The sequence below is a fragment of the Parambassis ranga genome, chromosome 22 (genome assembly GCF_900634625.1).
Source record: "Parambassis ranga chromosome 22, fParRan2.1, whole genome shotgun sequence".
In the NCBI taxonomy this organism is placed as follows: Eukaryota; Metazoa; Chordata; class Actinopteri; family Ambassidae; genus Parambassis; species Parambassis ranga.
In genome coordinates this window covers 20,251,780-20,323,403 of record NC_041042.1, presented here as the reverse complement: position 1 = coordinate 20,323,403, position 71,624 = coordinate 20,251,780, and the positions used below count along the sequence as shown (strand labels likewise).

General features: G+C 39.5%; 4 protein-coding genes across 9 annotated transcripts; 2 read left to right on the top strand and 2 right to left on the bottom strand.

Moving 5' to 3' along the window:
* The first annotated feature begins 14,470 nt into the window (after positions 1–14,470).
* lamtor3 (late endosomal/lysosomal adaptor, MAPK and MTOR activator 3) lies at positions 14,471–18,267 on the top strand. The gene is made up of 7 exons (XM_028396292.1): positions 14,471–14,961; positions 15,186–15,236; positions 16,186–16,220; positions 16,316–16,374; positions 16,591–16,724; positions 17,360–17,423; positions 18,047–18,267. The coding sequence occupies exons 2-7, from the start codon at positions 15,228–15,230 to the stop codon at positions 18,118–18,120; spliced, it is 375 nt and encodes a 124-aa protein (XP_028252093.1). The 5' UTR covers positions 14,471–14,961; positions 15,186–15,227; the 3' UTR covers positions 18,121–18,267.
* A 15-nt stretch (positions 18,268–18,282) lies between these two features.
* dapp1 (dual adaptor of phosphotyrosine and 3-phosphoinositides) lies at positions 18,283–34,663 on the bottom strand. 2 transcript variants are annotated; one of them, XM_028396291.1, is made up of 9 exons: positions 34,533–34,663; positions 32,278–32,400; positions 27,248–27,381; positions 25,649–25,779; positions 25,197–25,244; positions 25,060–25,122; positions 24,694–24,779; positions 23,635–23,722; positions 18,283–19,447 (listed from the first exon to the last, which is right to left on the bottom strand). In XM_028396291.1, exons 1-9 carry the CDS (start codon positions 34,589–34,591, stop codon positions 19,424–19,426), a joined length of 756 nt encoding a protein of 251 aa, XP_028252092.1. In that variant the 5' UTR covers positions 34,592–34,663; the 3' UTR covers positions 18,283–19,423. The 2 variants fall into 2 exon arrangements, with proteins under 2 accessions (XP_028252092.1, XP_028252091.1); XM_028396290.1 differs by lacking the exon at positions 18,283–19,447 and adding an exon at positions 21,085–23,488.
* A 749-nt stretch (positions 34,664–35,412) lies between these two features.
* On the bottom strand, positions 35,413–59,816 carry atp10d (ATPase phospholipid transporting 10D). Of its 5 annotated transcripts, none has more exons than XM_028396285.1 (23): positions 59,671–59,816; positions 56,926–57,258; positions 56,238–56,432; positions 53,360–53,564; positions 53,124–53,209; positions 51,651–51,757; positions 50,971–51,102; positions 50,715–50,827; positions 49,493–49,745; positions 48,646–48,863; positions 47,571–47,762; positions 42,892–43,567; positions 42,688–42,794; positions 41,531–41,657; positions 41,240–41,424; positions 40,176–40,467; positions 39,383–39,459; positions 38,642–38,767; positions 37,431–37,631; positions 37,157–37,237; positions 36,920–37,024; positions 36,574–36,761; positions 35,413–35,714 (listed from the first exon to the last, which is right to left on the bottom strand). In XM_028396285.1, the coding sequence occupies exons 2-23, from the start codon at positions 57,186–57,188 to the stop codon at positions 35,552–35,554; spliced, it is 4,092 nt and encodes a 1,363-aa protein (XP_028252086.1). In that variant the 5' UTR covers positions 57,189–57,258; positions 59,671–59,816; the 3' UTR covers positions 35,413–35,551. The 5 variants fall into 5 exon arrangements, 4 of the variants coding, with proteins under 4 accessions (XP_028252086.1, XP_028252087.1, XP_028252089.1 ...); XM_028396286.1 differs by having other exon boundaries at positions 47,571–47,759; XR_003669499.1 differs by lacking the exons at positions 35,413–35,714; positions 36,574–36,761 and adding an exon at positions 38,288–38,289 and having other exon boundaries at positions 36,967–37,024; positions 37,431–37,525.
* A 348-nt stretch (positions 59,817–60,164) lies between these two features.
* commd8 (COMM domain containing 8) lies at positions 60,165–64,439 on the top strand. Its single transcript, XM_028395650.1, has 5 exons — positions 60,165–60,260; positions 60,827–60,982; positions 61,361–61,513; positions 63,149–63,304; positions 64,213–64,439. The coding sequence occupies exons 1-5, from the start codon at positions 60,216–60,218 to the stop codon at positions 64,231–64,233; spliced, it is 531 nt and encodes a 176-aa protein (XP_028251451.1). The 5' UTR covers positions 60,165–60,215; the 3' UTR covers positions 64,234–64,439.
* The last annotated feature ends 7,185 nt before the right edge of the window (positions 64,440–71,624 follow it).

The following is a 71,624-nucleotide window of genomic DNA, read 5'->3' as shown; positions in this document are numbered from 1 at the left end:
CGCTACCATCCTTCGTGGCCTTAAATATCCCACAATGCTTTGCGGGCCTACTTTTTGTCCAATAGTACAATGACGGACCAAGCGAGCGGCAGCGGCAGGAGTGCCGAATTCACATTTAAATGTAAGTAAAGAGCAGTAGTTCGAGAGTTTTAAAATGCTAGTAGTGACAGCGGCATTAAAAAAATGAGTTTTATATTTACAAACATGACGTCCTGTTGATACGAGGCGCTGTAAACTAAACGCTTTGATTGAATGTTGTTTCTTGTTGTTTACTGTAGTATAGTATAAAGTATAGTTCACGTGAGGAGCAATATTATCGTTATTATATCAAACGGTCATTCTGCCTGTTGGCATTTTGTTGAAGGAGGAGCAGAGGGAAACAGAAGAAACCTGACAACTGATAACGGAGGAGATGAGGCTGGAGAGGGAGGGAGAGAGAGAGAGAGAGGGAGAGAGAGAGAGAGAGGGAGAGGGGGGGGGGAGGGAGAGAGAGAGAGAGAGAGAGAGAGAGAGGGAGAGAGAGAGAGAGGGAGAGCAGAGAAAGAACGGACAGACCTCAGCTCATACAGAGGATGGTGGACAGCAGTGATTTTATGTTCTGTTATTTAAATGTTACTTATTAAATTGTATATTAAATCGTTCTTGTCTCTGTGTTCTTAAACTCTTCTAACCTTGTTACATCATGTGTTTTCACCTATTTATAATTGAAGTAAACTTTTGAACAACTTCTCAGTGGCCACAGTAAATCATTTATTGTGTGTGTGTTGTGTTATGTACAATATTTACAAAGACACAGTTTGAACATTTCTAACTATTTACCAGTGGGCATTATGAAAATGTGCAGTTTATTATTTATAAAGATCAGCAGAAAATACTATTCACAAAGAACATATATATAAATGTTTGGCTGAGCAGGAGTCCTTGGTGATGCTGGACTGGATGGTGCCACGGTGAAGACCTTGGAGTCCTCTGGCTGTGAGTGGGACATCATCTGGGGGAGGGGGGTGCCTGTCTCCTCTGTCCACCACATCGTCCATCAGGGTTTGCAGAGCTGACGATCGGCGGCTGCCATGTTACTAAAGATGTTTTTAAAAAGGGCAAAAATAAAAATAATAACTTCAACAGAGCGGCTTCCAAAGCAGCTTAAAATATGAAAAGCTATAAAATATGTATCCTCACCCTCCAGAGGTGATGATGGTCAGTACACCTCCTCCAGGACAGACAGCTGGTCCTGCAGGGAGCCCCACTCTCCTCCACCCAGCAGTAATTCTTTGGTGCAGTGACAGACCTGATGCTTAATGACACATTAAAGCAGTGGTTTAATACAGACCCTGTATCAAGTCTTACGATTGAATCAAATATAAATTACATTTAATCATATTTGTCTATCTACTGGTTATATATCTAGCGTTTGCTCAGTAACTGGTATATTAATTATGATCAATAATATGGTTAAACAGCAGCTTACCGTCACCTCCCCACTGCACTCTCCCAGCCTGAAGAAAATGAGCCGTCACCGGTTTTGCTGCCGCTGGAGCCGCCTCTCCTCTTCCTCCAACAACAAATAAATATATTAAAAAATTCCAAATGTCTAAATCCACACTGTTGTCCCGCTTGTTGTGTAGTCCGTGTTGTGTCGCTGTCGCTGCTTTTGTTTTTCCCGGGGCAAAATTTATGACGTCGCGCCACAATCAGGAAGTGATTTGAAGGCCAGACTGTCCCATTTACCAACGGTGGAGGATCCTCCGGAGGATCCTCAGGAGGACGCGGCCTCCTGAGACCGCGTAGGCTGCGTCCTCCGAAGGATGCAGACCCTGAATTGGGACACAGCTAATGTGTCAGACAAACACCGCTGCATATGCACATACTGTGGTCTACCAGTTAGATAATCCACAATCCATGACACAAGGGGGGGCTCTACCTACAGTTAGAACTGATGAAGCTGCTTGGATGAGCAGCGAAACGTCTTCTAGAAAACTCTACAAGTCCAGACGCCTTGTTTCAATCTTCTCTACGTATGATGACCTGGATGACTGAGAATCTTCATCAACATACATCGCTGTCAGTTTCTCACCCAGAAGAGCCGGCTTGATAGTGTTGAAGGCACTGGAGAAGTCAAAAACCATGACCCTCACAGTGCTTGCTGGCTTGTCCAGGTGGGTGTAGACACAGTTCAGTAGGTAGATGATGGCATCCTCAACTTCCAGCTGGGACTAGTAGGCGAACTGGAGAGGGTCCAGGTGAGGCCTAACAGTAGGCCGGAGCTGTTCCAGAATGAGTCTCTCCATGGTCTTCCTGATGTGTGACGTCAGTGCCACAGGTCGGTAGTCCGAAGAACCACTGGGCTGCGGCTTCTTTGGCACCAGCACTATGCATGACTTCCACAGCACAGGGACCCTCTGGAGCCTCAGGCTCATGATGAAGACCCGGTGAAGCACTCCCCAGAGCTGGTCAGCACAGTCTTTGAGGACCCGAGGGCTAACACCATCAGGACCTGCAGCCTTGCTGGTCGGGACTTTGCTCAGCTGTCTTCTAACTTGGAGAAGTGTGAAGAGTGGAGACTGAGAGTGAGGAGGGGAGTGCACAGACAGAAGAGGGCTGTTGGAGGAGGTGTTTGGAGGTGGTGGTGGGGGGGCATTACCGGTGATGGAGGCATCAAGAGGGGGGAGGGGAGGGAGTGGTGCAGGTTTCAAAACAGGAGAATCAGCGGGGGCCAGCACCGTAGTGTCAAATCATTTAAAGAACAGGTTAAATCCTCATGCCGCTCCAGACCTCCCTCATGTTGTTGTAAAGACAACTACAGGAGAAAGCTGGAGTGGAGCTTTCTCCTGTAGTTGTCTTTAGCCTGTCTGGTTTTCACCTTTAGGTCTCTCTGAATGGCCCTCAGCTCCTCCCTGTTACCACCTCTGCGTCTTCTCATTGAGGATGGCTTTAATGTCCTTTGTTACCCAGGGCTTGTTGTTTGGGTAACATTTCACAGTCCTTGTTGTGTTGTTGCAGTCAACACAGAAAGTGATGTAATCTGTGATGCACCCTGTAAGCCCATCAATGTCTTCACCATGCGGCTCACAGAGTATCTCTGTTGTCTCAAAGCAGCCCTGCAGTGCCAGGCAGCTGTCCTCTGACCATCTCCTCACTGTCCTTGTGGTCACAGGCAGCCTCTTAACCAGGGGCTCATAACAGGGGGTGAGGTGAATCAGAATCAGAATCAGAAATACTTTATTGATCCCAGGGGGAAATTGCTTTCATTCCAGGTGCTCCATGTATACTCAAAAAAGTCAGGTTAGAAATATAAATAAGGTAAAGTAGTAAGCGTAAAATAAAAATAAAACCTAATAAATTCTAAACATTAATAAACATTCAAGTCAAATCCTGGCAAGTGAAGACTAAAGTCATATATAATACAACTTGTACCGTGTGCAGTAAAATCGTGTCTAAATAAATCCAATATGGATATGATTACAAGACAGTGTGTTAGATCTGATCTCAGAGGGAGGTGTTGTACTAAATGCGCTCAGTGGTGCATTTAGGAGGGATCAGTCTGGCACTGTACGTACTCCTGCACTTCAGCAGCACGTGGTGTAGAGGATGGAAGCTGTTCTCCAGGATCCCCTGCAGCTTAGACAGCATCCTTCTGTCTGACACTGCTGTCAGGGAATCCAGCTCCACCCCCACCACATCACCGGCCCTTCTGATCAGTTTATTGAGTCTGTTTGTGTCCGCTGCTTTCAGTCTGCTGCCCCAGCACACAACAGCAAACAAAATAGCACTGGCAACCACAGACTCATAAAAAATCCTCAGCATAGTCCGACAGATGTTAAAGGACCGGAGCCTCCTCAGAAAATAGAGGCGGCTCTGGCCCTTCTTGTAGAGGGCTTCAGTATTTTTAGTCCAGTCCAGTTTATTGTCCAACACCACTCCCAGGTATTTGTAATCCTCCACAATGTCCACACTCTGCCCACTGATGGAAACTGGGGCCACGAGTGTCTTGGTCCTCCTCAGGTCCACAACCAGCTCCCTTTGTCAGGGTTTCAGGTTTGAGCCAGGGCTTTTGTTTTGTGTTTTGGTTTTGCCTGTGTTATTTCCTGTTTTATTTTGGCATTTCCTGTTTTGTTGTTCACTGACTCTCCTCTCGTTGCAGGCGTCTTGACTTCCCCCTCCTTGTGTTCTCCCTCCTCCTCCCGGTGATTACCTGCTCCTCCCTCATGTGTCCCACCTGTGTCCAATTGTCCACCCTGATCCTTTTGTATTTAGTCTCTGTCCTCCCTGCACTCGGTGCTAGTTCGTCTCGTCGCTTTGGGATTGTGCCTGTGCCTTGCCAGCCTTGACTCCAGTGATCTCCCGGTGACTAAGCCTTGCTTTGGTTTTTTCGACTGTTATGAATCTGTGCTAGAACTTCGTTTTTGCCACGCTTAGTGTGACCCTTAGTTTGTTGTTGATTTTGGTTTTTTGCCCTGCGGGCGTAAAATAAAAGACGCTTTGCTATACCTGCTCTGCTCTCTGCATCTGTGTCCGCACTGACACGCAACCCTGACACCCTTGTCTTTGCCACATTGAGCAGCAGATGGTTCTGCTCGCACCATGTAACAAAGCTGTCAACCACAGTCCTGTACTCAGACTCTCAACCTTTGCTGATACAACCCACTATGGCAGAGTCATCAGAAAACTTCTGAATCAAGCTATGATCCGATCTACCCAGGGGGGGAGGGGGTTACAGCTGAATGCATCCTTCACGTTTACATACAGCAAGTCCAGGGTCCTCTCCTCTCTGGTCTTAAAGGTCACATACTGGGTGAATTTGGGAGTGTTTTGTCAACGGAGACGTGGTTAAAATCACCCGAGATGATAAGAGCAGTCGGGTGTTCAATCTGAAGTCTGGCAATTGCAGTGGATGACGTCACAGGCCGCCGCGGGTTAGTGAGTATTTCATTTTAAGCATTTCATTAAAGATTTTACAATATTGCCTGATGTGATGTGTGTCCAGGAGACTTGGCTTAAACCTTCTCTTCATTTTCAGATCTATGGATATTCGGTAATCAGAAACGACAGGGACCATGGTGGAGGAGGGTGTGCCACTTTTATAAAACAAAACATTCCATATAGGATATTAGGTAAGGGAGATGGACAGGAGTACATAACAGTGGAAGTTTGGAGTAATGAAGAAAAGAAACACTATTATAAACTACTATAATCCATGTAACAGATTAGAGCTACAGAGTCTAGGTTGTGTGCAAGGGCAAAGTAATTGCAGTCATTTGGTGTGGGGATTTTAATGCCCACAGCACAGCTTGGGGATGCCTGCATACTGACGGTAATGGCAGGGTCATTGAGGATTTGATGGAGGAGCAAGAACCTCAATGTGTGCCTCAATGATGGGAGAGGAACCAGGTTTAATATTACAAATGGTACAGGTCAGTCGGTGGACCATCAGAACAGGCACTACTTTGGGTAGTGATCATTACCCAATCTTGTGCTCCATTGGAGGGAAAATGCAGGCAACTCCCAGGGAAGGGATACAGAAATGAGTTTTCTGGAGAGCAGACTGGGATAAGTTCAAAAGTTTGTTGATACCTCTGATACCATTGACACCGTGAGCAGCCAGTTGACACAGGCATTATTGATGGCTGCTGAGAGCGCTATACCTATTAGCAAATCTACACATAACAGAGTACTAGTACCCTGGTGGACAAATAAGTGTCAGGAAGCTGTTAAAGACAGAAACAGAGCTTTCAGATTACTTAAACGAATCTATAACATGCAGCATCTTGTTCAATATAAAAAGACGCAGGCAGTTGAGAAGAACAGTGAGACAGGCAAAAAGGGCAAGCTGGAGAGCATTCTGTTCTAGAATAGGAAGAACCACTCCTGTGGGAGAAATTTGGGGAATGATAAAGAGAATGGGAGGAGACAAGCGGGATTGGGACGTTCCTACCTTAATCTCAGAACAGGGGGTTGCAGTCTCTGACAGTGGGAACTTAGAAGTCATGGCCAATAGCTTTGCCATAGTCCACAGCTCTGAAAACCTGTCAGAGGTGGCTAAAATGAGGAAAGAGCAAACAATGGCCCAGCATCCTGAAGCACTAGTATGAAAAGTAGCCACAGATCATCATTTAGATTCACTGTTCGCAAGAAAAAAGAGTTGAGTAGAGCACTTAGACAGTCAAAACCAACATCTCACAGAAAGGATTAGATTTAATGTTGAAGAATTTGGGGAATAGAGCATTCACAAAGCTGCTGGCGTTGTTTAACAGAGTCTGGAGTGAGGGAAAGCTCCCATCTGCATGGAAGGAGGCCTTAATTGTGTCAATAAGGAAACCGGGGAAAGATTCATCTAAGCCAAATAGTTATTGTCCAATAGCTCTTACATCAAATCTGTGTAAAATAATGGGACGTATGACAACAGAAAGGATGTCATTTGTCCTGGAAAGAAGAGGGGGTTGCAGTCTCTGACAGTGGGCTAGTTTCCAGAGTGGGTTTAGGAGAGCAAGAACACCACAGACTCTAATATCAGGCTGGAGAATGAGGTCAGGAAAGCCCAGGCAAACAAAGAGTCAGTAATTGCACTGTTCTTTAACATAGAAAAGGCTTATTTATTTATTTTATTAAACTTTATTTAACCAGGTAAAAACCCATTGAGATCCAGATCTCATTTGCAAGGGTGACCTGGCCAAGAGGTCAGCAGCACATATGACATGATGTGGAAGGAGGTAGACAGATCCAGGTTTGGATTGGGTCAGCAGTGTCTAACCAATATACAGTTGAGAATGGTGCTCCGCAGGGTAGTTGTGTAAGTCTGTTGCTCTTCATTATCATGATCAATGATGTCTTTTCTGATGTCCCAGGTGATATTGGTCAGTCCTTTTTTGCAGATGATGGTGCATACATTATGGAAGAGAGGGAGAAACCTTAATCATTTATTGGTTAAGGCCCAAGAAGCTGTCAATGAAGGGGTTGAGTGAGGGTATGACTGGGGGTTCTGATTTTTAGTGGAAAAAACAAAAACAGTCTTCTTTACGACAAGGAAAGTGAGTGAGAACTTAAAACTGCAGAGAAGTGCCATTAGAACTGAGGAAAAAAACAAATCATGGCAAACTATTGGGTTCATCTAAGAAGTCACAGTGAGTCACACCCTACAAAACAAGTGCTTGTGGACTGTTGAGAGTATGGAAAGAGCAGAAAAGCCCACTTTGGGAAGGTAGGGAACCAGCTGGCAAAAGATGCTATGGTGGGCTGAAAAAGCTAAATTAAGCAGGGTGTTAGTGTGCCCTGACTCTGCTGCAGTTCTGTTCAGTATTAGGTCATTTCATTCGAGTCGGCAGGATATTCTCTGATATCCTAGTAACCATACTCAGAATACATCAGGGAGGGGGTCATGTTACGTTTTTGTGGGTACCAGCACATGTTGGGATCAGTGGGAATGAAAAAGTGGACAGATTGCATAAAGAAGCTCTCAAAAAAGGAAATGTGGAAATGATGGTTAAAAGCAGTAAAATGTAGGTAAAATGTATGGTATGGAGGCAATTAACTCAGGAGTGGGACACTGGAAAGAAAGGGACATTTATATCACATCCAGGGACCAGAGTGCAGGGGGGGCTTAGGAGAGAAGAGACAGTGATCACAAGACTTGAGTTGGGGCATTGTATGCTTAACAAGAGATTACACATGATAGGGTTACTAATGTCCTTTTTAAAAGAGACAGGGCTATATGTGAGGATATAGTCAGTACTGATGCGTTAGTAGTTTGAAAATAGTGTAATAAACCTTTTTGTTGGTTATATAAATTGAAAGCTGCCACCACCTTTGTTAATCCGGTCTGGTCCGGCAGTCAGAGATCAGGAATACATTTAGGCCAAGACGTTTATACAAAGAATCAAGTTACACTTTATTTAATCAATCAATAGACAATAAAAAGACTTGAGAAACGTTGGCCCTCCTGAGACTCAACCCCAGCACAGACAGCGACCCCTCCGCCCAAATGATGCACTGCAAACCAACAACATGCAATAGGTGAAAAGGGAAACCACGGCACACTACACTACACTACACACTATGCAACCTCAGCGGCTCTAGCCCTCATGCACTGTTCGGGACATTTTTGTCCTCTGAGAGTAATTTTTCTGTTTATTTTGGCCATAACTTTGTCAATATGTATAAGCAAATTGAATAATTTTTGCTCAACAAGCTTAATTTTACATAAATTTTGTTCATATGATTTTAAAATTTTTCATAGGTCAACAGTACACTGTGGGCAAATTTTACCCCCTTTCATGTTGTTCGGGACAAAAATGTCCTCTAACTTTAACGGTTTTAAAAATATATCAGATAAATATTTTTTTGAAATTTTTTTTGCATAGACCTTTTAATTAACTTCAGTTCGGATCAACAGTAGTGAAAAAAATCATTTTCCCCCAGGATTTTAACCCCTTAATCACCAATTTCATAAGGGGTGGTGCTGAAAACTGGAAAAAAAACACACAAAATGGCTAATTTTTAATAGAAAAGGTGAATTGTGGACTGGATTTTTTTAACCTTTATTACAGTCTTGGTCATGTCAAACATCAGTAAAAAAATGACTTTATTGCATTATTAGTTTTTGCACAGCACTGGATTTTCATTTTTTCTCCCTAATGTGTTGTTCGTGGCCATTTTTGTCCCATGGACTTCCATTATAACCACATTTTTTGACTGCACAGCCACGGCACTACATATTCATGCATTCTTGATTGTTGGTGGTTTACCCTGTTGGTAGGAGGTAACATTTGTGATTTTTACAGTTAAAATCCTGGGGGAAAATGTTGATCACTACTGTTGATCAGAACTGAAGTTAATTAAAAGGTCTATGCAAAAAAATTTCAAAAAAATATTTATCTGATATATTTTTAAAACTGTTAAAGTTAGGGGACGTTTTTGTTCCGAACAACACATAAGGGTAGTGTTTGCGAACAGTGCATGAGCCAACATGCACAACATGCAACAGGTCAGGAGTTAAGATGGCGGAATGAGCAGCAGCGTTTTTTGCAGGCTCCGTTATTAAAGTACTTTGAAACTGTCCTAGACATTTATCTTTAGACAAAAAACAACAACTGCACAAAAAACTACACAAACGACTCCTGAGTCCCACGGAACTACTTGTCCTTCTTGTCCTTCCTTTCGTTAAGACATTCTGTCTACAACAAGAACGAGATGGCTAACGTTAGCAAAGCGGCGAAAACTCCAAAGTTAATAGACCACGACTACAACCTGACGGCCCTGCGAGAGGTATGTGACGAAGAAGAACTTGAAGAGCTAGAGGCGATGGAAGAAGAAACCCGAAAAATGATGCATGACCACACACCACTGCCAAGTCCAAATCCATAAAACTAAAACCAAGAAAACAAGACGAGAGAAACCACCCGGGTGAGATTACAAATGAAACCATCCTAAATGCAATTCAAACTTTGATAAAAAGTTTTGATGAACAAGATGAAAGATTGAGAATCTTTGAAAGTCGAATAGAAGCCAACTCACAAGCAGTGAAAGCAAACAAGGAAGAAATCAACAAAGTGAAGGAAGAAATGATGCTGGTTAACAAAGCAAATGAGCTACTGAAACAGACTTGTTTGGAGCAAGCGAGGTATGGGAGAAGATGGAATCTCAGATTGATGGCCTTCCTGAAAAAGACAGAGGAGACAAGAGAGACTGTGATCCCGACGTCAGTGGAGAAACTCCGTGAGTCAGTAGACACAGTGCACCGCCTGGGAAAGAAGAACGACGCAGCTACTAACATGATGCCCAGACCTGTAATCATCCAGTTTGCCATGCGAACCCTTCGTGATGAAGTATGGAGGAAATCAAAAGAGGCAAGAGTGTGCAGAGAGATGAACATTCGGTTCAAGGAAGATTTCTCAAAGGAAGATCGTGAGGCTCATGCTAAGTTGTGGCCCAAGGTGCAAGAAGCCAGAAGAAATGGAAGGAAGGCCTCCCTAAGAGAAGGATATGCACTCATCGACGGACACAGAGTTAACCCTTAACTCCTAATTAGTAAGCAAATACTCAGGCACCTTATGTTTATACAGAGTGAAAGATAAGTTTATGGTTACAAAGTAACTCTCATGTTTTTTGTTTAATTATATACGTTTAGTATGAAACCAGTTTTTTTTTTTTAAATGATCTGATTTAACTGTTAAAAGGGGCTGAAGGATTCATTATTTCAAGTTGTTTTTATAATTCAATATGATGTCATTAAGGACAACATGTTCATTCCTGCATAGGAAAAACGTAGTTAAGCTAATTCAGAACAATCATAATTTCTTTTATGTCATTGAATGTCAGGGGTTTGAAAAACAATACAAAGCGTAAAGCCATTTTTTTGTTTTGTAAGGATCAAAAATCACAATGTGTTTTTTTTACAGGAGACTCATTCGGTTGTGTCAGATGAAAAATTTTGGAAAACTCAATGGGGGGATAATGCCTTATTTGCACACGGAACATCAAAATCAGCAGGAGTCATGATATTATTCAATAGATTTCCAGGTAACATAATTGATCAAAAAAAAGATCCTGAAGGTCACTGGTTAATGGTGGTAGTGGAGACAAACGACAAACGTTACATCTTAATATGCATTTATGGCTTCAACAACCAAACATTTAATGTGAATTTTTATGCAAAATTGACCCAACTCATAAATGATTGGAAAACAACATACAATTCAGATAAAGTAATATTGGGAGGAGACCATAATATAGCCCCAGATTCATGGCTAGACCGAATGCCTCACAGGAATCACAGGAATATAGCGACACAATAATGTCCTTATGTACAACAACACATATGGTCGATTATTGGAGAACTTTGAACCCAACATCAATACAGTATACTTGGTATAACTCTGCAGGAAATGGTCAATGTTCAAGATTAGATTACTGGCTGATTTCACGTGAGTTGTGTAATGATATCTCAGATTGTAAAATATCAGCCTCTCCACTCACAGACCACTGCATGATCAGTCTAAACTTATTAACATCCAAACAACAACTGAGATCTCCAAATATTTGGAAGTTTAATAATGACTTTTTACAAAATGTTGAATTTTGTAATAACGTACAGTCTCTTATCTTGGAGATTAATAAGTTAGACATGAATGATATAAGTAAATGGGAATGGTTTAAGTTTAGGACCAAACAAATAGCAGTTGACACAGGTAAAAAAAATCACATATGAGGAAACAAAAACAAAAGGACCTAATTGACAAAATAAATTCATTAACAAGTAATACACAATTATCCTTGGAAAACATGACTGAATTAAAGTCACTGCAATCCCATTTAGATGATATATACACAACAAAGGCAAAGGGAGCTTATGTTCGGTCAAGAGCTAGATGGATCGAAAAGGGTGAAAAAAGTTCAAATTATTTCTTTGGACTTGAAAAACAAAGACAATCAAAGAAAAAAATTAACAAACTTTCGATAAATGATACTATAATTGAAGAACAGAAATTAATTCAAGATGAAATATGTCTTTTTTATTGTAACTTGTATAAATCCAAATTTAATCAATCTGATTGTGATATTTTGTTTGACAAAATCGATGAAGACATAATAAAACTAGATGCAGAAGATAAACGTAAAACGTAAACTTAAATTTAAGTTTAATAGAAATTGAAAATGCATTAAAACAAATGAAAAACGGTAGATCACCAGGGATAGATGGGCTAACATCTGAATTCCTAAAACATTTTTGGGAGGATATCAAAATATTATTATACAATGCTTTTTTGGAATGTATTAAGACAGGATGTCTATCCCCTACTATGAAAACAGGTTTAATAACCTTGCTACCAAAACCACAAAAAGATTTATTGATGCTTGACAACTGGAGACCAATAACCTTACTATGCAATGATTATAAACTTCTTGCTTTAGTTTATGCAAATCGCCTAAAGCATGTAATTGGAAAACTTATTCAAGAATATCAATCAGCCTTTATAAAAGGAAGGTACATTCACAACCATATTCGACTGATTCTGGACATGATCGACTATCAATCATTCATTCAATCAGAGAGTCTTGTGTTATTTATAGATTTTTTCAAAGCATTCGACACAGTGGAGCATGATTTTATGTTTACGGTACTCAGAAAACTCGGGTTTGGAGAAGGATTCTGTAAGATCATAAATATGTTTTTTAAGGATATTTACAGTTACATCTCCCTCAACCCTGGAATGACACCAAAAATCAAGATTCTGCGTGTTATTAGACAAGGTTGTCCTATTTCGCCCAAATTGTTTATTTTATGCACTCAAATGCTAGCATATTTAATAGTAAATCACCCTCAAATTAAAGGAATCACCATTTTTGATTATGAATATCGAATAAATCAATTTGCAGATGACACAGTAATCTTTCTAAAAGATAAATCCTTAATTGACAAAGCCATAGATATAATATCAGTCTTTTCCAAAGCTTCAGGTCTATACATAAACTTGAAAAAATGTGAAATACTACCTCTTCATCCATGTGCTGAGACAAATATAGGTTCCATCCCTGTCAAAACTAAAGTAAAATATTTGGGTTTAATAATGTCTAAAGATAAAAATATGAGAGAACAATTGAACATTGAGGGGAAAATAGACGATATGAAAAAATCTCTCATCCATTGGCTCATGAGAGATCTGTCCATTCTTGGCAGAATCTTATTAACTAAAGCAGAAGGTTTATCAAAATTAGTATATCCTTGTCAATCTCTTTATGTCCCTCCCCAAATGATTAAAAAGGTAAATTCAATCATCTTTAATTTCATATGGAAAAATAAGACACACTACCTTAAAAAATCAATCATGGTTAAAGACTATAAACATGGTGGTTTAAAAGCTGCCGACTTTGAATCCATGATAGGTGTATTAAAGATGAACTGGATAAAAGCTTATTTGACACAACCAGATTCTATATGGTTCCACATACCAAAATATCTTTTCCAAAATGTTGGAGGTCTAGAATTCTTGTTAAGATGTGACTAAAATAAAACTTTCTGACTTCCATAAACAAATACTTCTCTACTGGAAATTGATGTTCACTCACAACTTCACACCACATAGCTCCACCTTGTGGAATAACAGAACCATATTAATTAACAGGAAGACTTTATTTAAACAAGAATGGTATGATAAAAAGGTTCTGTATGTTGTTGACTTGATGGATGAAAATGGCAATCTGTTGCAATTTAATTCATTTACTGAAAAATTCAACTTAAAATGCTCTTATAGAGAATTTAATAAAATCAGTAGAGCCATTCCACTTCCCTTGAAACACATGATAAAAAATATCCTCACAAGTTCAAATGTGTCTGTTAATCTGCCTGATTTAAAAATCGGTGAACTAAAAGTTTATGAAAGAAAATGTAACAACAAAGTAATAGGAAGTGTGTTTAAAGAAAAGCTTTTCTATGATATCAAAAAAACAAAGAAAATAAATATAACAGATAATGAAGTTGCATTAAAAACAATTTATTGTAGCTATCTTAAATGGACAATTTTACCCGAGGTAAAAGAAGTTAAATTCAAACTGATAAATAATATTTATCCTGCTGCTGAAATCATAAGAAAAAGGTTTAGCTTTGAAGTCAATCCATGTGTTTTTTGTAAGACAAATAATGAAACAATTGAACACCTTTTTTTCTCTTGTTCAGTCCCAATGATGTTTTGGAAGGATGTTTACCGATGGTTAAATATTGGGATTAACAATTCTTCATTTAACATACATCAAGTGATGATTTATATGGAAGGTCTGTCAAAGAAAATATCTAAGATGGTAAACATTATCTTTGTTATGGGAAAGTATCATATACACAAGAATAAGTGGAACAACAGCAAGCGGTTTTAAAAATGAAATTAAAAACTATTTAACATCCCTTAAAACACTAATAGAGGAAAATCAGTCAATTAATGACTTATATGAAATGTCTGAGTCACTTGTCTTCTAATTTTACATTCCCTTATCCTTGTACACGCTTAAGCTTGTTGAAATGTCAACCCCTGTAAATTTTTGTTTTATTTCTTTTTCTTCTTCTTTTAACTTAGTTTTGTTATAGACTGTTGAATGTTATCATTTGTACTGTTTTGAATGCAAGAAATTTTTGTATTCCTCAAACGAGTTCCGTGTAAATTGAATTTCATTCAATGTCATGTTTGAAATTTGAAACATGTTTAAATAAAGCAAAAAAAAAAAAAAAAACATGCATCAGGTCAAACCACTTCATGAAAAGGGAGCGGAAGGAAACCTCCCCACAACATGGGAGCTGACTGAGAGAAGCCCGCGACTCTAAGGTCCCAGGAATAAAATCTGCTTTACACCATCAATAAAAGTTGCAACAATAACTAAACAATACAGTGACGAAATTCAATAAAGACTAAGACACAAGCCTTATCCCGCCCGGCTGATGAGAACACCCCCCCCCCCCCCCCCGGGGTCTGAGAATGGATCCTTCCGTCACCAGGAGGAACCTGCCATGCAGAGCGGACAGGAGCACCGGCTTGCTCTGATTCTGGACATGAAGCAGTTTAATGTTCTTTATAAAAGTGCGTAACAGTAGGCACCAGCGGCACAGGCCCTCGCTATCTAAAGGAGGCTTCTGACCTCCCCTCCTAACGCAGGAACAGCGAACAGCTCCCCTGTCTTCGCTGCCGGCAACACTAGGAAGTTACGAACAGCACCCTTCCTCCGAGTGCCGCAGCTTTGCCCGATTGACGCTACAGTTCGTCTTCAGTCTATCCGCCAACCTGTACACAAGGCGTTTTTAAGATTGTAAGTTCACGCAATGCCCCATACTCCGGAACAGTAGGTGGCGGTAATGCCCCTTTAAGTTGGTTGCCAACCGCCGTAAAACAAAAAGAAGAAGAAGTCATGTGATTTGTGTTTGTGGCTCCTCTCCATTATGCAGCGAGTGTTGGCTGTTTGTTTTCTTTTGTAAAAGCATTTAAGCAGGTATGTGACGCTACAGTTTGACATGTTTTTGTAAGCTATTTAGCATGTACGTATACTTATAATAACGGTTGTTGAGTTAAGCAACCTTTAGCTGAGTATTGCTGTGTTATCTTGCCCAGTAGCTGACATACTGGTATGCTTTAAGTTAAGAACAGAAGAGACAGAATTCGAGTCACTTTCGGTCGCCGAGAACGTTTAACTAACTGGGTCCATTTTTTCCTCAGAGTTCCTTACAGTCTGGATTACACGATAAACCAGAAACCACCATGGCAGACGTGAGTAATGCCCGCCTGGCATTTTTCTATTTGTATCTACTACAGTTCCTGAGGTTGATGTTTATGTACCATGAGGAGGAATAAGCATCATATACATGGCGTTCAGATCAAAAGCTGCGCAGTTGTTGGTGTCAAATTGGAGGCATTGTTAGTTCTTGAAATCTAGTTCATTCACTTCCTCATATTTAATGTTAATTTGGAAGGCTTAATTGTGTTCATGATCGAAATATGGAAACAATCTGGCTGCTGTGAACAAAATGCGTTTTTTAAATTTGACCTTTTCATGTTAGATTAATATTTACTTTATTAATCCCCGTAGGGAAATTAAGTATTAGCAGCATTTGTGCACTTGTGACAACTAAGAGTGAAGGAGGGAGAACAAAACGATTCAGTTATATATAAGGAAAGTACTGAACCCAAGAAGACAGATGTCTCCATGTGTGTTTATCTAATAATGATTACCCTAATCTTCAGCCATCAGCAGGAAAAGTAGGAAGTCCACCAACTCTGCTGTTGGTGTTATAGCACTTTCCTTCCTACTGTTTGTTTGCCATTTTGAAGTGAGAAGGGGGCCATGCAATTGCAGTTACCAATCAGAGCATGTTTTTGTGTGCTACTTATAGTATATAGTGACACAGCAAATCTATGTTACTGACCAAGGCTACTTGACAGCTGTGATCAACAATGCATCTGCAACACAGTGGAGATAGAAAGTTAAAACAGGGATGAGACAGCACACTGTTTCATTTTTTTCTCTTGTTTTCTCTTGTTTTATCATTGTGTAACTGGAATGTCATGCCTCAAAAACTGAATGTGAAGATTTTAGAATAACAAATCTTATAACTACAGATGTGTCATCATTACAATACCAGTACTTACTGACTTGTTTGTTCAAGAATAACTTTATTAATCCCTGTGGGGAAATCAAGTAACATCTTCTTCTTTTTAGGATTTGAAGAGATATCTATATAAGCAACTGCAAAGGTATGTATTATTATTCACAATGCTTCATAGTAGTAGTCAGTAGTAGTCAGTAGCAAACCTATCAGTTGTAAAATGTGCTGTTTGTTTTCCTGAAGTGTTGAAGGTCTTCATGCTATTATTGTGACAGACCGGGATGGTGTCCCTGTTATCAAAGGTAAGCATTTCTCTGTCCTTACCTCCTCTTGGCAGGACTTTCACACTATTGAGTCCTGTTGAGAAAGGTTTGTTTGTCTTATTGACATTATTGTTGGCATTATTTATTTATTTATCATAAGTGTATTAATTGGTGGGAAATTTTTCTTACAGAAACCAGATTTTCCGCAATAGACTCCCAGTGTTTCAAACCAATTCTCTTGCCATATTCCTGCAGTTGCCAATGACAACGCCCCAGTATATGCTTTGAGACCTGGATTCCTGTCCACTTTTGCCCTGGCCACTGACCAAGGCAGCAAGCTGGGCCTCTCCAAGAACAAGAGCATCATCTGCTACTACAACACCTACCAGGTCAGATCCTTGCAGGATTAATGAATATATATCATACTAATAATAAAAACTCTGACATTACACACATAATAATGCATATATCAATTGCACAATTGTTTAGATGTGAAAACGCATATGATTGGTCTGGAGTCTTGACACATGAATATATCTAGTGATAAATGTCAGCACAATAGCACACTTACTGTATTCTGCTGCCATTACCACTGCAAGTAAAAAAGTGGGATATTAGATGGCAACTTGGCAATACTGTATTTGCGCTCTGAAATATTGCTCAGGACTTAAGAATGTGCAGTGCTTGAGTCTGAATTATGCCAGAGTTGTGGTTCTCGAAATTAGGTCAGAGTCTTTAGGAATTACACATCAGTGCTTGTGTACTACTGATGTCTTTAATCCTAATGTGTATGCCTGTCATTAATCTGTCGCCAAACTTCATAACACTTTTTGTTTTTAATCTATTTATTACTAATACTATACTACTACTACTATAACTAACTCAGGCTAAGACTTTCACTAATACTCTGTCATATGCAACAAAATTCTTTGCAGTGCACGGTTTTTCTTATGTGTACATGAATGGCAATAAAGTGTTTATTTATCTAAATATCTATCTATCTCTCTATTTCTACATTGAACAGATTGTGCAGTTTAATCGGCTACCACTGGTTATCAGCTTCATTGCCAGAACCAATGCCAACACAGGTAAAATTTCATTCAATGTGGGAGGGGTGTTCAAGTTCAGTTTCCAAGTTATTTGGCAGTGGCTGCCAAGCTTTGCTTTCACACTACTGTGGAAAAGATTTACAGCAATCAGCTGAAACGGTAAAACAGTAAAACTACCAGCAGGGAACACGAGTAACCTCAATGACACGCCCCATTCACAGGCACTGTTGCACCATTGATATTTATCACTTTTCTGTGTGGAATAAAAGCATAATTGTATTTTGTTGTGCCTCAGACTAAAATCAGCTATTGCAGATATTGGATACAGTTGAGACATTACAAGCAATATTGCCTTGTCCTTTGAACGCACCCACTTAATGGGCATAATGCAGACCAAGCCAGCATAATGCCCACTAAGTGGAAGAAGGAATCAGACAGCATTATACTAACTGAGTGGGCATAACCGCATCCAGCTGGCTGAATAGCTACTGGTCCATGATGACCCCTAAAAACTACTACACTTGGAATGGAACTGGGTCAGCTGTTAGGAAGCCTGAAACTGTTGAATTAAATTTGGACTTATTTCTGATGATATCAAGTTTAGGTTCTACATAGAAATGCTTGTTTTATAATGTTCCAACACTGCACTTTTGTATCTTCAGGTCTTATCATAAGTCTGGAGAAGGAATTTGGTCCTTTAATGGAAGAGCTGAGGCAGGTGGTGGAGGTTCTGTAAGCTCCTGGACTACATCCTGCTTATGGTCATGTCTGTCTTGAATGATGCATTCTTGTCCTGTGGGAATTCTTTACAATTGTTGACTGTATGTCCTAACATTTTTTTTTGCAGAATTTTAGACAAAATAAACATTTTTTTCCAGTGTAAGTAGTTTCCCTGCATTTTATTGATATCGGTTTAATATAAATTATAGTTACATTTCACATTTAGTAATGCTATAGATGCCAAAAGCATTTCAATCAGATAATAATCTCAAAGAGCAAATAAAAGGCATTTGTAGCCTGAATTTCTGCAACACCAGCTAGCTGTATGTCTGAAGATCTTCAGTCAGTTTGTATAATTAAACAAAAGTAACATGCACATGTGTGGAGATGCAAGTGTAGAATTTAAATTCTACAAAATCTAATAAATAGCATGAAAATAACTATATATGAATTTTTAGTCACAAAAATAAAATGGTATACAAAATGATGCAATAAATATTGTTGCTCATGAGAACATCTGAATTTATGAGATGGAGCTGATAAATGTAAATTTGGTTTACAAAGAGAGGGTAATGTTGGTGTACAAACCCTATTTACCGTACATGCAAACATTATGAGATGTCGGATATGAAAGGAGTTGGCTGACATGACATATGACATGGTAGTTTATTTGGATGTTCTTCTGAGCAGATCCAATTATCCATTATGATCTTATACACTAGCCAAGAGAATAGAATAGAATTGTATTAATCCTGAGGGAAATTCAAGCATCCAGTAGTACATACAGGTTAGTACTGAAGAGAATTTAACAAATTAAATTGAGACTATTCCAAATATTTTTACTCTGATAAACACAACAACCAACTTTTTAAACATATTTGATTAGATTGTATTCTATTTTTGCTTATTCAGTCCAGTGAATATAATGAAATGAGCTCATTTGAAGCTTCTGAACTTGTTTGACACTTATCACATGGTGTATGCTGCTTTGCTGGGTTTACATTTAAACACACATGATGTTATGTCTGTGATCATAGCAAATAGAAGTGTGTGAAATGTTTCTTTTAACCAGATAATCACACTGATTGTAATCAAAATGGCAGGATTGTTTTTGATGTAGCCTAAGTGATGTGTTATTGAGTATCTAATAACCTCTATACTAGAGAATATTAAGATTAGTATTCCTTAATTACTCAAGTTGTTTAACAAATGTAGACATTTGGTGTGGTAACAGGTGTCACCAATGATGTTATCAGAGTTCAGTCTTAGGTTTGCACAGCGTTGAACTTCTTTGTCTCTTGTGGTTCCAGTGAAGGCTGTCATCGACCTTTTCTTATCTGTGACTGGAAATAAATGTTGATGAAGATTCTCAATCATCCAGGTCATATTCTTGAGACCATTGAAGCAAGGCGTCTGGACTTATAGAGTTTTCTTGAAGACATTTCGCTGATCATCCAAGCAGCTTCATCAGTTCTAACTGGTGGGGAAACAGGTTTATTTGTGGTGGAGGACTACCAGTCCCACCACCAGAGCCCCCCTGTAATCTCACAGTTGTTAGCCAATGATTAGACACACCAGACAGTCAGTCAGACCAACACAGGTATGTATTGAGACATTTAGAGCTATTGTTTTGTGAGTTTCACACAGACCCACCCACTGAGGTCCTTCACCACATATAAACCGTGTTTCCCCACCAAACATAACTGATGAAGCTGCTTGGATGATCAGCGAAATGTCTCTACAAAGTCTACAACTCCAGATATCTCGCTTCAATCGTTTCAACTGGAAATAAAATCTTACAATAAGTCTCTTGCACATAACACAGCGTAGTAATATCTGCTTATTCTTTTGTTACTTTTAACACATACTTCCTTTTGGTGTCCTCATCAGAATCACTAAGTTATCTTTACCAAGTTACAAAATAAGGTTTAGGTGTTAATTCAAATGGCTATATGTTGACACACAACTCAGTACAAGGACAAGTTTCGTAAAATGTCTTTTGCCTAATGTTCTTTGGTTGTGTGTATCTGCTTTTGCTATATCCACACACTGGTCTGCTTTTACACTTCAAACAGTGTAAAAAGACAACAGTAAAGCAACACTATGGAGTTGTTTAGCCTCCAAACTATATTTCCAAAATCACTCTATGGTACATCAAAAACACAATAGATTGAATGACACCTTCATCTTAGCTTGAGAGCGTCCGTATGGCCTGCACTTGTGCTACGAAACGTTGGGATTATTGACAATAAAAAGTATAATGTATAGTTTCTGAAGAAACTGCAAGTATGGTTGTGAAAGTACCATTTGCTACTGTTTAGCAAGAGAGCTGGGATTGAACCAGTGATCTTAGCTTGTCAAAACATGTTCTTTACTATCTCCACCACCAGACATTGCAAGCCAGACCACAAAAAGCTACCAGAGGTATAAGGTCCTTTCCAGTGTATGTTGAACATGTCAGTGAACACTAGGAAACATGGCACCAACATGTCTGTAGGGGGCACTCCAACACTACAAACCACCCTTTGCTTGTCAGTCTTGTTCACTTTTTGAAATACATATTGTATGTTTAACAAATCAGCATCAGAAGCATGTTGTTACAGTTATTTGTATGTGCAGTATACAGCTCAACTATGTTACAGATGAGCACCAAGTCACAGCATGCATTATATATGCATGTTTCAAAGTGAAGTTTTGTTTGTAGTTGTAATTGAAACACAAAACACAAATCACAAGCAACAGTACACTAGCCCTAGTAACTAACTAAACCACTAGATTATTATCAGTACAAAGCTCAATTTTACTTCTCATTTTGACAACTGCCACATGAACAAAAAAATATATGAAACACCTATAATGCTGTATATATATAAAAAAAATCACCCCTGTACAATTGAAACTAGAAGGGAACTTATCATTTGAGACCAGAATGTTTTTTTGTACCAGGCTGTAACATGTTTATTTCTTCTGTAAAGGCCATTCTAACATGGGAGTCTAAAGGAAATGACTCGCTTCTGGAGCCAAGGGGACCCCTCAAGCAATTCCTGCAAATCCTCCATAGTGCTGCTCTAAATTACACAAAATTAAAGTTTTTTAAATGTTCTTTTTATTCTTACCAAGCTCTTGGGTTGAATGGGGATTATTAAAGTAAATCTTAATCTTAATAATTATATTTAACATTTTGTGCACGTCCCTAAAATGACACCCTGTCATCATAGGGTAATTACTAAAAGTTGTATTGACATCACCACCCCAATTTATCTTTCTTCAATGGAGGTTAAATTAACCACTGCAAATTCAGTTAGCATCTACTCTATTTACCTTATGTTTATAGTTAAATGTTGTCAAGCTTAACTTTACCACCCTTTCAATTCTAACAAAAATGTCCTCCTTGTCATCAAGCCCTACAATAGTGATGCCAAAAGCTTATAATTGTTTATAATTTTGCTTTGTAATGTTCACCTGTGTACTCTACCAATGTCAACACATATGTGTCTACCCTTTGGTGTCATTGTCCACCCTGCCATTCTTCTGTTTAATGAAAATAAACATCTAATCTTCACAAGTTAGTAAAACTCTTATTATCCCTTTAAACCAATCACTGCCAAATAATACATTTTGAAAGACAGATCAGATTACTCTTTTTAAGATTTTATTTAGAAAAGAGAACACAGCTAGTAAAGATTTGTTTATTCTTTCATCAAAGGACTTTTTTTATTAACTAAATTTATCAACTTTTTCTTGAGGAAGGACCTGTGTTTTAAAAATGTATCTGTAATGTATCCATGAGGGTGTAGATATTTTATGATTTGCTCTGCTTTAGGTGCTTGGATTAAATTCATAAAAAGTGTGGAACCAACATGCATTTACAACAGTCTAATGTCAACAAGGGACAAAAAATGGAATAGAAAATTGTAACTTTTTGGGGGTGAAATCATGATGTCTCATTGCATGTTTTTGGTGATATTGACCCTTTACCTCCAAAAGACCTTGTAGGTTCTAAGTGACTGGCCTCTAGATCCCAGGTTAGCAAAAAGTAAAACACTGATGTGCAGCAATGCCTTCTCCTTCTTCTTCTTCTTTCTGCTGTTCCCATCAGGTATAGCCAAAGCCAGTCATCTGTTTCCACCTTACTCTATCCTCAGCATCCTCCTTTTTCACACCAATTAACTTCATGTCCTCTTTTAGCACATCCATATCTCTCCTCTTTGGCCTTTATCTTGAATTCTTGCCTGGCAGCTCCAATTCCAACATTATTCTACCGATGTAACCACTATCCCTTCTCTGCACATGTCCACCTGCACCTTCTTGACCTCCACCTCCTGTAACCTCACTCCTCCACTTCCCTCTCTTTTGTTCACACACAGGTATTCTGTCTTACTATGACTGGCTTGCTCTTCTTTCCAGAGCAAACCTCCACCTCTCCAGGCTACAGAACACAATGTCATACACTGACATCATTGTCCACAGATATTCCTGTAGGACCTCATCTGTCAACTGGTCCATCAACATAGCAAACGAGAAGGGACTCAAAGCTGATCCTTGATGTAGCCTCATGACCTCCTCTGACCTACAGCACATCCCACTACTGTCATACTCCTCATACATATCCTGAACTACTCTGATGTGCTTCTCTTCCACTCCTGACTTTCTTAAACAGACCATAGATCCTCTCTCAGCACCCTGTCATACACTTGCAGCTCTTTCTGACCATCTCTGTGCTTCTCCATTATCATTGTATTTCTCCTCTAATATTCTCAGAGCAAATATTATATAAAGCCATGTGGCCACTGCTGCTTACAAATATCCACTTCCTTTCTTAGCCTAGCTTCCACTACTCTTTCCCATAGCTTCATTGTGTGGCTCATCATCTTTATACTTCTGTATTTGCTACTCTGCACATCAACCTTCCTCTTCTTCAAGATTGACACAAGAACACTTTCTCAGGCATCTCACTCTCACTCTCTAAATTCCTGTTGAACAAACTAGAACAAACAACTGACTGCTGACTCTCCTAGCAACTCACTTGTTAGTACCTTTCCATCTCCATATCTGTCTTTAATCACCCTCACCTGTTGCACATCCTTCCCATCTGTATCTCTCTGTCTCGCTAATCTGCACATGACCTTATCTCCTTCCCTTGTGTCTAACCTGGCATACAGCTCATCATATGCTTTCTGTTTGGCCTTCGCCACCTCCCATTTCTTTTTACATAACCTCTTCTTCTGAATGTTGTCCTGTACTTCTTCATTCCACCACCATTTTTCCTTATCTTCTTTCCTCCTTCCAGATGACAAACCTACCACCTTCCTACTTGTCTCTCTGATCACTTCTGTTGTAGTTTCCCAATCATCTGGAAGCTCTTCCTGAGTCTCAACTTCTGCCTGAAACCCATGTGCAGTAATGTAATAACAACAAATTTCATTCTTTGCAATGCTATATTCTGTTTAAGTTATCAATACATACTACACTTGCTGCCTGCTGTTCTGTAAAACATACATACATAGAAACATAGTGTGAACAGACTCACCAGTTTCCACCTCAATATTTTGATCCACTCATCTGCTTCAACACCTGTTTTTGCACAAATGTAAAATGTCCGTTCAGGAAACACCAGACTGTGGACAGACAGAAAAATAAGTTATTTTACAGAAAATAGAAGGTAGTATAATATTATGTATTGTGTATTCCTTTTCATGTATTCGCATTCACTCTCTTCAAAAAAATAAAGAGGGTGAGGTTTACCTGCCCTGGTGGTTGTGTGAATTAATAACATTTAAGTTTTTATCTTTGTACTGTTCAGATGTGGTACATTTAATTTTGTTGTATAGAATTCAAGCATTCATGCATTGATATATTGTTGTCATTCTTCCTGTTCTATGACTGTTCTTGCTGGATACATCTGATACTATAGTCATCCTGCTAGAAGAAAAAAGAAGAACTCAGCCCTTCCTGTTTGAGCTAACATTGTGCAAAAGGCAGTGCACTTCCTTCTTTCTTTCTGTTATTACCATGCTTGGCAAACAGCAGCATTGTAGCTGCCATGGGGAAGTATAAGGGGAAACAAGTATCAAACGTAAGATTGCAGATTTATGACTAATGTTAAAAAAGTTTCAAATAGATTTTTTTTATATGTTGATATTGCAGTAGCCTTCTGCTACAAGCTAAACCTGAATAAGCTTAACAAGATGAATCATTTTAGTGTTGAAATGCAACTTATTTTTAACTTAACACTAGAGAGTGTGTGTGTACCATGCTGTCTCTGGATGTGTGTCAATGGCCCTGCAGGTTCAAATTGCAGCTCCTCTCTCTCCCCTAGTGAGATTTTGGGTATCACAATCTCCCTAACAACTGTTTCATATCACCAAACGTGATAATTTTTTAAAAAACCCTGAATGTTAAAAATTATAAATAGTTACAAAAATGCCTATGACCTATAAAAAGTTTTGTGGCTGAATGTTTTTTTAGAGCACAAAGTACGCAGCAATAAGTGCGAAAGAATTTTAAGGAAAAAGACATTTTTCGTGCAATCACACTGATAAAGCTGTAGAATAGTTTAAGAATGAAAGGAATTTGTTGGGTTTCTTACCAGAAGCAGTTGACTCTGTCCTGTGAGTAGTCAAACTGGACTGCAGAACAGGCTCTCAGATCCAGGGTACGAATGGGCTCCTCACACTAGTAAGCAAGGAGTACAACTTCACTACAAGCTCAGTGTGTCTGCTGTGAATAGAAGCAGTTGTTCCAGCCACACACTGCAATCTAAAATGCAGAGGTGACATTCACCACTGGTTGTCCTAAGGTCCTGACTTAAGCACAAAGGAGACCCGTGTAAAACACACCCCTGATAAATTTATTTATTCATTTATTTTGTCTCTGTTTCATTGATTTCTCTCTCCATGTCGACAATAGTTGATTAAATGTTATTGAAAAGAACTGACCCTCTAAATAAGCTCACCATGTTGTCTTTGAAGTATTTCAGTTCATGTCTGTTGAGTGTGAACCACCTCTGTTTCCAGGTCTGCAAAAAGTCAATACATTTTATTATTCACCACAGCCACCTTCACTACCATTAGATGTGTTCAGAACTCTTACTTTCACAATGGCTCCTTGTTTCACCAGATAACCTTCCTTAGTGCCCAGCTGTAACAACATGATTTTAAAGGACAATTCTACTTTATTCCAATTTCAGCTCAAATGCTACATAAAATAAAAAGCAACCAGTACTCCTTCATCCTCTCTGTTCTGTCTACCTCTTCTCCTTATATTGATTTGTTTGTCTGTTATGTTTGATGACTTCCATGCTCAGGTAAAACAGCACTTGTAGCCCAATTAGAGTTAATTAAGCCTTAACCAAATTTCCAACCTCATAATTAGGAGTAATTTTAGGACACATTTCCTTTTTGTTATTGGAATTATAATTAATAATTATATTTATTATTGCTGATAATTAAAGCTGATTTCAATTGAACCCACCACCTTTGCATGTCAGACACAACGTTTGCTGTATGAATCATAGTTATAGTGCTCCTCTGTAAGGCACATACCGATGGTGCATTTGGCACCAGATCATTTTCTGTGCGGCCTGTTTGCATTGCTGTGTGAACCCGCACAGACTCGTAGATGGAAGGCTCCTCAACATGCCATGGGTATGGCTTCTTCAGCACAATGAGGGTTCCTAGTTCAGAGACAAAGGAAAAGATTACTCACCCATCTACCTGACTTAGAACATTTCAGAAAGGATGAAGTGGAAGCTGAAAATGACTGAAAATTGTATTACATTGCACAATATGGTATTATAAATAATTAAACAATGATGGAGCTGTATATATATATATACAGGACAATATATATATATATATATATATTGTCCTGTATGCATTTTACCTTTAGCTTAAATAATGTATACATTTTCACTGGCATAGTGACAGGCCTGGCCCAAGGCATATGCGAAATATGCGGTCGCTTCCCGTTCGCTTATAGGGCCCCCAAGAGCAGCTGTAACCCACGTAAAAAATCAGCAACTTCTCTCCTTCTCTGCATTTCTCATGCAAAATCGCTTTAGCGATATTGAGTACTCTCATGAGTATAGTATTGTATGTCATGTGGCTGCGCTGGGCCAATTGTAAAGCAATATTAGTTAAACTTCAAACCACCACTGGTAGGTGCAAAGGGGGCGTATGGAAAAGTTTTCTGCGGGTATGGTTAAAGGTTTTTGGTTCGCTTAATCTTGGTTGACAGCGCTTTTTATTAAATGTACTGAATGATGACTTGTAGCAGACTCCACCGCGATCGTACTATTGAGCGAAAGGAGCTTTGTGTTCAACTACGGAGCGGAATCGTTGAGTGTTTGTTTGAAGCTAACATTAGCATTAGCCACTTTATTTGTTTTGCATTGACTTGTTAGCCGCGACAGAAACTTCTGCCTATGGTCATTTTTAAGACGCTGCCAAAAGAAAAGATTCCAGCAAGAGTCATCGTGAAGGCCAATCTAAAGGGCTCGATGGACGAGGAAAAAATGAGAGAGTGGCTCAGGGAGGTTTATGTAGAGACCGGATGGTTTTTTTCACGCATCACCATCCCTGCTGATCTGTGACTCCATGCGCGCCCGTCTCACCACCAGGGTAAAAAACCAGGCACTGCCGGGTGAGTTACGCCACCATGTGTGAATGGATTGTGGATGCGTGGACTAATGTATCAGCATTGACTGTGGTCCAAGCTTTTGTGAAAGCCGGCATAATTTCTGAATAGCCAGCCGGCAACGACAGTGATGAGAGGGAAGCTGGCATGATTGAACTCACACAGTTGTTTACTGTTTACTGTACACTGTTGTAATAAAGTTCGACTTAACTCACTGTTTTGCTTCCATTAACCTTTTTTGGGTAGAACGTATGTTTTAGCGTAGCATGCGCCTTATAATGCAGTGAGCCTTATGTATGTGTTGAGTACAGAAATAGACCCTGTAATTGAGACTGCGCCTTATAATGTGGTGCATCTTATGGTCACGAAAATACAGTATGTAGTACGGACAGTAGTGAAGCACTTAACATTACATCACATTACTTACATTCCAGTATAAATAACCAGGGAAGCAAAGGGAATGTCATTAACTTTATGCTTGATAGTAAACATCCAGTTCTGCCTACCTGTGTCACTGCCCAACAGAGGCTGGTTTGCAAAGTGGTTGACAAAGTCGTGAAGAGTTGCAAACTCGTTGAACCCAAAAACATAGCCATTCTTTTTGTGTGTCACATGAAAATGTTTCACTGAATCCTTTGCCCTGTGTCAGGTGACAAACAAACTTTTAATGTTTCAGGTCACAAGTACTGAGAAATTACACTTGTACAGTTGCATTAAAACCTAAATAACATTCCAAAGTTTTAAATTAAAGTCTTTTAATGTTATGCTTTATGTAACTTATGCGCATATACCATTGATTATTTCTGTGACCGCATTTCACCTTAAATTGCCAAATTGTTTGCTGTGTTACCAACTCTGTCTTTTAGGGCCGTGCAGAGACCTTTGGACGGGTAGGTGCCCAAAGTGAAAAAGGGGCACATAGAGCATGAATTTAAAGCATCATACAGAAACACACCTTACAATATAACTGGTTGAATCGCAGCAAGCCATATTCATAAGGGGGATAAAAGAGGGGTGGAGGTACAGCCTATATCCACAAGCCATAATTCAAGCTGTACATTCATTTAGAATGTAAGAAGATAGTGTGTTCAGCTAAAATCAGATCACCATTAGGGGGATCTGGGGGTCCTCCCACAGAAAATTTTTAATGAAGCAGAAGCCATTTCCTGCATTCTGGTGGATTTCAACACCTACTTTACCTACAGAAGTAAAGGCTTAACTTAATAACTATTACTGAGATATTAAATAATAACTCCTTATGTATTTTAAGCAATGATGACAAATACAAAACAAACTGAAAATGAAACAGTTTTGTCAACCTCATGGTGGCACTACACTAACTGATTATTATAACAAAATAGGTTTACATCTGTTACTGTCTACCTCTGTGCCACCATAAAACCACATTTCTGTTTCACACTATTCCCAATGAGACCATCAGACTGTCTGATTTTAGAGAGAAGACTTCACAGAACAGATCAGATTAAACAGATTAGAAACAGATTACTCAAAGCTTCCAAAAAAGCTGCACAACAGGTAACTTCTGTGCTGATGTGTCTGCTTGCGTTGATCAGCACACACAAGCAGTTCAAATGAAGTGACTGAAACACAAAGGGAGGGATCAATATCATAGAAGGAAACCTGCTCCCTGTCTCTCACTTCTGGCTTGTCCTAGCTATGTGCCATAAGGTCCGCTGTGCGTTCACAGAACATGTTCTTGCAGCTGAATCTCAGACCTCACCTGGCAACAAAAAATTCTATTTTCTGATTGGCTGATAGGTCGCTAGTTGCAGACAGCTGTGAGTGTGCAGTATGCTGTCAGGTTGTCTGGTTAACTAGCAGCTATAACTTGTTAGGGGTGTGTGCAGTCAGACGACACACTGGACGCTCATGGCTCAATTCACTTCGTCAGTCATCCTGGAAAACTACACTGTGCACAAACAACAACAGAACAGGGCCAAAGACAGAAGAGTCACTGGGAGTGGAGGTGGACATTTGCCTGGAGCCTTGGCTGACCGGCTAGAGCCGCAATGTCTGCTAGATGCCCGATGGTGTGAGAGATGTTTAAATAAAGAAGTCCCAAAACCTGACAAGAACAAAGGGGAGCACAGGACAGACAGATCACAAGACACAGGTGAACACAATCAGGATGGGGCAGACAATCAAACAGGCGGGAAACACAAGGGAATGCAGAGGAAAGACAAAGTAAAATAGGAAACAGAAAACAAACAATCCTGGGTGGGGCAGGCTGGCCAGCCATGGAGTAAGCCTGTTCAATGGCCTCCACAATCCAGTAGAAAAGCCAACTGGGCGTGGGCCCCTGTCCAGGCTGCAATGACATCGGTGCCTGTCCCAGCCACACCTGCTATCGCGTCACCACCAGGGTGGACATCAGATGCCCAAGTTCCCTGGTCAGCAAACCAAATGCCTGAAGCACCGCATCATTTGTGTCACTCAACTCCCTACCCCCCTGGTCCAGCTGAACCATCTGGGATTGGGCCAGGAGGAGCACTGACAGGGAATTACCAATCCGGCCCATACGAGCAGCCACACATAAGCCTTTGAGAGAAGGCTGTCAGTGACGCGGCACTGTGGCCTGGGGCATCGTGCCCTGCGCTTCGGCTATGTGCAGGTAGCAAAGCTCCTATCAGGGACTCCTGAGGGTGGGACCTCATCCCCGCCCACCTGGTGCAGCCTGTCCTCTCTCATTGAGAGTGGTAAAATGCTACAATTAATACATGGGTTCGTCAAGGCCTCCCTTAGGCGCCTGACACCCAGAGACCTGGGACACAGGTCATGGCCATCATCCATCTGCATCTGGGCCCCACACGAGGTACAGCATGTTGCTGCGTGCCGGTAGCCGACGTGTCACACGTGACTTTGTTTATATAAGTTCTCGACCTGCACGTAGCGCAAGGAGACATATCCACTCTGTGAGGGAATGAAACAGAACAACCAGAACCTCAGTAACAAAACACACACCATGAATCCCTAAGAACAACAAAATTACTAAACCAAGAAACCAAGGATTATTTTACCAACAAAACCCAAGACCATGACACAAAAGCACAAAACTAACTAATCAACATCCCAGACAAGACCCCATTTTGTCATGAACCAGCTCAAGTTCAGGCAAAAGAGGACAGTCCATGTAACATTAAACTTAAGACAAAGACCCCATAACAACCGAATAACAAACCCCAGGAGCCACAGGCAGATGAGGGAAAAGGGATGGGTCATCACAATAGTGAAAAGAGGAGTTTGATTTATTTCAACATGTTCATCCTCCTGCAACCAAGTCTCAGTGAGACAAAATATACTATAATATATCAACCAATCAATGATTAAATCACTATGTCCTGTTATTTGGTTCTAAATATAGTATGTATAGTGTAAATATAATGTATAGATAGTAGCAAAGAAAGAAATCTGCTTTACAGACCTGTACTGGCTGGCTAAAATGCCTGGGTCAAAAGTATTTTTGGAGTATAGGTATAAATACAGCAACCTTAAATGTGGTTGGTTTGATATGGAGGTGCCAATCAGAGGAAAGTGTTTCCTGACTGACATACTCTTCGACCTTAGGCCAAGTCTATCCAAAACTTATTAACCTGATGATGAACTCTCAAATCCTTTACTAACACATTCCAAACCCCAAAAACAATGTAACAACAGCCCACAAACATAATAAACTTCCTGCACAGAGTTGTCATCTCATCATCTCAGCCAAGAGCCTCCCCCTGGATCCCCTGAAAAGTAAGCGAATGGACTCTGGACTGGGCTAAGGATAAAAAATATGGTGGTTGACCTTACAAAACAGGACAAAAGTGGAGCATCATTTGTTTTCTATTTATAAAAAGAACCCCACCACTGCCAACGAGCACTGTGTGAGTTGAGACATGTTTACTTGACTCGTGCACCTTGTCCTTGAATAGGAAAAACTTCCATGTCACTCCGATGTAAAAAGGGTAAAACAAAAATATTTATTCCAAGCTTCTGCCTTGCCTTATTACAGCCTTAAGCCTTCCTAAACAACAACAGTGCTACTGTCAGAAAACCGTGTGGCTCGATCCTAAATCGTACCTCAACTGCCTGTTACTCCTCTGTGTGCATAAAACAACATGCTCTCTTGAATGGGCAGTAACATAAAATGATTGACAGCAGATTGCATCATCTATTTAAAACACAAATCAAATCAAATCAATTTAACTTTTCCTTTGCCTATTTATGTCATTCAATGAAAACAATTATTTACCTAACATTAACATGAACTGTCAACAGAACACACGTGGCTCTCATGTATACCAAACACACACAATTTGGCCATGTCTACCCATGTTGGGTAACATGGCAGAAACTGTAGGTTAAAAAATACCAAAAGGGAATAACCAACTATTCTTTATGCATTTTAATAGATAAAAACAATTTGTATCTTACCTTTTACAAATGAATGTGGTGTTCTACTTATTATGTCATGCCAAGTGGTCTGGCATGACATAATATTAAGAGATTGTATGCCAGAACACATTCTGGATTAATGTACAATAAATCTAGATTGTTAGCTACCTTAAGTTTTTTTTCATGACTGAAACATTAAGTGGGGGAATTCCATACAAACCTACATCATTAAATCATTTTCATCTTAAAAACATTAGCCTACATTATCTTGGTGACAACACACTTTTGTATATGTAATAACCAGCTAATTTATTTATTAAAGTGGATATAATAAAAAAAGCTATTGTCACTTAACTTGCCTTTGTTCTTTGCAATCTGTCACAAATGTATTGTCTTAGATATGCTCACTGTTTACACTCATGCCTCTATTTATGAGGGTGTTTCTCAATGTCAAGGACACATTTCAAAGATGTCACGTCAAATGCAGCCAAAGGATTTCATTGTCCAATGTAGCTTTGTCATCTATAGGGAAATGTTAAATGATGGCTGTGTTACCTCTGCCACAATCTGACCACAATCCTCTATGCACATACAAAGCTTGGGTGGAGCATCTTTGCACAATGATGAATATGTTGTTGAGCTGTTGCAAACTGTGAAAATTTTAAATACTTTTACTATAATTAATATATATAATTAATATATATATAATTATATAAATTATGATATTATGATTTCATGGAAACTGTTGGATGGCTTTCTACAGTAATTGGGTAGCTTAATTATTTATTACTCACAGCATCTCCAAAAAGAAAGAGATGTGCACATTTACACAAAGCAGCCATAGTTTAAATACAGTTAAGTAACTGCTCCCCACTAAGGTTCCACATTTTCTTCTTGCCCATATTGTTTTAGTTTACATATACTGATGACCCCTTTGTTTGTGTGTGGTTTGTTTTGAGTGTATAATAATTATTGTCATTGAAGAAAAACAGGCAAATAAACAAACAAAGAAACACAAACAACATTTAAAGTAATGAAAACTTCACCAAGGAACACAAACCCAGTAGAAACAAAGTAGGAAACAGGAAGCAAGAACTAGGCATTATGGAATATTTCTTTCATTTAGAATTACACTTACCTGACAGACAGTGCAAAGCAGCCCCTTCCCTCATTGCTGTTTCTCAGGAGGTAACTTCCATCTGTCCCATTGGACAAGAGAAGAGCCTCTGCAGCATGGCGGGAAAGGTCATAGTGATACCATCTGTTAGCACAATAATAATGACCTGAGAAGCAATCCTGATATTGTAAATTTCACATTAGAACAAAGATCCACCTTTTTGATTTAAGCTGTTACATTTAAGCTTGTGATGCAGTAGACTAATATACCTGACACCTACACGCCAACTTGTGTGTGAAGGAAGAGAAACAAGATGTTTAAATTGTGTGCTGGTAAGAGGTAAAAACTTACAACAGAGGAACAGGTCCATTTTGGCCTATGCTCTGTATACAGTACGTTTACTATACCGAACTAAATGGGCACATCCTTTTCTGTGTACCATGTATTACCCCGTAGTTGGTGGCACTGACACAACAACAAGGTTTTGAAGCATGTATGAAACTACCCCCTCCAGACTTGCACAAGTTGTAGTGTACCTGTGAAACAGTTAAGTCTGTTTGTAAAAACAATCTCAGTATCTGTAAGAGTACTTTTTTCATATTTTTTAGCAAGAAATGTAGGGGACTTTTTATTGATGGCTTTGTGTTCATGTGGTATATTTCGGAAATACAACGGTGACCCTGAAGGTCAAAACACAACAACATTTCACAAAACACAACAACATTCCTTACTGTTTTGTTACTGTTTTGACCTTCAGGGCCACCGTAAAATACATATGTTTCTGCTGCTAAAGTAACAGACAGATGAAGAGGAAATTAATAAAAGGATGTGAAAGATTCTTTATTTGCATAAGTTTCTGTTGTGTAAAAACCTCTGACTCTGCGGTCAAGGACAGTACGGTGGTGCAGTGGTCACCTCACATATAGTAGGTTCCTTTTTTGAATTTTCTTTCCATGCCTGTGTAGGTTTTGTACAGGTACTCCTGCTTTCTACCAAACATGCACAGTATATATTAGCATAATCAGGGGGTCTAAATTGGCAGAGCTAGGCTCAGCTTAGCCTACTTTGTCCTGTACACGGTCACAAGGGGCTAGAGCCTGTCCTAGCCATTATTGTGCAGGTGTAAACGCTAAACATATACAACTGACAACCAGATAAGTGTCGCTTTTGATCAGCTGTTTCATATCCATGTTTTTATTTTATTTTTAAAAACTAAAAAAAGGTTTATTTCACTATCACATGTGCTACAAGCAAAGCAGTTTACAGATGGCAGAGTAATTTCATAGATTTTTGTCAACTGTTTGAGGTATTGGTTCTGAAGAACAGCATCCCTGAAGTCAAAACTCTCTGCGGAGCAGTTAGGGGAGCAAGAGACAAACCATTTTAGTAGGCAATTTATTTTATTTCATTAAAAATAAAAGAGACTGTGGATCAGGCAGGAATCTGCACAGAAATCTGGCATTCATGTCATCTGTCCGCTATTCACACTGTCAAGACCTCTCCCCATTGTTTCTGAGGTTGGACGCAGTAAGACTGTCATTTTACATTTCTTAAAAGATCCTGAAGGTTATGGAACAAAAAAGTTAAAGGTAGGATAGGAGATTTTGAAAACTCAGTGAGAGTCAGCCAGATTTAAAGTAAACACACGCCCCTTTCTCTCGGAGCTCACCCTGAAGCCACGCCTCCCAACCACATGGAAGCATCACCTGAAGACGACCTCTCACACCACAAACTTTCCCAGAAGAAAGTCTTATTCTCTGATGAGAAGAAATTCAACCTGGATGGTCCTGGTGGCTTCCAACATTACTGGCATGACAAGGAGATCCCACTGGAGATGTTTTCTATAAGGCACAGTGGAGGAGGCTACATCAAGATCTGTCGAGCTTTGTCCTTCAATGGAACACTGGAGCTTCAGGTTGTGTTTTGATACTCTTTTATTTCTGTTTTAAATATAAATTGCAAATAAATTGCCTACTAGATATTGTTTGTCTCTTGCTCCTATTTCATATTTTTGTGCATTTTTTGAAGCTCTAAATTAAATGCTAATTTAATTTTCTATATGAGAAAGCCATGTCCCATGTCTCCTGAACCACAAGGCTTTTACCTATTTGTCACGTTACAAAAGAGCTGTTCAAAGCCAAAAAAATAAGTACAATTTAACGTAGCCTACTGTTCTAAAAATGTGTATGAGTACCCCTGCTTTTTAGCAAACCTCTGACAGCGTGTCGTTTCTAAGCAGAAGAGAGGTAGAGAAAAGCCACATCAGATTGCCTTACCCCAAAGTCTCTAATTCATTGCTCATCTCCTCTGTAGACGTGTCGCTGTAGAAACTCATCTCTCCGGTCACCACGAATGGGAGAAGACGCGGAAAACAGCGACAAAGAGAAATGTAAAAGCAAACGGACTCGGACACGCCTAAAGAGGAAATAAGCTTTTTAGACGCAGTATGAGATGGTGTGGCATCACAGGAACCTGAAGTTCCTCATACCGAACAGATACAAAGACACTGTTTTTATAATCTGTAGATAGCAGTATTTCAGTTTTTGATCTATTTTAAATAAGAATCAGGGCTGTCAAGTTTTTAACTTTCAGCGACCCCCCCCCCCCCCCCACCAAAAAAAATAAAGATAACTAAAATCTAAATCTCAATCCAAGCTGAAAGGTTCACTCGGGAGGACACCAGGGACAACAATCTGACCATCTTGGACTGCACAGTACACAGGAGCCTCAATGTGGAAGTTTACAGGAAACCCACACACACGGACCAGTTGTTGTTTGATTTGTTTGATTCACACCACCCACTGAAACACAAACTAGGAGTCGTCAGGACCCTGCAGCACAGAGCACAAACTTTACCCACCAGCTCAGAGGGGAAGAAGAAGGAGCAACACCACATCAGGAAGAGCACTCATCAAAACCACAAAAACAAGACCCCTTAAAGATAGGGTAGGAGATTTTGAAAACTCAGTGAGTCAGCCAGATCTTGGGGTCAAACCGGCATGTTCAGGCCTCCAAAAATGTGATCATTTGGGGAGAAAAAGAAAAATAATAATCGCAAGGGTTCCAATAGGACTCTCGCACCACTCGATGCTCTGGCCCTAATGAAAACATGATGTTTTTTCCCATACATTTCCCAATGATAGAAAAGGAAACATCTACAAATAACCTTTTATTGCATCAAAAACTCCTCTTTGCAAGTACACATCAACATAGCAAACGTCTGTTCCTCCCTGGTTGTACAATGAGGTTCTCATGGTTTTGTGTGTGTAGTGGAGGGAGAGGATCAGCACTCTCTTTACACCACACTAGGTGCTAGGCCAGGGTTGGCACACACAGGAAGCCTGTTAGCCTGGTTCCACTGCTGCATTCTCCTGTGGTACTTTTCCCCATCTACTCTGTCCATCTGAGAAGATTTCAAATTTGGGATCCACGTGTTGTGCACAGCTCGAAAAAACAGCCTGCAAAGACAACATAGAATTATTCCTCCAGAACTGTAAAGTCTCATGTATCAGTTAAAAGTTTGATCTTTGGAATTTCCAGCAGTGTTTGAGTGTTGTCCCCCCTCATGTTTTTTTGTAACTGTAGGATCATTGTTATTTGCAGTATTGCACCTCTGTGGAAACAGCACAATCTTGGTTCGGACTAGAGAGAACTGAGAGGGACCTCAGTAGTTTCTAATAATTCATCTGTAAAAATGGTAAAACAAATTCCATGCAAATAACCTTCCATACTTTGCCAAAAATGTTTTCTTAATTTTGAAATGATTACTTCACCAGTAGCTTTGAACACAATACCTGGACATTTCTGTTTCTTGAGGAGCCACAGATTTATTACACTTTAATCCTATAGGTAACTGCGCAAACTATCTGGGGACAAAATTCCCTCATTCCCAATGACTTCATACTGTAGTTGTGCTGAGTGCATAGAAACATGCAGTTTTTTTTCTAATTTAGACAGAATTAATTATTTGTGATTAAATATTTTTACTCAAAAAGAGACTCATATGCCAAACACAATACATTTTAGGACCCACTAGGAATTTTGGCATTCTGAGGACACAGAGAAAGTTCAGGCAACTTCAATATTTACATCAGATTAAACCCACTTGAGCACTGATAATCAAGTGGCCAATTGTGGCCAATTGTGTGTGTCTTCCTGGGAGCAATGAGAGTTCATTGACTCCATTTGCTTCTGAAAAGAATGCTTGAATACAGCCAGCAGTGTCATTTTTAAGGTAGGCTGTTTTCAAAACAGATGGACTTGTCATTCTGAAAGCAATGAAAGTCATGAAAGTCATTGTTACTGTCATGTGTGTACCTGGGTATCAGAGCTGTCACAGTAGTTAGAACACATATGATGTAGAAGAGAGGCTGGGACATCTGAAGTGTTTCTACTCCCAGTGTGCTGGTGGGAGGGCTGCAGGCCACAGAGTACATACTGAAGAGCAGCACAAAGCCAAAGTAGAAACCAGCACTGAGTACCAGTACCAGCATGTGAATCCATGTCTACAAAACAGGCACAGTATTAGATGACTGAATGTGTATGTATAAAATGTTTGAATTTTGCATTCTACACACCTCCCAGGATATTAGACATAACATGCAGTGCACACAATTATTGATTCTAATAAACCAGATTAAAAAGAGGTTTCATTGAATCTGACCAGTGTATTACTCTCGATGACTTGGTGCAACAGTATAATAAGGAGTGCCGAAGCATTGATTGGTGAGCCAAAGGACAACTGCCCAGCATCTGATCCCGCAAATGCCTGAGATAAACAGAACAATCCTACGGTGAGATGGTACATGAACATTATAAAACTTTTCTGTTTTGACTAAAAATACAGTACAGAAAACTAAATATGCATAAAAACTATTCAATAGAATGAATTTGTACTTACAAAGTAAGGCACGAAGAAGCAAACAAGACTTTGATAAAAGGCATCCAGAACTGTGATCCAAAACATGTAGGAAACATAAGCCTGCAAAAAAGACACACTGGGCTGAAGTTCTAAAATCATGGTAATGATGAAATAGGCGTCAATTGTTTTTTCCCATTTTATAGAAATACACATTTAGTAATGCTGACACTGGCTGTTTTTGAAAGTGCATGTTTGTATGAATGCTAACACCCCTTTGTTCTGATTCTGATGTCTTTCGTGTGTTCACACTGACCTTGGAAGTTTGTGCGGCATGGTAGAGCTTAGGCACCTCCATTAGAGTCTCTGCAGGTGTGTCCCTGTCCAGGATGCCATAAATAAGAGGTGGGACTGAGGTGAAGAGTAGGTTGAAGAAGATGAGCACCCAGGAGTTGATCATGACACTCCCAGAAAAACCACAGAAGAACTGATACCAGAAAAGCAGATTCACATACATCTGCAGACACAAAGAAACACACAGAGAGCAGTGAGGAATCTCTCAGTATGTCTTTATGTAGTGCTTTGGTAGAGAAAGGATGGTAGTGCTTCTGCAGATACAAACATTAGTGTGAGATTCATAATTTTTGTACAAGATACTTGTCACTCATTTTTTTTATTCCAATAATATGTATAGACTGCCCATTCTCAAGAAACCTTCTCCAGCTCTTTATGGGTGTTCCTCCCGATTTCTAAATATTACCAAATCATGGAAGGAATCTAGGTCCCCTTGTTTCTGCTCCTCGAACTTGCCTAGATGCCTGTCTACAGGGGGGCACAGGGACTGATTGACACATTCAGAGCTTTGCTTTATGGCACAGCACCCCTCTTTGTCACTACAACCTAGTATAGTACCTGCAATCACTGCAGAAGCTGTCGATCCTAGTACAGTCACCTTTTGCATACCTTGCAAAATCAGAGAAAGTGAATGCACCCACCTGATACAGACTTTTCCCATCCACCTCCCAGTGAATACAAAGGGAGGTGTCACAAGGCAAGCTACTATGTTTTAGTTCAGGGAGGCAGAACACACCACTGCCACAAACTGCCACTAAATTTTTTTCCCCGATTTTTAATCATAGTGATTTAAATGAGTGTTTTTGCTACCTTAGTGACATCTGGAGACAATGGTGGCTGTGGCTCAGGTGGTAGGACTCCACTAACCATAGACACTGGCATGCAGCCCTGGGTGCATGTTGTGTGGCGGGTGCTACTACTACTACTGCAAAATCCTGTCACTCTGTAAGACATTTTCAAGTTTAATAAATTAATCTGTCTGTCTATATAAAATCAGTTTTGACACATTCAATCACTGCACCTTACAGAATTGATCCACAAAAAAACAAGTATAGTCAGAAATCCTGCAAGTAAGAAGCTCGAATATTGTGGTGGGGAAAAAATCTGAGACACACAAAGTACACAAAATACACAAAGCTAGTAAACTAGCTTACCACACTTACTACCACTTACCACATTCTTGTAGATGAAGTAGAAGATCATGTTTTCAAGACGAGAGTAACACCAGTGGCCATGAACTAGCAACAACCTACTGAGATGTTTAAACCTGGTAATGGCAAAGTCACTGGACATCACAGCCTAGGGACGCAATGGGACAAAAACATTACCACAGGGAAATATTGTAAAAGCGATCTGTGGAGAAAATTTCAATATTCTTTGCATCTATTTTTATGAATGGCTATTGGCAATATGGGTTATTTGTTAGACTTAATTCTCATCTCACCTATTAAGTCAGTCAATGTTAATTTATTAATGTACTGAGGCATCAGCATCAAGATAAAAGCTGTGCTGTGTATTCTAGGGTAATTTTCATATAAGGACGGCATCATCAGGACAAACTTGTACTAAGTGTTCCTAACCTCAGATAGTCTCTTCTTTCCAGAGCAACCTCTTTTTGGGAGATGGAGTAAGGGGCTTAACTGGGTAAAACAGCAATAAAATAGTGCCTTGTGTAGACAGATCTTTAGTATTAAGCTGTTGTTTTTTCTTATAACAACAAAAAACAAGACAGGACTTTACCTCCTTTGGACAGTAACAGACAATAGTCTAAAATCACTTATATTCTATGACCAAATAATTTTTCTCTTTCCAACTTCAAGTGGTGTTGTACTAGTTACAGTATTATCTTTTAAAAATGGTAGGAAATTACACACAAAAGCTGTTTTAAAAGAGGTGAGAACACCGTTCCTGTACCTGCATTCCCTCTTGACCAGCTATCCCAATGCCCACATCAGCCGTCTGTATCATGTTTACATCGTTGGCTCCATCACCTAAATGAACAACAAAAAAATTGTTTGTTTTGGTCTCCATGTTGAGAGAGATGTACAAACACTCCATAGACTGTGCCTGCCCTGTTAACCAAAATGTATTTAATAAAAAATGTAAACAAGATTAATTTATATGAATGTATGTATCACTCTCTTGACAAAATCCCTGTTAGTGAATAATTTGGTAACTGATCATCAAATTGAATTATGTTGTCTTACGGAGAAAAACCACAGGAGGAGGAGGAGTATGTCATTCTGAATGAATCTACCACTTATTTTCATATTAGGTATATTCAATGAGGCACAGACTGATGAGAAGCAGTGGCAAAATTCTACCACTCCAGTCTATTCATTAATTAAAGACCTAAATCCAGCTAAAGCCTCCTTCACCTGACAGATATATCTCTCAGAAAGTATGTTTTTAATCACACTCTCTATTTTGTTCTAACAAGTTAAACATTGCTTAGCATTTCCTTAAAACACTTCCCAGTGTTGGTTTACCATGAACCACCCTCTGTAGTATTAGTATCATTATTTATTACTATAGTATTATGCTCTGCTTATTTTATTCTACAGTAACCTTATGAGACAATAGTATAGTTACCAACTAAATGCAGACTCCGTTTTGTCTCAGATCTTGCAAATTTCACATATGTTTGTCCACCCCTTCCCTTTAGTCTAGAAACTTTGAAACAGTTTAATAAACACTGTGCCCTCACCCACTGCAAGGGTCATGACGCTAATGTGATCCCGGATCAGCTGGACCACTTTGCTTTTCTGCAGTGGAGTGGATCGGCAGCAGATAACTGCCTTGCATTTACAGCTCAGCTCCAAAAACTTGCTCTTCAGCTCCTCCTGCAGTGCCCACTCCAGAGTTCGCCCATCTATAACCAGAATGAAACCATTTACACTGTCTGAGGTAGCTCCCGGTGTTTCAGTCAGCACAGTCAAGCTGTCTTCCCCACACTGGACCTCTAGTTTGAGCTCTTCAAGTAAAACGTCACACGCATCCTGAAATAAAATGAAATCTTTTAGTACTATCACAAAACAATACACAGCCACAGAGACAATGCATAAAGAAAAAAACTGAATAAAGGGTAAAGTGGCATTTAGTACACACTCATTCGCTGACAATTCTAAATCTTGCCCTTATTCAAAGTCCAATTAAGCTATTTTAGGTGCAATACAATTTAGACAGTAGCTGATTAACCCTAGGTTTCCACTCTGGGATTCATATGCCTGTAATCTGTAATCTAAGAAGTCCCTGCTAACCCTTAAAAAAACTATCCTTAGCTGTTATATTCTGTATAATCCTTATACACTCCTAATCAAAATGTTAGGATCATAGCCTTTAAAAGTCCGAATCTGCACAAAAATCTGGCTTTCATGTCATCTGTCGACATTAACACTGTCAAGACCTCCTGATGACAAAGGCTTGATGAGAAAAAATTCAACCTGGATGGTCCTGGTGGCTTTCAACATTACTGGCATGACAAGGAGCTCCCACTGGAGATATTTTCTGAGGTACAGTGGAGGAGGCTCCATCATGATCTGTGGAGCTTTGTTCTTCAATGGAACAAAAGAGCTTCAGGGTGTGCAGGGGCATACAACCTGGTTTCAATCCACCAGAGCAAATTCAAATAAGCAGAGCAATGAGCAAATCCTAAATTTTAATTAGGAGTGTATTTTTAAACCAACTATTCAAAATAGCTCTGTTAGAACAAAACTAGCTTTAGATGGTACAAACTACCCTAGACAGATTTAATAACCCACATTCACTGACCATGCTATTGCAGTTAGCTGTTAGTATCTGGTCATTGGCACAAAGAAGTTTGCAGGCATAGGCAATGTTGATGGCTGTCTCCTGTTTGTCTCCAGTGAGAATCCAAACTTTGATCCCAGCCCTCTGGAGAGCTTCAATAGTCTCTGGGACTTCTTCCTGCAATCTGTCCACAATCCCAGTGGTACCTGAACACACAAACATATATTCACACAATACTCTCCAAGATCTGCTGCTTTCAGCTGCAGTTACAGGAGCACCCCATATATCACCTGCCACGACTGGCTTGCATACCCAGCAGAGTTAGGTTGGTCTCAAGTCTCTGAGCTGACTCCAACAGCAGCTCCTCTCTGTTCTCTATGCTGCTTTCTGCCAGCAGGTGACTCATTAGCCACATGTCATACTCCTCCTCCTTTAGAACCTGCTCTTGACAAAAAACACAAAAGTTTTGTTTGTTTGTTTAGTTAATCTCAGCCTTAATGGATTTTGTCTTTAGCAGTGATTAATGTTACAATAATGTTACTTCTACATCTACAGTAGAGCTCTACAGTGCTTGAAGGTTTGTTAACCCTTTAGGATTTTTTTCTGCATAAGTATTACCAACAACCGCAGCTGATTTTCGTACAAAACCCACACAGACGCAGAGAATCCAATCAAGCAAATGAAACAGAAATAATATACTTAGTCCTTAAATTATTCTAAATGATCCAATATTACTTGCTGATGGAATGGACTAAAATGTTAAGCTGTTGTGGATGACTGATTAGCAGTTACTGAAAACTTTTAGTTGCTGTTTATTTTGCACTAGTGAATATAGCTGATACTGAAAGCAAGGGTTAACCACTCCGTGACATATAACAGATCATTTACCTGAATAGTTAAAAGTACAATATTTCTGTTTCACAGTGGTACAGTAGTCGCCTCTCGGCAAGAAACTTCCTGGCTCAAATGTAGCTAAGGCCTTTGCCCGTGCTTCCCATGTGGGTTTTCTCCAGATACTCTAGCTTCCTCCCACAAACCAAACCAAGGTTAATTAGTAATAGGCTGTGTACCCCACCTTTCGCTCTCTTTAGCCCAACTGTCTACTTTGAGGACTAGTGTGAAAATCTGCTTATGTTTTGGGGCATAATTATGAAGGAGTATTTGAAAATTATAAGGGGTTTTCAAGGACCCATGTAAACTCTAGTAAGGGTGTCAACTAACAGTACTAGCAAGCTCAACTACAGACATTCTATTTTATTTGCTGGTAAAATAGATTTTCTATAGATTTTCTAACTGATGTGGTTATTTATACTACAGCAGATATAAAGTTAAGCTTAATAGTCCACAAAAAATAGAAGAGCATAGGCAACATATGTTTAGGAGAGTGGCCCAGGGTGTGATGAGAGGGTACACGACAAAAAGTAATGAGAAACCATATACATAGCAGTTTTGTTGTTGTGATATTTTACCTTTTTGGCAAAGCAGAGTGTACGCAAGCCTTCTCTGGCATAGGCATCCAGATGTTTTTGGGTTTGCTCTCTAATCTGACTGTAAATCTCTAAAGTCTGCTCAGCACCTAAAAAAACAGGGACATACAGAAAGACAATGGAATAGAAAAATATTACTGTTCATGAAACCATGTAACCAGTCATTTTTCATTGTCCATATGTTACCTCTAGGTGTTTCAGAAAGGTCCATGATGACTGAGTCTGCTCCCTTGGTGTAAACCACCAACTGTCCTGTGAGCGGGTGACGCACTACTACTGACATCCTTTTTCTGTTAGTGTCAAAGGGCAGAATGTGTAGCAACTGAACAGCCAGAGTACCAATTCCTGGCAGATTCACCAGCAGGCTCTCTGCAGAGCGGGCCTTCAGGGTGCAGCGGTATGCCCGAGCTGCATGGACCAACGCTGCCTCATCTGGACTCTCTGCCTCATACAGCAGTTCATCATCACCTATAGGACCAACTTGTGTGGCCTGGTTCTCCTCACCTTGGTTAATCTCCTCTGGGTTTGTTTCTGTCTCCATGAAATCATTCCCTGTGTCATCATTCTCCATCTGTTCAGCATTTTTAGCTGATGACTTCAGTTTGCCCTTCATGTTGGAGGGCACAAGATTGCTGTCTTTGCCGAGATTTGACCTGTCTGTAATGTTGTTGGAAGGTGAGGAAAAAGTAAGAGAGCCTGCCTTTCCCCGGGTAAACAGCCTTCTAGTCAAGTTATAAGGGCTGCCTCTGATCTGGGCAGGGGAGAGGGTGGACAGGGCTGAGAGGGGAGAGAAGCTGAATCGCTGTTGGAACATCAGTTTAATTTCTTCCAGGGACTTTATTGGTGATTGGGTTTCAGGCACCTGTAGAAAAAAGGAGAACATGGCGTCACTCTCTGTAAGCTCCAGAAACAGGTCCAAATGGCTAAATCCGATTTCTCTTGGATGTCATTGTACCCCTTCTCAGGTCACAATAGCTGATCTGTTACAATGCTCATTCACTAAAACAATTAAATATTATAGTTTAATTTATAAACAATTATATAAATTATTAATAAATAAATATAATACTACATTTTTATAAATACTCTTTTTTTTTCATCATTTGAGCGGTAAAGCCCAAGCAGAATGCCTTAACGTTAGAAACAAACACAACAACAAAGAAAAGCAAATTGTTCCTTAAATAGCTCTAATTGAAACTGAAAGCAAATCTGGCAAAACTTGCATCATTCCTGAAACCCAAACACCCTCCAGTAATTCATTCTTTAAATTTTAGACATTCATGATTTACTTTCATAGCTTCTAGCCCCCCGTGACCCTGCGCTGCAGGATGAAGTGGGTTAATAGAAGATGGATGGATGGATGGATGGATGGATGTTTTACTCTTCAAGAGATGTCTTGGTATGACACATGTGTATTGAATTTCATATTCATATTTCAAACCAGCCAGAGAGGCTACGCATTAGGGAGCACTAGTAATTTTTCCATGCTCATTTAAACATTTAGCAAATGACAAAATTTTTAGAGCATCCAGGCTTTTGGCACCGGGTTGGTGTGTATTGTTGCCAATTAGCTGAGCAGCAGCTGATGCACTGGTATGAAAAACAATCAACAGACAAAAAAATTGTACCTATGAATCAAGGCGATGCAGGCTGCATGAGTTGTGATTGGTTGGCTTGGCAGCACCGTATTTCCACTATTTCTGACTTCATTTCTGCTCCTGCACCAACATGTTTACAAAGTTGTTGACTACAGATGTGGTTATGGGCCAGATTATGGAAGACGTAAGGAAATTATATAATGTTCATTAATGCAACAAGATATGCTCTCTCTTGGTTGCCATTGTTCACTGAAACAGGAAGTTAAAAAGATGCTATAGAAAAAATTAAATTCCACTTTGTAAAATAGGGCTGAAATGAAATCTGAAGCTTGGAAGATGAAGAGGTTAAATAATTTTCATGTTGAAATGTAGAATATGAAAGAAACCATTAAAGACGTTTTTCCTTGCCACTGTCTGCTTTTCAGTGCTTCGGTGCCGGTCTGGCTCTGGGTTTCTGTAAAGCACCACTCTGATTGTAAAAGAAGCTATAATAATAAATTTGAATTGAATTTGATTAATAGCAACAAGTATGTAAACTGGCATAATGTGGTTCTTTAAATATGCTGTACCAACAATCAGATGTTAGCATTTAACAGCAGTGCCGCAGTAGGCCAGCAGGTCAGTGGCACAATGTCAGCAGTCAGGATGAGTGCAAGCCCTAATCATCTAGTGACATCACTACCTTTAACTGGACAACATGGCACTATACATTTGGTAAATGTTTAAATAAAACTGTGATCATTTTTAATCTTGTTTCACAGTATTTCCTGTCCTGGTTTGCCTTGTTTACAAGAGTTGTATGTTTTAGAGATGGTTTCTCTGAGAGCTTTCTGTTAGTATTGTGAAGATTCAACTCAAGAGGATTGGGCAAGGTGATGAGTTGAGACAACACCAGAATACTTTATTAGCAGATCAGGATGCGGGTGAGACTTTGATGTTCACATTCTGAGATGAATGTGGTGCACATTAAAGAAATGGTGATTCTCAAACATTTTCAGTTGAGAACAAAATAAAAATACAGCATGGAAATACAGATTACATACAGATATGACCAGCTGACAGAGAGAATATTTGTTGGACTTGAAGTCAGCACATCACTGTGAAACACCACAACCTCTACAGCTGAAGTTGAAGGAAACTATACTCATTGGGGACAAAAAAAACAGACAGTCCTGGAAGCTGGGTCAAGGGGCTGTTTCCAGATTGTAATAGCCTGGTGTGTTCATGTACATGTCAGGGCTGTAGACTGACTTTTTGCACTGGTTTCACTTCATAGGTGCACCAGCACAAAAGTTAGATGCACTGCATCACACTCACCACCAGTTTTTTTTCTATACATATATTTTTGGACAGATCAGACCCTAACTTAACATGTATCTTAATAAAAAGATTTTTTCATCTTCTCTCATCATCTGCAGGTAAATCTACTCTGTTAATCTGACGGGCCTAGCATGGCCATAGCCACAATTTTACAAATATTGAGGTCCAAAAATTGATCTCCATTACAGGAAATGAAAATTGGACCATGTTTACCTAACACAATTAAATGCACTCATAGTACTCTGTACTTTCTGGCTGTCGCTCCTCACTTATCTCATCTGCCAATGTGTATTTAAAATTATTAAAATTATATACACCATTTTTTAATATTTGTGGTTGAGATGTATATTTTCTTTTCTTCAACACATTTCTAATGACAGTATTCTCTTCTCATCTTCCTCACCTTGTCTCTTTCTCTTTGCCTCACTTGCCTCTGTTTCTCCTGTGTCTCCTCTCTTTCTAAGGCTGAGTTTCAGCTGACAGAACCTTTTCATTTTGTCTGCTAGAGGAGGAAAGACCATTTTTGCTGGCATACTGTATGCAAATATCATACTGGCAGACAATGCTCTGCTATAGCACGATAATAACAGTACTTTTTAAATGGGCGTTTGTCATTTAACCAAGTATTTTAACTCTTACAACTCCAATCAGCCTTCATGTACAGAAGCACACATGTCAAACATTCTACCTGTCAGACCTATTGTTCATCATCTATTATCATGCTATGGGCACCTATGCGCCCACCCCCCTGAACATTATTGGCTCATTATCATCCCTCATTCAGGTAAACAGACATTTGGGCAAACAAGCAAAACTGTGAAATCCTGAATAGTAGAAACAAATCTTCCTCCACTTCAGCTTCAAACGTTCATCCAAACTGCTGTTTCTGCCGTTGTTTAGCAGCGAAACGTCTTTAAATTCTGTGTGTGTGACATGCGCTGCAGTAACAGGGCCGTATGATTGATTGATTAATTGGTCCTTCTCCAGTTTCTGCGGGTAGCTGCTTAGCTTTTTCTTGTAGTTGCTAGGTGGGATCTCTCTCCAGTGTTTCAAGTGGCTAACACGTGGCTGAAATCCTGAAACCACTGGTGGGAAACACAGTGGACAACAACATCGAGTTCACTCAGGAGGACACCAGGAATAAAAATATGGCCTTTTTGGACCACACAGTCCACATTCAGGAAGACAGGAAACCCACACACACACAGTTCTGTACCTGCTGTTTGACTCCCACCACCCACTAGAACATAAGCTGGGAGTCATCAGGACCCTGCAGCACAGAGCACAAACTGTACCAACCAGCTCAGAGGGAAAAAAAGAAGTAACAGCACACCCAGAAGGCCCGGCAAACTTGGCCAACTGGACACTCATCAAAGACAAACAAACAAGACCCACCAACAACAGGAAGAAGGACAACAACCAGCTGAGGAAGAATATTGCCACCCTATGTGTCAGGAGTATCGGACAGCAAGTACAATGGGCTGTCAACCTGTCCCACCATCACAGCCCCCCTGTAGTCTCATAGTTGTTAGACACACCAGAGACAGACAGTCAGACCAACACAGGTAAGTATGGAGGCATTTAGAGCTATTGTTGGTGAGTTTCTCACAGATCCACCCACTGAGGTCCTCCACCACATATAAACCATGTTTCCCCATCCAATAGTTAGAACTGATGAAGCTGCTTGGATGAGCATCGAAAAGTCCTCAAGATAATTCTACAAGTCCAAACCCTTTCTTTCACAAGGTTGAAAGACAGAGGAATATTTTTGTCTCCCCTTGGTCCATATATCTGTGAAGAATTAAGTCATGTTCTATTCTATAGTTTAAACTCTGGCAGCTGGATATAGTTTTCTGATGATATAATCAATCAATAATCTTTTCATCTTTAATCTCACTTTTCTGCTGAAATAATGAAATGTCTTTGATGTTGCGCATATTTACTTACCACATGTCGTGGTTGGCTAGGTGAGGAGACCACCACACTGTTACAGATTGCCAAAGCAAGGAAGAAGTCAGTGATGTAAGTAAGCTCCAGGCTGGGTAGGATCTCAGAGGAGCCGTCACTCAGATGATGCACAGAAGAGCAAAACCAGTTTAACTTCCTCACTAACTCAGGGTCAGGTGCCACCTCCTTCTGCTGAACAGACAGGCATAGAAACAACAGGTACTTACATTAATGGTCAGAGCTCAAAACACTATGAAATGCAGCTGATATCATTACCTGATGTATGCAATGAATGTCCGTTAAAATAAACAAAATGCCTTTCAAAATGAAAAGACAAAGTAGCTACTTTTGCTTTCACAAGAGCTTTATACATGCAGCAGGAGAAAGCTGGGAAAACCAATAATGCATAATCATGCAGATTATGCATTATCAGCCTTCATTTAGTCTTTCTCTTTCACTCTTCATATATACAAGTGATTTCTGTGTGTCTTTCCTCCCTGTGTGGCATTTCTGTCAGCAAAGGGTCACCACCATATGAGCCTAATTTTGCCTAAAAAGGCAGTTTTCCCATGTCTATGTTGTCTTTTGTTGCCAGTGCTTGCTCCCTGGGATTTAGGCTCTATTATATGTGAAGTGTCTAGAGACTATTTTGCTTTACCTAAATAGAGATTTTTTCATAATCATCACTGTCTTTATCCTTTGCCTGATGTCCAAAAATAGGAGGTTTTAGTGACCTTTGACCACCTAGGTCTCAAGTAGGAATTTGTGCCAAATTTGAAGAAGGCATGCTTTCACTAAAATGAGATTAAAGAATGTCATCATGAAAACAGTGGTTGTTTAAGAAATGAAAATATAAAACATGTTTTGCTTTGTTTACACTTTTTCCCACTGCATAATTCCGCTTGTTGTGAACGTAGTTCTTCAATACTGTTGTATTAAGAAAAATAGCGATCTCCAAACTTTTGGCTCTTGCGTTATAAAACAAATATATCAACACAGACGACTTGCTTATTAAACATTAAAAACAGATAGAAATAATGAGTCTATGGTGTGTGTGTATCTTTGAGAGTCTGACCATGCGGCTGGAAAAGGAGCTGGCCCTGAGCTGGATATGACTGGACGATTGTTCATCTTCGTCTTCTGACTCAGAGGTGAGTGTATGCAGAGACACAGAACTGCGGTTGCAGGTGGGGGAGTGACAGCTCAAAGATTTCCCACTGCAGTTTGACTTCAGTGTCACAGAGCAGTTGGGTGCATCCTTCTTTTCTGTCTCATACACCTCCAGTCTTCGACCTGACACGCACAGCAACAAACAAAGTTCAATTTGTAAGCAACTGCCCTAGTAACTGGCTTTGCTGTAGCTTGGCTACACTTGTGTCAAGAGCAGTATTACATGGAACACTGCATAATAATTTGCATTGCATACAGATTAAAGTGCCAGCTAATTTGTAAGACTACTAGACTAAGTATAATCATTACTAGAGAATTTAGTTTGTGGTATAGCATTTAAAAAAGAAATATAGTACAGTTTCAAGGTGTAGAATGTAAATAATCTTGAACAAAGTGAATTCCGAATGTGTTTTTTAAGCTTTTTTTACAACCCTGCCCTAACCCTGCCCTCCAGTCTCTGAGGAGGCATGGGTGTGGGCAGCAGTGTCTCAGTGGTATAGCAGGGTTGTCCGGTAACTGGAAGGTTGGTGGTTCGATCCCAACTCCTCCCTAGTCACTGTTGTGTGTCCTTGTCCTTTACCTGCACCTACCAGTGTACTCACTGGTGTATGGCACACTTTGCTGGGCTGCCTTAAGCAATTTCCCCATTGTGGGACTAATAAAGGTTTCAAATTCAATTCAATTAAGCAAAGTAAAAATAAATAGTTAAAGGCATTCTCACAATCATGAACTGTAGCTGCATACTTATTTACCATTTTCCTCATGAGGATATTCAACCCCATAGATACTGCAGCGACGAAACACCATCTTATTCTCTGTCAGTGTGCCTGTCTTATCAGAGAATAGATACCGGATCTGACCCAGGTCTTCAGTGATGTTTAGGGCCCGGCACTGGATCCTGCTATCCAACTGTTCATTGTACAGGGCTAAGTCATTTTGGATGAAGAAGATCTGGCCCAGTTTCACAATCTCAATTGACACATACAGAGAAATGGGGATCAGTACCTGTTAAGACAGAAATCAATTACTTACTAAAAATTGTAAATCAGCCAACCTTGACATGTACATACTACAGAGAAGCAGACATAAAATAAATGTTGTTTAGAAACAAATAGCATCAGTGTCACCATGTGTGATTAGGGCTGGTAGGCATACATGCAGTCATGCTACAGCCACAGGTAGAACAGGGAGACTGAGCATTCCCCCTACCTCCTTCAACACCTTCTTACTCCTCCCCTCAGCCTGATTCATACTAGTGATTCATGTCACTCTCTGCAGGTCTCTGCCTCCAGACCTTGCATGCTGAGCTGCCATTCGGCCCCTGATCAAACCAATGCTTATTGGTCCACCAGACTCTGTTAATCTTTGTTTTACTAGCATAATTAACTCTGGATTAAATTTAGAGATGACCCGTTACTTTCACTGTTTACTTTTATTTAGTAAACAGACCTATATATTGCCCACAAAGTTGGATTGATTGATTTATTTTTTTTTTATTACAATTTTATTTTTCTGTGACATGTTTGGGCGAGATTGATCAATTTATTTATTTGATATTTATTTTATGCATATATACAGATACACTATCTATCAAGAATAAATCACATTGTCACAATCATTTCATGAGAAGACATAAAAAATATTTTATTCCAACTTTATAGGCAAGAGTGTATGTATATATGTTTACTATCTGCGAAAGTACTCAAGACAACCTCTATTCAGTTATAGCTCCCTAGCAAGCTCAATCCTCTCTCCTCCAGGTGCAAATTAAAAGGTCCTTCAATATGCCATGTCAATGTGTCATTGATTTCAGGGTTTGTAAAGGACAAAACATAGACAAAACATAGAGAAATGTGGAAGGCCTAGTGTTACTGCACCATACAGGCCAGGCATGGCATGCTTAGTGATGGTGGTGCTGACTTCCTGTGTCCATGTTCTATGACATTTGTGAATGTTACTAATGCACTAACATACCTGCAGCACAATGATCATAGTCCAGAATGTATAGAAACCAGCCAGGATAGGAGATGTCTCCCCATCAACCTGAAATACTGGGTCTTTGAGGTTCTTTAACCATATGCCATGACCTGATAAAAGATAAAAGTTAGCCAGCAATTAAATTCCCTGATTGGAGGAAATACAGATATGTTGTTTTAGTCACTCTTTTACACAAAGAAAGACAAAGCTGAGTTGTCGATGAAAGCTGAGTGGTGTCAGCATAAGTACACACCTATAGCAGCTGTGAGACACATAATGATGAGAAGAAACACACACCAGAGGACATCTGTATTCAGCTGTTTCTCTAGCTTGCTGCGCTTATACCTCGGCCCAGTGTTGTTCATCATGGCTTTAGTCTCGTGACCTAAATCATACAGTAAGAGAAGAACATACCTTCAACCTAATGCACTTATGTTCAGTAGAAAGTAAAGAAACTGAAGCGGTGTTATAAAGTCCACCCACTCAAACATGACACCTTCCACTAAAAGGCACAGCCTGCACTACTGACTCCATACCCCATACTGATCAATGTTATGTTTGTTGGTGTTTTGCCTGATCTCCCATTCTATTTTTTTAATAAATTCTGGGTACTACAAGCAAAGGCAATGAAGAGAAGCTGAAAAAGGAGCATTATAATCCCTCTGACTTGTCAGTACTCTCACTGCTGTATTTTGGAACAGCTGTGGGCTATTTAGAGAAGCTTTTGAACATCCTAAAACAATGAATAATTACAGTAGTCCAGCCTAGAAGTGACAAATGCATGGACTAGTTTTCAGAATAACTCTGAGACAGCATGCTGATCACAGCAATATTATGGAGATGACAGGCGTTCAAGGGAAACCTGTTTAATGTGCAGGATAAAGCACATATCCTGATCAAAGCCACTGTAATTGTGACTCACATTGTTCTTACCAGCATAGATGACAATGCCCACCACCGTTTCTGTGTTGCGAACAGTGCAGCTTCTCAGCAAGAGGTTGCTGCTATGGAGGCCAACGCGAGTCCCACTGGAATGCTCTCTGTGGAACATAAAAACACATGTGTGCATGCACACACACAATCCTTATTTTCTCATATCTGTTTTCTAGAATCGAGCCTCATCAGTTCTGTTTAGTTATACTTTAATACTTTTTGCCAGTGATTGTCTTATATAATGATATTATTATTGATTTTACATTCTTTAATGAATGTTGATGAAGATTCTCATACATGCAGGTCATTTTCATTCAAAAGGTGGAAGCAAGGTATCTGGACTTGAAGACGTTTTTATGCTCATCCAAGCAGCTTCATCAATTCTAACTGTTTGGTGGGGAAACATGGTTTATATGTGATCTGTAAGAAACTCACCAACAATAGCTCTAACTGTCTCCATACTTACCTGTGTTGGTCTGGCTTAATAATCTGATAGAAATAGTGTCAGTCTCACATCCTTCCACAGTCAGTCAAGCGTGGAATATGTATATATTGATATACATATATATATATATATATATATATATATATATATATATGTTAATCAAAATAACCTTATAAAAATACACACTAGCAAATACTTAGAACAAGGTAATAGAACAATCATGTGTGGATTGTTAAATATACGATCCCTCTACTCTAAGTAACTCTTAGTTAATGACTTAATCATAGATCGTCACACTGATATATTTTGTCTCACATATCATATTTGGTTACAAGATGAAGAATATGTTAGTTTAAATGAAACAACGTCTAGTTATATTACTGGTAACTATCATGTTCCTCGAGGCACAGTCCGAGGAAGAAGAGTAGAAGCAATCTACCACTCCAGTCTTCAGATTTATCCTAAACCTAAATCTTCTCTTTACAGTCCCGTGTATAAGTACTAAAGGAGGTACCAACTTAAATTTTACTCCTGCAGAAATGGACTGTTTTGTGTCATATAGGCCCTGCCCCTGGGAGTTTTGTTCTTTGGGTGAACCAGCTTCTCTCTTAGTGTTGTCATGGGTTTAAAATGGATCGGGATGTCATGTTAATAAAAAATCCTGCAGGGTTTCTCTGATACTCCTGACACGTATGGGATGGCAATATTCTTCCTCAGCCGGTTGTTGTCCTTTTTTGTTGCTGTTGATGGGTCTTGTTTTTGTGGCTTTGACCAGGGTCCAGCTAGGACAGCGACATGCTTTCCTGATGTGTTGTTACATCTCGTTCTTCCGCTCTGAGCTGGTGGGTACAGTTTGTGCTCTGTGCTGCAGGGTTCTGCTGACTCCCAGCTTATGTTCCATATGTTTCAACAAATGTTAAAACTACAATAAGCCTTTACATTTTCTACTAATCTACACTAGTGGAAATCTTCTAGCCTTAAAACAAACACTGATATGTTTGATCACAGTAAAATGAAAAGACACTTACATGTAACCTCTGAACCGGCTGAGGTCATTGTTGGGATTCTCACATTCAATACGACTGTGGAAGCTCTGTGGTGTGATCTCTCCCCCCTGGAAAATGCACACACAGTAACAAAATACTCATTTCTATCCCAATGTCATCGATCAAACCAAGTGTTTTAAAGTTTTCTTACAATATTGTATCAGAAGGCATAGGCATAAAGGTATATAGAATGAAAAGAATTCCTCTCTTTGTGATACCTGCACTGGAAGGTCTGAAACCACTTGTCTCTGTTTAAGGTTTGTTTCTCCATCTAGGTTGGCAGTTTCAATGTAACAAACACCACGAGGGTCAGAGGAGTACAACAGCAGTATGTCAGCAGGGATGAGGTCATTGCAGGTCAAACGGACAAAGTCTCCAACCCTCACGTTGCTCCAGCATTGGTCAATGAAAGCTTTTTGTGTGCTGTAGGACAATAAAATAAAAAAAAAGAAAGAAAATGTGGACACATTAGAACCAGGTCAAATATTTTGTGGCTAAAAAGGCTGTCCATCCTGTTTGAACAGTTTTCTAAATTAAAGTAGAATTAAACTGCAGCATCCATATGTGTAAGCCCGATCAAGACCTATGCACACAGATGCAGTCCTGTGACTGCAGTCAAAACTGCCTTTAACAAATACTTGACTTGTATGGAAATTTATGAGTAATTTTTTATCACAGGGAAAACACCCAGTGTGGTATATACTGGTCTGTGGCACATAGTCCAGTTTTAGATCTTTTACAGATTTAACAAAAAACAAATACATATATACAAAATAAAAACCCCCTATCATTTTTAGTGATTATATTATGTCAAAATGAGCAAGATATTGCTGGGAACAGCCTGATCCGACTCTGGGAGGATCTCCTGTCACAATTACTCCCAGTGTGTACTCACTTATTATCCATTAGCTAGCATTTTATGCAAAATTAACTTGTCATTTAATTCTATCAATACTTTTAATCTTTACATTAGTAAAATTTGTATTTTAAATATTTTTCTGTAAAAAAAAAACTCCACCCCTTTTCATTTACCCTGAAAGCACCAACTCAGTGAATTGCAGACAATTTAGGTGTAGTTAACATTCATATAAAGTGGTCATTCTCTTTACAGACTGGTGTCAGCTTTAGTGATCATGTAAAGTTCATCAGTCTTAATATGGGAGACAACTGTAAAGTTGAGTTGAGGAGGCTAAGGCTGGGAGGAAATAGAAGAATCAGAAGCAACACATATGTACCCCATTGTAGACTGAGCCGGTCTGTTTTCTTTTTTAACATGCAACAAAGTAATTGAGAAGTCATAGGCAAAGGTTTGTTGACTTTTGTACACACATATGCAACAACAGCTGACAAGGAAGTAACAGCTCATTGACACAGCTTGGAGAATTCCTGTGTGGTAGTGTGGCTGCAGCTTTACTGGAAGTCTTGACCTACATTTTTACCCACCATGACCCACAAACCGTTTTTTCTCATTTCAATGTGGGTTTTATTCTAACATCTAGTGTAGTTTTGTAGCAAACATTTTTACGATTAGTTAGAACTTAGTGGATTATTTATTCTTGATTACAGAAATTGCAGTCAACCATAAAAAAACTGTATAACACATGCATGTACCTGCTATAAACATGACAGAGAAGCCTGTTTATCAAATGATCCATCTTAAACCTGCAGTAGTCTTCCCAGATATCCTTAACAGCCATCACTGTCAACACCAGGATAATAGGAGCCAGAGCAACCTCTGGTTGGAAGGCCTCAACAACAGGAACAAAGTTTAGAGCAGCAAGGAAGATGAAGTAGATATTAGCAACACGATGAAGCTGCTCAAACAGATTTTTGGGCAGGAAAGACACAAGAGAGTACTTTGTCGTACAAATCTTGTTGCCTTTATATAACTGCAGGAGTTGCCTCAGGTCCTCATCCTCTGTGGAAGAAGCCACCACTGTCCTATTCTTCCACAACTGCTTCTTGGAAGAGTGTAGACGGGACAGTTGCTCTGTGCTATGCATTGAGTCCAGAGGATTTCGTCTGCTGGTTTGTGTATCCTCTTTAATCATCATCTCCATGCAACGGTATTCTAGCACTACTGAAAATAATATTTTTCATCTAACAACATATTGTCCTTCGTTATTTTCTCATCTTTAATAATTTAAATCACTTTGATGTGACGTCTGTTAGCCTGCTTTCCTTAAGTAAAACATGGGCAGGCAAGAAGGAAATGAGAGGGATGAATAGATAGTTAACAACCTTGGTCATGAAATTCAATGCCACTCCTCTGAAAGGCAGTCAGGCTGTAAACAAACTCAAGGTTCAAGTGTCTCAAAAGACATATTGTGGAATCAGATATAGCAGGAAGGTGTGTTACACAACAGCAACATGCACTGTTCTGTTACTTATTTCCTATTCCACAACCCTTCAGGGTTAGACCAGGAGACAGGAACAATAAACAGCTTGTAAAAATAAATCAATACTACATGAATAAATAACTCCCAGTCTGTCCTGGGCCTTTCTGTGTAGAGTTTGCACGTTTGCCCTGTGTCTGCATGGGTTTTGTCCGGGTGCTCTGGCTTCCTCCCACATTCTAAAGACAAGCTTGTTAGGTTAATTGGTCGCTCTAAATTGCCTCCTTTCTATAGAGCCCCTCTGGTGACATGGTCAAAAAAATACATAAATTGTGGCCATAAATTATATGTGCATATTGTTCCCTCCCTAACTTTGCCCATCTATATGAATCTAGTAACTTCCCATTGCTCAGGGTTGGCTTACCTTTACAGACGCACACCGTCTGTAAGCCCACAAATAAACACCCCAGTACAACAAACTTGGAATTGGACATTAAGAAAATTTAAACAATATTTAGGAGGTAAATTGAAAGTCTAATTAATTCCTTAAATCCTTTGGGTGAGCATTTGCAATATTTTGGGGGAAAAAACATTTACCTTTACATACAGTCTACTCCATAGGAATTGTCAAAAAATCTTTGAACTATAAATGCAATGTTACTAATTAATTAATTAATGTAGAACACAAGATCTATGCTCATAGTTTCATACATTGATGACATATGCCCCTGAATTGTGTTTAAACTGAGGTTTTACTCACCCACAGAACACTCGCACTACACTGTTGTTAACCTTTTTGTCAAACAAGTAGCGTCTATAGTCTTCTAGGGCATCTTTGATGGCAATGACAGTGAGAACCACCATCAAAGGAATCATGGTAATTTCCTTCTGAAAGGCTTCGACCACTGGCACCCAGTTCAGCAATGCCAGAAAAAGAAAATAGAGGTTGGCAGCCCTGCAAAACAAAGAGCAAAACAGCTGTTTACTATGCAGAAGCCATGGCATGTATTACAGATTGTAAAAAAGTGGCCATTAGAGAATTAGTACTGCACAGAGCTAAATGTTGTCTATGCAGGATATATTGTATGTCATGACAAATAAATAAATACCAGTAATCTTGTGTTAAGACTTAAAATTTTGTACAATTAAGGCTATGGCAAAGCCACCTCCCACATGAACATCACAGCTGACATGTCTAGATTTATTTACAGTGGTTACCTAACTGTAATCTTGAAAAAATACAACTACTTCAAATGAGTGATGAAGGGGTTAAAGTTGCAGAAATAGATGCTGTATAGTCCTGTAAAACAATTGCCACCATTTCACTTCTAATTACCTTACTTTCCTAAAGTTTGAGTAATCTAAACATTATGAACTACAAAAGGTAAGTTGCCATGGTCAAACATATAAACAAATAAAACACTGTAAATCACAAACAAAAATCTGACCTGTGAAACTGCTGAAACAAGTTCATAGGAATAAAAGTCAGCAAACTGTATTTGTTAGTGCGGATTGCATTGGTCCTAAAATTTTTGCAAACAGCTTCATAATCCTCTTGGTGTGGCCCATGCCGGGCAAACACTGTTCTCCGCTTCCCACTGTCTCTGTGTTGGGAACTTCTGCTGTGTAAGCCAGTGGGTGCAGAGTACCAGCCTGAGTCCCCTGCCAGCAACTGTCGGCAGCGATGCTGCACCCAGTGAAACCGTTCCATCTGGGCAACAAAGGATTTAGCTGGACTTTAGCTCCTGATTGACTTGTGCTGGACTCACAAAGTCGTTATTCTGGAAAAAGAAAAATCACAAAATTTTGTCAAAATCAATATTTAAAATAAAGTTTAAAATAGCAACCCGGTGTTCTCTTATTAGGTTTGCTTGGACAACCAACCCTCTAGTCTTAGAGATTCCATATTGCTAGAACCACTATACTGCTGGAGACTCAAAGCGTTTTTATAGTACTAGTAGTACTAGACATAATTAGGCTAGTGAAGTAGGATACATAGTAGAAGAAGAATGCCCCTCATGCAAACAATGAACAGCCATGCATTACATTACTTAAGCTTCTTTAATCCCTTCTGATGATAAAATGACACATAAAATGACACAAAATGATACATCTGCAGATAATGTCATTTCGAATGCACAGGACCAAATCAAAGATTTTGGGGCGCTACAAAATGTGTGAAAATTGGCTGATGTTTTAGATCACATTTAGGTAGAAATATAGAAAATTCTACAGTGTTCACAAGCTTTTGAGCAGCACTGTGATGTGGAAGGGAGTAGTAGTAGTGGTAGTTTTTCCATATATGCAAGAAAAATAGGAAATATAAATGTTTCAGCATTACATATAACATATTAGGTATAAAACTATCTAAAAATCTGAATAGTCTTTGTTTAGCTAGCCGTCCCTCTCTCTTTTAAGAAGAAAAGGCTCAGTATCATGGCTGTTTTTAAATTAAATGCAAGGAAAAATAAAATAAAGATGCTAAATAATGAATAGATCAGTCATTATTTAAACAAACATTTGTTTGTGTTGAAGCTGGTGAATTCCAGTTATTTCTGCCAACTGAAGCAATCTATTGCTTCTTCTTATACAGTCAATCACACAACAGCTCTTCCTCTTTTTAATGAGTTTTTGAATGCAAGGCTGCCACAAGCTTGCATTTTTGTGTACTCTGGGGAAGTAAACTTTTTGAAAGTCCCAGCCTGCCCTGTGCATTCCTGCACTTCCTTGTACAACTGGATTTAAACAGAATTTTGGGGAAGTGAAATTTAAGAGGTGAACTTAACAAAAGAGGACCATATGTTTATAACAAGCACCAATACTGTAGGCTTACACTACTGAGTGCAATGGTGATTATAATGATAGTCTTTTCAAGAGAGCCATCACAGCAGCTTAAATTATCATTGTGGTCGACCACCATAGGTGTCCCTTTTGCTGCCCATCAAAACATAGTTGAGCCTCTTTAAGGTGTGCTGTGGCATCTGATTATTTGGCACCAAACATGAGCAACAGACCCTTTGTCCTAGAAATCATGCTAGGTGGGGCCTCCATAGATCAGTTTGTTTGTTCAGCACAGCCAATAGATGCTCAGACTGAGACCTGGGGAGTCTGTAGACACCTTAAACCGAATCATTGCTGTTTTGTGGCAGAGAGCAGCCATAGCTACTTGAGGTTTCCAGAGTAATTTGTCTTTCTTAACTGGAATGATTTACATTTACATTTTGTTGGGATGTAATCATTTCAAGGAATATGTCAATATTTCATTAGTTTGATTGCTGCAAAGCATATTCTACGTCTTTTTGATTATCATTACATTAGTTACATTATGAGTGGGAGTGTGTAGCTTTAGATTCACATATTTAAACTAGTCAACCATCAAAATGCTCAGCTCATTCAGGACGTAATGGGTCAGTTTTATTTTTTGCAAAATATTATAATACTCAAAATATTTTTTTCTCCTTTTTAAATGAATGGGGAAACTTTAAAACCCTTCAAATTTGAACATTGACGTTAATAAAAGAGCCCTTTAAAGCTTTGAAATAAGTGCATTTCTTAATGGGTCTGCTCTGGCAGAAAATGACAACTAAATGGCAAAAGACTGTATGATGTGGTAAAGATACTATTTCACAAAATTGTCCACGTCCAAAATTATTCACTCCCTCCACCTACAAAGTTTCGTTGTGTCCAAGACCAGCAGTCCTGTCCTGGGAGGGTCACAGCCCCGTTCAGTCGAATGTGGGGTTGAGGTCAGAGCTCTTTTTGTATGCGAGAACAGAAACCTGCAACTGATCAGCACAACCTAATACTTTGATCCAGTCTGCTTCCACTTAACTGTGACTGTACACTAGCTTTCACACTACTGCTTATCCGACTGCATCGAACTGTTATATGTAAACACGTTCAACGTCTCCTTCCGCTGTCCATACCCGAGGATAACAAAATAACCCGTAAAACATACGTTTTGTCTGAGCGTACACATTCAGCCAACTCTAGAAGAAATTGTCGCTACTTAGGGCGCTGGAATAAATTGGCCTACAGAGCATTGTTCTTCATAGTGCTGTCATTACTGTAATGAATGAACAAATTCTCGACCTACATTCACTCGCCTTCCATGGTTAAAGCAACGTTCCCCGTAAGCAACAGGGTTAAAACAAGGTTCCCGTGAAACACTGATACTGCAGAACAACACTTACCTTGCTGTTTATTTCCATCCGCCATTGGTATGCTTAATAGCAGCAACCGTGTAGCTACGTTTAAATCACAAACAACCTCCATGAAGCAGGATGTGAAATTCGAGTTCCACGAATGAAACGTTCCGCTTTTGCAGCGATAGCCAACACAATTCCAAAGGTGTCAAATTTAGGGTTAATGCAAGTAAAAGCACAGACTCGTTTAACAGCTTATATCATCACTGACTTATTAAACCTTTTTTTATTACGTTCGACATTAAAGTTTATCGTGTACATTGGTTAGAATAATACTTTATACATGTTGTCATTTTGAACAATCATGCTTACATTATTATTATGTTTGTTATTTATCTTTTGTTTAATATGTACCTTTGAGACAATTTCTTTATATAGTACGCAATGGCATACATGCAGTTTGTGTAAATTATATCAGACACACTAATAAGTCGCTGGGAACGTTAAAGTTGATTTTTCCAAAAAACCTGAACGCAACTCACGTGACCACGTGACTGACAACAGCTGATCAGCAGGCGGAACCATAAGAAGCCATGGTGGATTTTCTGAACAAATTACCCGACGCTGAATGTCTGGGCGTAAGTGTCTGTTCACGATTAACAGAGTTTAATCAACGTCTAATGAAGCAACTAGCACTTTTATGTGAAAATATAAGTTCATGGTTAACGGTTTCTGAAAGCTCGTCATTGTTTCCGCATGCTTACACGGACCGTGCCTCCATTTACTCTGTAGCCCATCTTGTTTTTTTTTATTAATCTCGGTAAATAACTGACGGTCACAAAAAGAACGTGTGGTGTACCCTTCTGGTGTTAAAATAGCTTTAGAATTAAAGACGGTCTGCCTGCAGAGCTCCGGTGTTGACTTCCTGTGCAGACTGCTTCCTTCGCTTCCAAAATAAAACAAAACGTTTGATGGCAAGACAAACATTTCACGTATTTTGTTCAGTAAATATAGTTATTTTTAATATCGTCTCTGTCACGGTGGTGACTATGTGTATCTGCGAGCTTTCGGACGGCATGCCTAGAAGGAGTTCATACACCTGAAGATCCTAAAACATTAGGATTGTAGTGTTAAGTTCCATGTCTTAGTTCGAAATGCATTATTTTTTAAAGCAAAATCCAGATCCTCATTGTATTGTGTGAAGTTTTGTCACAGGGTGGTGGATGGTCTGTGTGGGCGGGAGCTGCCTTGTAGGAGTGATTACAGCGACACCTGGGCTCTGCATGAGTGGCTGGAGCTGCTCAATTCCCTGACACACCTATTCCAACTGGCAGTGGGGAACAACATCTCAGATAAAGAGGTGAGACAGTGGGAGGATGCAAAGGGTTTGTGTTCACATTGGGGTTCTTTTCTTCTAAACTGTGTGTGGATTTTGTTTTTGTAAATATAATATTGTCTCTTAAGCATTAAAATATGATCATGTCAAAGGACGCAGGCGCTCTGAAATGGACACTTATGGTTAGGGGACCCTGTAGCCTGCTGTCACTGCTTTGATAAGTTGATAGAAGAATGCATAATCAAGATTTTGTGTACATACTAAAACACCACTACCATTAGTATACAGTTATTTTATAAAACACAGTACACAGTCACTGTAAAGGAACCACTTATTTCTTTCTGAGCTGGATGTATGTGGCTATGGTCAGATTTTCAGGTGTCTTTCTACTGATGTGTGCAGGTGATGGCCAGGCTGTCAAGCATACGGAGCGGCCACGCTGAGGCTGTGCTGAGTGTGCTTAGAGCCAGACAGACAGAGATTCGCCATGCTTTGCTGGACAGAACTAATTCCATCTCATCTGCCACTCTGCAGGACTTTGAGTGGCAGCTGAAGGTGACTCAATGCTGAATTTTTTAACTTCATTCTATTCTATTCTTCTATTCTGTTATCTGTTGAAGCAATACATCACTCTTATTTATGTCTTCTTTACAATGGTTAATAGGGGGAAACTGTTCACAAAATCCACGGTTTAGTTTCTATCACAGGTTTGGTTCGATTTACATTGAGGTTTTTTTTAACTTTTTTTTTAACATTCTGCAAATACCATAGATCCGCATAAAATATATTGCCTAATTATCCAACATTTATTATGTTTAAGAATCAGTTATTGCATTGTGTTGCTGCTGTTGCCCCTCTGAAGTTTCAATTCTGTCACTGCTTGTGTTAGTGCTTCAGTGCCAACTCCTCAATAAGAAAAGTATCGGCTGTCCCACTTAATGCATAATTTGCATTATTTAAACTACCACATTTGTTTTTTTTTTTTTTTTTTTTTTTTAATTTTGTCATCGACACATGATATTTACATCCTACTCTGCAAGCCATGAAGGGACCAGTGGCAGGATTGTGCATGATTGAACACAGAGTCGTGTGGGTCTCCTCTCTGCTCTGACTGCAGCTGAGACTGCTGTGCCAAACTCCTGTGAGAGCTTTGGGGCTGGGGAGGAGCTCATGGTCGCACCCGCTGCTCGTTGAGGACAGTAACTGAAGAATGATATGTGTCAGTCTCCAAAAGTCAATTCAATTCAATTCAATTCAGTTTTATTTATATAGCGCATATTACAATCAGAAATTGTCTCAAAGCGCTTCACAGGAACCCCCCTAAGAGCACTGTGGCAAGGAAAAACTCCCTTTAAGAGGAAGAAACCTTGAGCAGGACCCGTCAGTTTAAGGGGGAACCAGTCCTGCTGCTAGTCAGAGAGGATGAAGGAGAGAGGGAGAGAGAGAGATAGAGAGAGGTGCAAACATGATACAAACATGATACAGTACAGAGCAAACATGACGGCAAGATGAAACAGTGATTATATTGTAATAGATATCTATATATAGCGTCATTCGCTAGATTTGTCGCTAGTCGCTTTTGCCAAAACAAGATTTGGAAAGTCACCACATTTATTAGTTGCCAAGTTGGCAACTCTCATCTCCGTATCAGCAGGAAAAATCCCTCCCTGCATTACTTGATGCTCATGTAATGAACCAAACAAAACACGCCCTGAACGGTGACACGTGGATTGAATGATTCAGATTTTTTTCCTGAGTCGTCCTATGTCTAGTGGTTAAGGCCCTTCGAAGCAACAAACAAATTAAGATTAAAGCATGACAGTTTCTTGAAAATGGACTTATAATGACTTAAAACACCACTCACACCACCATACCCACTCAGCGCAAAGTCCAGATTTCCAACAAATTTGCATTTGTCTGTATGCTAGATTATCACTCTTTATATGTCCAAGTGTCATCAAGTGTTTAGTTTGTATTGTATCTTTAAATTGATTGATACAGACAGGTGTTCTATCCTCCACTTACCACATATAATTGATGACTGGTTTCTTTTTCTGCATGTATTAAATACGAGGGAGTGGAATTGACAATATTCCATTACAAAATGTGTATGATATGAGGAGTTCATATGATTATCATGGTGCCTAGATTGTAAGCCCAATTTGACAGGATCTTTTTCTCTTCCTTCAGTTAGCGCTGGCCAGTGATAAGATATCCTCTTTGCACACTCCTCTGCTCAGTCTCAGTCTAGATGTGAGAGAAAAAGGTGCCCTCCGCCCTACCACTATAGAGATGAGCAGAGAAGAGTTAAACACCCTCATCAGTTCACTAGAGGCTGCTAATAAGGTATGTAAATACTAAAAAATGACAAAGACATGTAGTAATACTACAGAGGCAAACCATCAGTATGAGATTTATGTGCCATCTTCAGAGTTTTTTTTTTTGAAAAATAATTTTGTTGAAACAATATTTAAAAATACTAGTGACTACATAATACATATTTAGAGTATAAAGCTTAATATTCAATCTGTAACATTTTTTACTTCAACAGTGTATGACTGAGGCTTTGACTGAGCTCTTACTGTTAATTCAAAATCTTGGAATAACACCCAAGTTTTTGGGCCATGTCAACAAACTGGACAGACAGCCTATTTTGGAATTCTCATTGTTTAAAAGAGCACCCAAGGTGTAGCGCCATCCAGTTAGACGCAACTCGATAAGGAATTTGTGCTTATAAAGTATTTTTCAAACCCCATACTTCTGTACTTCAACTTGAAAAGAAACTTTGTGTCAGTACTTCAACTTTTACTAAGGTATTTTAAACCCCTGTATCTATACTTCCTCTTGAGCAATAAATGTGTGTACTTTTGACACCACTGGTACTTAATATGATGAAGACATACACTGTGTGTATAAAGCATTGCAAAGTAAAGTGGGACGTTTTAGAAACAGACAAAAACGGACGACATACGAATACATACAATGGGTTTGTTCTTGCTACTTTAATTTCTTCTTTGATTGATGTTTCTGTTTACATGTTGCGTATAAATGATACAGGCCCTCAAAAGACACGTTTTATTTTTTTTTCTACAGACAATTTATCTAACATCTAACTATGTACCTGTATAGGCTATTTATTTATATTGACAAAATGAAAAAGCCCATCATAAGAATTTAGTTAGATGTAGCCTCTCTGTGCTCATTCTTACATGTTTGCTGTATATATTTGAGATATTTTATGTTCTGTCTTGCAGGTGGTGCTACAGCTGAAGTAATGACAGATTTGTGGACCAGCAATTACTTAACATTCAAAAAAGGTTATGTTGTAAAGTAAACATTATTTCACATAATTTTTTGTTGACTTTTCTAAATTCCAAATAAATTTATGACCTTATAATGTATTTTTAACTATGGCCAGATGTACATTCACCTTATTATCATTTTACTATAATAAACTTTTCCGGATTCTTTGTAGGTTTTACATGCCAGTCGTCTCTTTTTCACATGATGTTGGTTAATACTTTCTTTTCTCGCTCTAACTACAGCGTGAGTGAGGGCCTCCGCCATTTTTCTCCCATGGTTTATGTGTTGCCTGGTTACGCTGCAGAATCCCTGCTCACCGTGCCCTCAGATAACGTGCGCTCTGAGCAATCCAAAGGTTGCAACATGGACAACTGTGGATTATTATGCTTCTTGTATTTTTGTGGTTATTGGAGGACATCATAACGGCAAACTACAGCCCTCAAAATCTTCCAGTGATGACAGTGTTATATGGAAAGTTGCATAAAGGCTGATGTAGCAATAGTGTATGAGGTAGACAGGATTAATCAATTCAAGAAACACAGCAGCTTTGTGTATGCTGGTGAAGGATCAATTTTGTGGTGTTGCACTGCCCACACCATGTAACCTAGATTAAAGCTTTTAATAACTTGATAACTGCTCAACCAAGTCAACCAAGTCTTCAGAACCAAGTGACAAAATTTAAAAAAGACATAAGGGGGACCATTAAGTTTTTTCGGTGTTTGGGTCAAATTAAAATGTGGCCTTTTTTCTATTTTTTTTATACAGTAGAGCACGGAAAAACACCCCAGTAATCATCAAATATCCATTAAAGGAAAAAAATTAAAAAGTCAAAAATATGATAGGTGAGTATACTGAAAAAGATGTAAGGGGGGACCTTTATGTTTTTTTCAGGTTTGGGGTCAAATTAAAATGTAGCCTGTGAAAAAAATTGAGGGTGTGGCCACATCACTCGGCAGCACCCCCTAGAGTTCTCACACATATCTCATCCACTGTGGATAAAACGTTACAGTCATGATGTCATCTTGGTGTGGTACATTGTGAACAGCTACAAGCACTTGGGTGTCCACATCGACAACAAGCTAGACTGGTCCACAAACACAGATGCAGTTTACAAAAAGTCATCTGTATCTGACTCGACGTCTCATGCTGCAGATGTTTTACCACTCAGTGATTTCCAGCATCATCTTCATCATCAACAAGCTCATTAGAAAGGCTGGTGAGTCCTGGGAGTTGAGCTGTGGAATGCCTGGGTATCCCTGAGCTGGAATAGGTGGCTGAGAGGGAAGTTTTCCTGCTTAGGCTGCTTCACTTGAGACCACCACAGATATACAGTTATGGCCAAAAGTTTTGGCAGTGGCACAAATTTTGTTTTAACCATTATATAACAATGGCTACCTCCAAAGAAACTTTTGCGGCCGTCATTGATCTTCATCAGTGGCCTCACATGCAAGGAAAGTGATCCTAAGAATATTGCACCTGAAAGAACTATTTACCAGATCATCAGAAGAGAGGTTTAACTGCTGTAAGGAAGGCTTTAGGACGTCCAGGATTGTCCAGCAAGTGCCAGGACCACTTTCTGCTGCGGACTCAGCTACAGAATTGTGTAGCCACCAGTACAGAGTTTGCTCAGGAGTGGCAACAAGCAGGTGTGAGTGCATCTGCATGCACAGTGAGGCGAAGACTTTTTGACAATGGTCTGGTGTCAAAGAGGGCAGCAAAGAAGCACGGACAGACTGAAATTCTGCAGAATGTGTAAGGATTGGACAGTACTGGTCCAAAATTATTTTTTTAGACTAAGCTCCCTTCAGACTTTTTGGGGCTCCTGTGAGATCAGATGTTCAGAGAAGAAAAGGAGAACGATACCATGCTTCCTGTGTTGTGCCAAAAGTGAAACATCCTGAAACTATGCATGTGTGGGGTTGCTTCTCATCCACGGGATTGGGCTCACTCACATTTCTGCCCAAAAATACTGCCATGAATAAAGAATGGTACCAAAAGGCCCTGCAAGAGCAACTTCTGCCAATACTTCATGAGTGGTTTGGTGGAGATCTGTTTTTCAGCATGATGGAGCACCATGTCACAAGGCAAAAATGATAACCAAGTGGCTTGAAGAGCATGCCACAACGAATGGCAGAAATTATGAAGAAAAAAACACTGCAAATGCTGACTCTTCAGGCAAATCTGATGTATTTGGCAATAAATATCTTTGAAAGTTATGAAATTATTATATATATATATATATATATTATACACTCAACAAAAATATAAACGCAACACTTTTGTTTTTGCTCCCATGTTTCATGAGATGGACTTGAAGATCTAAACTTCATTCCAGATACACAATATCACCATTCTACGGAAGCGCTGAACTGCCACAGTAGAAAAAAAAATTTAATCACTATCTCGTTATAACGTCAAATGCTATCACGTTATAACGACATATTATCTCGTTATAACGTAAAACCTTATCTCGTTATAACGAGAAGGAAGGCGAAGGTGATGCAGTTTGTACCCATCGAGCCTTCTGTGTCCTTCCAGCTGATCGATGAGAAATGAAGCTACCTCCAGAGGGTCGGTCTCATTCTTTCTTCTGAACAGTCCCATGCATTTTAAAAACATTCTGAGTGTCCGCATACTGATCACAGTATCGTCCACTGTGCGCAGTAAGGACAGAATCTCCCCATGGCTTAATCCAAGCATGAAATAGAACTTAATTAAATCTTGTAAATGTGTCATTTTCCGATGTGAGCAGCAAACCGGTTAGGTTAGGCTACTTATAAACAGTTCATTTTTTATTACAGCAATAAAATGTATCTCGTTATAACGAGATAATATCACGTTATAACGAGATAGCGTCTTATCACGTTATAACGAGATAGCGTCTTATCACGTTATAACGAGATACGGTTTGACGTTATAACGAGGTAATATGTCGTTATAACGAGATAATATGTCGTTATAACGTGATAGCATTTGACGTTATAACGAGATAGTGATTCATTTTTTTTTTCTACTGTGGCAGTTCAGCGCTTCCGTACCATTCCTCTCAAACATTGTTCACAAATCTGTCTAAATGTGTGATAGTGAGCACTTCTGCTTTGCTGAGATAATCCATCCCACCTCACAGGTGTGCCACATCAAGATGCTGATCTGACATCATGATTAGTGCACAGGTGTACCTCAAACTGCCCACAATAAAAGGCCACCCTGAAATGTGCATTTTGTTTCTGCTTTATTGGCGGTCTGGGGACTCAGAACCAGTCAGTATCTGGTGTGACCACCATTTGCCTCATGCAGTGCAACACATCTTCTTCGCATAGAGTTTATCAGATTGTCTATTGTGGCCTGTGGAATGTTGGTCCACTCCTCTTCAATGGCTGTGCGAAGTTGCTGGATATTAGTGGGAACTGGTGCACGCTGTCGTATACGCCGGTCAAGCACATCCCAAACATGTTCAATGGGTGACATGTCCGGTGAGTATGCTGGCCATGCAAGAACTGGGACATTTTCAGCTTCCAAGAATTGTGTACAGATCCTTGCAACATGGGGCCGTGCATTATCTTGCTGAAACATGAGGTGATGTTCATGGATGTATGGCACAACAATGGGCCTCAGGATCTCATCACGGTATCTCTGTGCATTCAAAATGCCATCAATAAAATGCACCTGTGTTCTTCGTCCATAACAGATGCCTGCCCATACCATGACCCCACCACCACCATGGGCCACTCGATCCACAACATTGACATCAGCAAAGCGCTCACCCACACGACGCCACACACGCTGTCTGCCATCTGCCCTGAACAATGTAAACCGAGATTCATCCGTGAAGAGAACACCTCTCCAACGTGCTAGACGCCATCGAATGTGAGCATTTGCCCACTCAAGTCTGTTACGGCGACGATCTGGAGTCAGGTTAAGACCCCGATGAGGACGACGAGCATGCAGTTGAGCTTCCCTGAGACGGTTTCTGACAGTTTGTGCAGAAATTGTTTGGTTATGCAAACCAATTGTTTCAGCAGCTGTCTGAGTGGCTGGTCTCAGACGATCTCGGAGGTGAACCTGCTGGATGTGGAGGTCCTGGGCTGGTGTGGTTACTCGTGGTCTGCGGTTGTGAGGCCGGTTGGATGTACTGCCATATTCTCTGAAACGCCTTTGGAGACGGCTTATGGTGGAGAAATGAACATTCAATGCACGAGCAACAGATCTGGTTGACATTCCTGCTGTCAGCATGCCAATTGCACGCTCCCTCAATGCTTGTGGCATCTGTGGCATTTTGCTGTGAGACAAAACTGCACATTTCAGGGTGGCCTTTTATTGTGGGCAGTTTGAGGTACACCTGTGCACTAATCATGATGTCAGATCAGCATCTTGATGTGGCACACCTGTGAGGTGGGATGGATTATCTCAGCAAAGCAGAAGTGCTCACTATCACACATTTAGACAGATTTGTGAACAATGTTTGAGAGGAATGGTAATATTGTGTATCTGGAATGAAGTTTAGATCTTCAAGTCCATCTCATGAAACATGGGAGCAAAAACAAAAGTGTTGCGTTTATATTTTTGTTGAGTGTATATATTAAAACTTCCTCAATTAAGCATGGAAACTTGTAAAAATAATCACAAGCAGCTAAAGCAAGAAAGTAAATGCGAAATCCATGGCCTCAGACTTGGAGATGCTGATTCTCACCGCTTCACACTCGGCTGCAAACCGTCCCAGTGCACAGTGGAGGTCTTGGTTCGATAAAACCAACAGGACAACATCATTTGCAAAAAGCAGGGATGAGATCCTGTGGTTCCCGAACCAGACCCCCTCTGGCCCCTTGCTGCAGTTAGGCCTATGTTTTGATAAATTTGAATTAAACATTAATAGAGCCCTGTTATTAACATGGCTAAAGAAGAACAGGTGAATGACATGTCATCGGTCCAACTGAGCTATTGTATTGAGCCAGCATGAACAATATCAGTGCTATGAAACAACTTTCCCAAAATAAAATGTAATTGTTTTTAATCATTTACATTCTGACTGCAGTTTTCATACTATGACATATTCACATATCTTCTTTGAAAAGGGTCTCAGAAGTCACCAAAGATCAATCAACTCTTTGTGAAAACGTGGATGGATCATTGTTTATCAAACTGTAATCTTAGGAAACCTTGGTAATTGAGCTCAACTGTTACAATGTTTTGAGCATAATTTCTAATAACTAGAATAAATCTGTTTCATCCTTTGTCTCCTTTTGTTAACCAGTTAACCATTCAAAACCACATTTGTTTTTCATAAGCAACAAAATACACGGTACAATAGATGCAGTTTGTAGATTTGCCAGCTGTTAGGTTTGTAAGTTAACACAAACTTTTCCCACTCAATTCCCACTCAAACACAAACCGCAATAAATGTCCTCCCACTTCCCAGTCTATGGCTAAACCAGTTATTCTGGCATTCCATTAGCTCTTCCAACCAGAAAGCATGTGTCCATCTGCTATGGGTCACTTGTTGGGAAGAAAGCCGAACTGCATTTTCTTTTTCTTCTGTACCTGCTCTACTTTGTCCAGGAACAGCAGCCCTCTAGCAGAGGACGTTTAACACTGAATTCAAAAGATTGTCATCATATTGCAATGCACTCAAAAGCCTCATAGAAGAACCGATTAAATTGAAAGTATTAAATTTGGTAAAGGCACAATATTAAAGAAAGCAATAAGGACAGAGCAGACTGCTACTGTTGAAGCCTGGTACCAGGTATATTGTATTTTATTGGTTTGTTTAAAGCTCCCACATGATCCTGCACTGCAGGACAAAGTGGGTTCAGATGATGGATGGATGGATGGATAGATGTTTACAGCTGTGGTAAGACAAGCAGACTACATACAGCACTAACCATCGTGTCACATATTCTTAGCCATTACTACAACATTTGATCCTCATTGGGGGAGGAAAATATAAAAATATTGATCATTGAAAGGTGAAGCCTAGTGGCGATAGTGGTCTAATTATTGTAACAGCAATAACCCGAGTGTACTGAATGTGTTTATATATATAAAGAAACCTGTGTATTATTGGTCAAGTCAGCCTCCAAACAACACTCTAAACAACTCTGAGAAAAGGTTATGTGGATGGATACAAAAACATTTTCAAAAGAAAAAAACATCCAAGGGGTTGAATACTTTTTTTTATTATACTATATATTTATTATTATTGAAATAGTGACTTTTGGCCATAGAATTTCTTATTTACTCATTCTCACACGCACACACACACTCACACACACCAAGAGTCTAGATATAGTGCTGAACTGCAAAAGATGTCAACACACCCCTTTATGATTTGCAGATGTCTCTACCTCACTGTGATAGTGTATGACATTTATAAAGGCAGCAGGTTCAAATTAAAACAATGAAATGTTGTCTAAAACAGTAAGTGTGAAAACCCCTTATAAAACCAGTATATTTTCTTAGGTGGATCCTCAAGTCCAGTGTGAGAGACAGCATGTGACTTCAGCCAAAAGAGAAAATTACAATAACAAGAGAGAGACCTGACCAGCAGGGAGTAAGATTGACATGCGACATCTTCATCTGCTTTCACTGGTTAGCACATATGACCTGACTCAGCGGTAACACAGCACATCTCTTTGGTTTGCTAAGTCAAAGAATGACTGCTTTTCTATCATTGTGGCAAATCACTGGGGGACATTAAATAATAACACATAATAATAATACAAAAAAACTGTAACAATCTACACAGTGTTGGTGATTTGTCTTTTTGTTAAAATTGTTTTGGACATGAAACAGCATGTGCTGGTTATTTTAAATATAATAACACATATAATAATAAAACAAAATGTGTTTGATTAAGACCAAGAGAGCACACAGTTTGAGTGCTATTAGTAAAAATTTAGCAAGAAAGGTCTGGTACTTTTGTATTATTAACCCTGAACACCTGAGCCTTACTAACATGCTGTGTTCTGATGGTCTGCCCACACACTATATAGTGCTTGCTACACAGAAGTCTTACTTCTCGGACACTTCTTGAATATAATGCTGCCTCATCATGCATTCTTGTTGTTCCTCTCTGTCCTATCTGCCTCCTGTCTTCTCCTTAACTGGCCATACATCAGCAGGAGGATCCCCTCATATGATCTGCTCAAGAGTTTTTCGTTGCCACTGTCACCTTAAGTGCTTTCTCAGGGGTTAGGCTCTGGGTTTTTATAAATCATCTAAGGGACAATTTCAACTGACAAAACTGAACAGAACAGAAACTGGTACAGAGTACTTATCTCAGATACATAAACCCTAACTCTGCTTTATGTAATCCTAACCCTATCCTATCTATATTATTCTACGGTACTTGTAAGTAATTGTAAGT

What these genes read in the sequence shown, in the direction of transcription:
- lamtor3 (XM_028396292.1), top strand. An exon ending in CTATATAAGCAACTGCAAAG is followed by an intron (nt 16,221 to 16,315) that starts GTATGTATTATT and finishes GTTTTCCTGAAG; the next exon opens with TGTTGAAGGTCTTCATGCTA. An exon ending in CAGAACCAATGCCAACACAG is followed by an intron (nt 17,424 to 18,046) that starts GTAAAATTTCAT and finishes TTGTATCTTCAG; the next exon opens with GTCTTATCATAAGTCTGGAG.
- dapp1 (XM_028396290.1), bottom strand. Translation starts at nt 34,591, where the DNA reads ATGAGTTTCTACAGCGACACGTCTACAGAGGAGATGAGCAATGAATTA. An exon ending in AATGAATTAGAGACTTTGGG is followed by an intron (nt 32,401 to 34,532) that starts GTAAGGCAATCT and finishes TTGTGCTAACAG; the next exon opens with ATGGTATCACTATGACCTTT. An exon ending in TCTGTTGGGCAGTGACACAG is followed by an intron (nt 25,780 to 27,247) that starts GTAGGCAGAACT and finishes TCTCTGAACTAG; the next exon opens with GAACCCTCATTGTGCTGAAG.
- atp10d (XM_028396285.1), bottom strand. Translation starts at nt 57,188, where the DNA reads ATGGAACGGTTTCACTGGGTGCAGCATCGCTGCCGACAGTTGCTGGCA. An exon ending in TTGTTTCAGCAGTTTCACAG is followed by an intron (nt 56,433 to 56,925) that starts GTCAGATTTTTG and finishes TTTGTTTTGCAG; the next exon opens with GGCTGCCAACCTCTATTTTC. An exon ending in TTTCAGACCTTCCAGTGCAG is followed by an intron (nt 53,210 to 53,359) that starts GTATCACAAAGA and finishes TGCATTTTCCAG; the next exon opens with GGGGGAGAGATCACACCACA.
- commd8 (XM_028395650.1), top strand. Translation starts at nt 60,216, where the DNA reads ATGGTGGATTTTCTGAACAAATTACCCGACGCTGAATGTCTGGGC. An exon ending in ACAACATCTCAGATAAAGAG is followed by an intron (nt 60,983 to 61,360) that starts GTGAGACAGTGG and finishes TGATGTGTGCAG; the next exon opens with GTGATGGCCAGGCTGTCAAG. An exon ending in CACTAGAGGCTGCTAATAAG is followed by an intron (nt 63,305 to 64,212) that starts GTATGTAAATAC and finishes TCTGTCTTGCAG; the next exon opens with GTGGTGCTACAGCTGAAGTA.